Source organism: Lycorma delicatula, chromosome 8 (assembly GCF_047948215.1).
Source record: "Lycorma delicatula isolate Av1 chromosome 8, ASM4794821v1, whole genome shotgun sequence".
Classification (NCBI taxonomy): domain Eukaryota; kingdom Metazoa; phylum Arthropoda; class Insecta; order Hemiptera; family Fulgoridae; genus Lycorma; species Lycorma delicatula.
The window spans coordinates 17,269,047-17,341,135 of NC_134462.1; the positions used below are offsets into that span (position 1 = coordinate 17,269,047).

The 72,089-nt window shown below is 29.0% G+C and overlaps 1 protein-coding gene and 1 pseudogene across 1 annotated transcript; both read right to left on the reverse strand.

The window, feature by feature from the left end:
• Positions 1-680: 680 nt before the first annotated feature.
• Positions 681-31,403, reverse strand: LOC142328662 (ADP,ATP carrier protein 2-like). Its single transcript, XM_075372562.1, has 4 exons — positions 31,114-31,403; positions 10,969-11,230; positions 5,283-5,517; positions 681-1,886 (listed from the first exon to the last, which is right to left on the reverse strand). The coding sequence occupies exons 1-4, from the start codon at positions 31,277-31,279 to the stop codon at positions 1,641-1,643; spliced, it is 909 nt and encodes a 302-aa protein (XP_075228677.1). The 5' UTR covers positions 31,280-31,403; the 3' UTR covers positions 681-1,640.
• Positions 31,404-51,314: 19,911 nt separating this feature from the next.
• LOC142329141 (AP-3 complex subunit delta-1-like) overlaps positions 51,315-72,089 on the reverse strand; it is a 27,020-nt pseudogene continuing 6,245 nt past the window's right edge.

Consider the following 72,089-nt stretch of genomic DNA (forward strand, 5'->3'; position numbering starts at 1 on the left):
TTAAATTGATAGAATTATATTTATATATATATATATATATATTATTTTACATGTTGTATACTAATATACGTGAACACTTTTGTTTAAATCATGTTATAATCCAAAAAAAATTAATTTCTTTCTCAGTTCTGTAAAATTTCTCAATTGTTACTTTCTATCTTTACTTACCTTGTAACTAATCGAAAAAGCAAACATTTTCAATATGATGACTAAAATTTTTATTTTCTCAATTCCTTTATTTATATAACGTAATTCAAATGTTATGAATCAATAAAATTATATAAACGACAAAACACATTTGCTTTTTTAAGTTGATTAAAAGTGGATATGATTTTTTTTTTTTAATTTTATATATCCAGAAAGAAAAAAAGTCATGCACTATACATTTATAAAAATATAATGTTTTCTTAATAATTTCATTTTTTTAATATAAGCATTTCAATTCTAAAGTTAACAAAAAAGTTTATATGTAATTCGTGTCCTTGATAAATAGATAATATAATGTCAAGGAAAGTGAGGGCGCCGGCCAAGTCATGTGAAGATATTTTTACCACTGGCAGGCAATAGTATATGTTGTAACATTGGACACATGTATATAGCTAAATGAACTTTTTGGCAAAAATACATACAGTAAAATTTCTAGGATAGGTTACTGAAAATAAAAAAGAGACTTGAATTTCTTTTTTCATTTTTTTTTTTTTTAATTATTATTAAATAAATAATGTAAGAATCAGATGATCCATTTTCTTTATTTTGATAAATTAAACAAAATCTTTTTTCTTTTCTTAAAAAAAAAAAAATGTAGCATCCGTCTCACATCACATTTATTCACAAAATAAGCTTCTTATGTATATACATATACATACATAACTGAACAATATAATAATTAGTTTATGTACAAACTGAATATATATATTTTTTAAATTTATATCCATGTAATTTTCCTCCTTTCCACAATTTTCTTTTTTTTTCTTATGCAAGTCCATTCTTCAATAGGATTAATTTGTACATAAACTGTCTTATCACTAAAAAATGTATTCATTTTTACATATGTTGTTCCACTTGTTGTATTTCTTCTCTGTTTTTTTAATATCGGAATGGCACATGAGAATCCTATTTATGCATACCTAGTAGCAATCTAATAAAGATATCATTTAATATTAAAGTTTCTTTTCTTTAGTTATATCTATGTATTCTGTACCTAATTAAAGTATAATTTTGATTATTATAATTTAATACTTGAATTTTATTAATTATTAATACAGCTGACCAAAAACTGTTTTTTTTTGTTTTTATAATTACAAAAAGCAAGCTAATGTTCACTGTCATTAAAAAATTAAAGTTAATGAATTTTATTCTGTTTGATTCTCAGTAATGAAACTGATTTAAAACACATGATGAATTTTTTCAAATTTAAATATATTTCTTTGACTAATTTATATCAGTTCCACAATAATTTATATCTGATGACATGATAGCTTTATTCAGTCGCTTTATTTCTAGGAGATGCATTAAGAAACACAACTTTCAAAAATGATTTGCACTAAGTGACTAGCTCAATATTTCAGTGATAACTGTAAATTTATCACTGAACAACAAGAGTACTGGTCAATTTCTTAATTTTATTAATACAGGTCGATCTAAAAAAGGAAATTTTTGATTTCATCATAAAGTACCAGTACTAAAGCACCACCAGTACCTCTCAGGACATTTGAGAAAGCACCCTTAAAGAAAGCTCCACCACCTTCTTGCTTATAGATTGTTGCCCAGCAATGTGCTGTGCTCTTGTATACGATATCAGCTTTTGCGCGACCAGACTGCATCATCATACGTCGTCTTACTGTGTCAAATGGGTATGATACGATACCAGCTACTGTTGTTACTACCTAAACAAGAAAGATAAAAATTATAATTAAAAATAATAAATAGATTAGTAGCTAAATTTAAAAAGTTGTTATTGTTTCCTGGCATTGGTTATTTGTTCTTAAATAATGAAAAAATAATGATACATGAAAAAAATGTAAAATATTTCAAAAAATCAATGTTTTTTTTTACTTTTTTCTGCTCCCCCACCTATAAAATCACCTCCTAATAAAATCTCTTGATTTATCTACATTTACTATGTTAAATAGAAGAAACCAAAAAAAATTCCACAGAAAAATGTACAACTAATAAAAAGTTATCTAAGTTTTTTTTGAGGATGGAGTGATTTATGAATTATGACTAAAAAATAGTTTTAAAAAAAAACAAAAAATCGTTATTTTTAAACTTTGATTGACTCCTCCCCCTCCCAACATTGTCCCTGAAGTATTTTTTTTTGGATCCTCTTACTCTACTATTATACTAAGGAAGATGTTAAAAAAACTGATTACAAATATCAGTAAATGAAAATTTTAGATGGGAGATTTTTGGGGAAATTTTTTTTAATGGTAAGATAAGCATATATGCACTGAGCTTAATATAAAGTGAGGTTATGTTTGCAAAATTTTGAAAAAATATTGATCCTAAAAAAATTATCTACCTCACCCCTAGATATACTGATCCCCAAGCTTTTACCAACAAATTGCTCCTTATGCATGTGTCTGTGCCAGATTTCATAAAAATCTGTATATCCAGTCAAAAGTTATTGAGCTTCAAACACGCTAATACATAAATCGTATGTATGTCCTACTTTTTGTTTTTTTTTGGGATCCCTGGGCCATGAAACATCAAAAAATGAATAAAAAACCCCATACCCCATTTTTTGACTAATTACCATACTTCCTTTATACAGAATAGTTTTAGAGGTATGATGCCAGGAAATGAAAACTTCCTGTTCTTAAACTAAAAATTGTATTTGAAAAATTGTAACTCTTAAAATTAATTTCATTGTTAAAAGAAAAAATATCAATATTTCTAAAATTATGTTAATGTTTGTTACTACTTCTAGTGCAGCTGTTCAATATTTATATAATATATTTTCTTTTTCACCACAGAACTTTTAATGTATATTTATTTATTTGATTCTTTTTTTTACTTTACATGTACTGGATCACTTTACTAAAAACTTCATTCTGTTTATGCATAAAGGCTTAAATGGAAAATTTTTTTTCCAGCCAGTATCATACACAGGTAATGTCATCTGGTACACATGTGAAAAGAATTGTAAGTCTATTTATGTTCACATCTGCTAGCTAAGAAGTACATGTGCATGTGAATGTGTGTGTGTGTGTGTGTGTGTGTGTGTGTGTGTGACCCACACACACTACACAACACACAAACAAACAAATACATACATAAAAAAATATTTTCAAATATTTCTCCTCTTTGTGTTGAGGTCCCTTTTTCTTTATTTAGATTCATGACAAAGTATATTTAAAATGGATTAATTAACATGTTTTGTATATTTCTTCAGACTATATTCTCTAGAAAATGACACATTTAAAGTTCATTTTTTATAAAAACCAATTTAAGAGCAGTTTAAAGTTTTGTTGGTTTAAATTGTGATATCTTATTTTATTCGCTTTCAAATCATGCAGGTGGGTTTTAATAAGTCATTAAATATATGGGAATTTTAATAAAGAAATAATTTAATAATTTTTATTATTCTTTACAAGTTTTGTCTAAAGTATTAGTTGGTTTCAAACAATTTAATAAAGTAAATTTACTACAAATCTAAATAGTATTCTCTTCAACTTCAATATTTTGGGTATTTTAAATTTTCTTTGTAATTACTGGAGGTACAGTTTTAGAACTAATTTTTTTCTTAATTTTTCATATAGAATTGTACATAAAATCACTAATTTTGTTCACTAATCTGTGCCCATAAAGTTTTAATATAATATTATATGAACTTAAAAACAAAAATCTAGGTGAAATCTTTTATTAGCCATAACATGAAAACAAAGCATTTCCTGGCCTATATTTGCATAAACATGAAAATGTTGAATAATTGACATTAGTGTATTCAAGTATTTTTAGAATTCTGTTTTAAAAATATAGTTATCTATTTAAGTGATAGCTGCTGATGTTTTTCAACTTTTTAAATTACATTATTTTTAAAAACTCTGTATTTAAAATATTTAGTTCAGTTTGATTTAAATGATTCTTACTGTTGACCATTATGGACTAAAATATAGCAAATATAAATTCAGTTAGTTCTTTACAATGATGTATTTTAATGTAAATTAATTAAACTACATAATACACTCTTTAACAGCTGATGTTAACTTTTACTACCCGGTTGTTACAATATTAATTATAATTTTTATTGATTTGTAATACTACATTTGATAACACCAAAAAATGAAGAAATTTATTCCAATTTAAATGGATTTTTTTTTTTTTAATTTATTGTTTATAATAACAACTTATAAACAAATCATCTAATCTATTTACCTAACCTAATAATTATTCATTCTATATTTTTGCATCCTACTTTTAGTTGGTTTTCAATAGTTATTTGTTGTTTTGACAAATAATTTTTTAATTATTGAGTACTGTCATCATCCTGGAGAAAGTTATATTGAAAAATTGACATGCAACATGTTAACTTGTACACATTAGTTTCATGATTTTAGTTTAATTCAGATTATACCCATAGGATTCGGTAGAGTAGTATAAGTAACTTCATTTATTATACACAAACCATCCTTAACAATAGAACAAATAAGCAGCATTTTGTTCTATTTTCATTACATGTTCAAATTTTGAATTCATCTTATTTTCAATCTTAACTAATTGCCATTAGTAATTACATAATGTGATCAATTTTTACCTAGATTATTACTATTTTTAATTATTTTTAAATTTCTGAAGTTTCTTTATGACAGACTGTTGAACACAGTTTTCAATGACACTCTTGGATATTGTCCAAACTGCCTTATAATTCCTGAAACACACTTATAACCCTGAGTACAAGATCATTCTAATCAAACTAAAATGTCTACACCTTAAACTGGATTATACCAGAGGTCTTTCAGCTTCAAAGAACAGTATAAATAGAGTTAATCAAGGATGATGCAAATTATTCTTTAAATTAATGTATTATTTATTAATTTAATTATTACATGCACATTATGCTTGAATTTTGTATTTAATCTGTATAATGCAATACTAAAAATTACATAAGAACTCAACCGAATTTATTACTACTTTTAATATTGAATTTTTTTTTTATATAACCTTTAAAAGCCCAGGTATCTAGTATGAATGCATTCCAAAAGTAATATGTAACATTTAATAATAAATTATTTAAATAATTTAAGTGTACTAATTAAAATTTGTATTAATATAAATTTTACCTGAGCAATACCCCATGATAGGAAGAATCCAGCTGTTTTTGGATCAGGAAGCATACCTTTAGCTGTGTCAAAGCAACCAAAATATGAAGCACGATAGATAATAATACCTTGAACAGATACACCGAAACCTCTGTAAAGACCGACCAAACCATCAGTTTTGAAGATTTTCTTGAGACAGTCACCAAGACCATTAAACTCACGAGTACCACCAGCCTTACCAACATCAGCGGCCAATCTAAAAAAGTATGAGAAAAATTATTAATATATATTTTAAGTTTATGATACAAGAATAGTTAAATTTATATCAGTTAATAAGTAATTTTTCATTAGCGTACTGAATTAATTGTTAAAAAGTTTAACTTTTTTAATTTTAAATGACATTGACTGTTGTATCACCAAAAATAAGTTACATTTTAAGCATTATTGAAAAATGTCAACAACATGAATTGAACTTCATAAGAATTCTGGATTCACTTTAGTTCATGGATGCTATGTTTTGTATTCTGTGATAAATTTGTTGTACCTTCATCATTCACCTGGTGGCATTCATCCTTACTTCAAGCTTTAAATTTTTGAGGATGTTACTTTCTAAATTGTCCTAATTTTCAATAAATTGCTTTTATAAAGCAATTTTATTGAAAAAATTGGAGTTTATGATCTTGTTTTTTTCATTTTTGAATTTGCTCTTAATTTTCTGTTCATTTCTTCCTTTTTTTACTTATAATCATTGTAGTATATATTTTCCTAACAGCAAATTTTTTTAGTTAAGAATTTGTAAAAGTCAATGAATTTGATATACATTAACTGTTTAGAATACTTTAACAACTGTGTTAGAATATATAAGCTGTGTCAGCTTGTTTTTGTCCTTGAAAAGTCATGGAAAGTCCCATGAACTTTCCTGTCATGCAGCTTTTTCTGATGCACAGCTTACAGACACAACTTAATTTAAAATATTTATCATTTTATTTAAATATAATATTTTTTGTTTATTTAATTCAATGATTCTAACTAAAGCGTGCGCATACCGTATTTAATTTGCACGGATATGACAGTACTAGTGGCCACTTTAAATACTTTTTTATACTTTAAATATTATTCATTTATTTAATTCTACTGTTCACCTGTGATGTTACACATTGCAGATGACTACAACAGCTGTATGTCAGTGCTACACTAGCACTACTTGGGGTGAGAAGGGGTACTATTGACACAGTATACCCAGTTAGCCACTAGTTTATTTAAAGCACTTTTTGGGGTGCAGGTGTGGTTTTGCAAAAATATTTTTTGCAAATATTATTTTTAATTGTTAACAATGTGCCTAAGAAAATAAGACCTTAACTATATGAAATCTCGAGATGATGACCTTGCTTACAGCGTCACCTCCTTGACCTTTTAAGTTGAAAATTTAATATCATCAATGCCCCATACATGTAGAAGTAATCTGACAAAGTTTGATCAAAGTCGGTCCAGTAGTTTTGGTGATATAAAGAGTCCAACACTGAACACACACACACACACACATACATGTACTCACAAACATCCAGAAAATTTTCATCTGGTTTTTTGGGTTCCTTAGGTGTCAAAATCTCAAGATCCAGTGAAAACTGCATATACCCAAATTGAACTGATTACAATACTTTCCCTTCTAAAGCTGTAACTCTACTGTTGTGCTAGACAGGAAAGTAAAAATCTTACATCAGAATCCAATGTAGGAGTTTTTTTGAACCTGAATAAAATATCATGGATGCACTCATAATCAATTTCTATCATAAAAATTTTAGTTACTTCACTGTCGAAATCTTTTGGTTAATGTTATTTCTCAACTTTCTCAATTAACTTTTATTTTATTCATTTCATACTTTTTCTGTCTTGTCTTTCTTCGAAGCTGTTCTCTGTTCTCTCAGGCTTATTTCATCAACTTTTATTCAGTGTGAACTGATCTACCCAGATCTATCAGTTGCTGAAAGTATTGAGCTAACTCTAAAATTTCTGTTCTTTTAGTTTTAGGATTATATTTTTTTTTCTTTTGAAAGAAGAAAGTAATTTGTGATAAAAAACAGATCTGTCTTTTAGAATTAGTAAAAGTTTAGAACTCAAAAAGTCTTGTTTAAACAATACATTTTTTTTTTTATTTATTAAAAATAATATCTTAAAAGTTGGGAACTTATCTTTTAAAGATTTTTTTATTCCAAATAGAAATAAAAATAATGTTTGTAATATTTTATTTGTTACAGTCAGTTATAAGTTTCATGAGTTATGGTCAGTAAATGAATATCACTGATTTACACCAAGAATTGAAATTGTTAAAAGGAATTTTTATTATTTTTCTTCTTAGATGTCTGTTTGTGTATATTAAATGTAGTTATTTAATAAATCATTTTACTCATAATGTTTTAAAAGGAAGAGTTATTTAAATTTTGTGAATATAAAACATGTTTTTCAGAAAATTATAGTGACTAAAAGTTGGTAATAAAATAAAATTTTGTTCAGTAGTTTAATGGTATTTTTATTTATTTATTATTATTATTATTGTTTTTTTTACTTTTTTCATTAGACTACATTACTCCACCTCTTACTATTCTTTGATCTTTTATGTAAGAATCAGGACACTCTTACTTACATTGTATATCCTCAATTATCTGTTTCTTACACTCCAATCTTTATCTCATGTTTCTGTTTTTACCTCTATTATTCCTTCTAAACTAAATTCTCTAATCTTGGATTTTATTGTATATAGCCCACTAGACTTGTTCTGTTTTTGCTAGATTAACCACAAACTTCTTCTGTTTTTTTATCCTTCTGAAACCTTTTCATTTTATACTCGGTCAACTCAATTAATTTTCAATACTCCATTGCAAAGTCTTAAATTTTTCTACGTTTTTTCTGACTTCCCTATTCTTTCTAAGAATAAAGTTTTGCTGATACAAAATGCTACCTACCCCCACACATGTATTTTTAAGTTTTAAAAATTGATACAAGTATTTTTTTTTTTTATATATATGTAAAAGGTCTCCTGATTTCTACAAATCTCCTTTGGTATCGTTTTTTATTTTGACCATTCTTTTTAATTTTATTGCTTTAATAACAAATTTGTGATTTATGGTATATTGTATTCTCCTACTTTTATATTTGACTCCTCATTTCCCTCCTCTCTCATTTTCTCACACTCTCTCTCAATCTCTCTATCTATCTCTCTCTTCATTACTTTTGTTCTACCCTTGTTTAATATCAGATTGAATTTCTCCTTCAGCAATGAATTCTTTTACTGTTTATTACTTCTTTCAACTCATTCCTAGTTTCACTCAATTTAGCAGTTCTGTCAGTAAAAGTTAACATTTTTATTACTAGGCTATTACTCCACGTTAATAAAAAAAGTTTTATTTATTTTTTTGCACATTGTCATAAATGGGAGACATTTTCTTTGATTATGCCCCAAAGAGAGTTGTCAAAAGTTGTTAAATCTGGACTTTTAGATGGCTGTTGAATTTCAGACCCCCAACCGATCCATCACCTTTTAATATATATTTACTTGGAAAAGGCCCTTATCAACTGATCATAATGAGCAAGAGTTCTATTTTGCTGTAAAATAGCAGCTAACTCCATACCAATCAATCAAAGCATGAAAAGTTGTTGATCCTTTAAAATAATGTAATCATATTAGATATCACTGCCAACATTATTACATGTGGTGGGTAGCCTGTAATTTTCTCATAAAAGGGGGGACTTTTTTAAATCAAAAATGCACATTCTAAGATCTATTACTCTGTTAAATGGCAAACTTATCAGAGAAGTAAACTATTTTTTGTAGTTGAACAATGGAAAAACATTGTAGAAGAGCTTTGGAGCAAATTTTCCTTAAAGCCATGTCCCAGTCAGAATGCTGATTAACAAGCTTGAATGCAAGCTTAAAGAGTTTAAACTCAAGATCTTATTTCCTTATTTTCTGAAGTGTTGAACAAGGAATATTTAGTTTTAAACATGACCTAAGAGGAGATGATTAACAGTATTCCTCAGCAATATCAAAGGCTTTCAATCAATGTTACATCATGGAAAAGGACTTTCGTAACCACTCTAGTATATAAGGTAGTGCATTATAATAATTACACATAAAAACTGATAGTTATCATAATCAATCAAGTTAATTATTGATTTAATTGATCGTTAATGGTTTAATGAAGTCACAGCTTGAAAAACTTATTATATTAGTTTATATATCATTATTAAACCATTTTTGAGTATTCATATACTCGGTTCACTTTAAGAGCTTTCCTGTTGTAAACAACGCACATAGTATTGTAACAGACTGTCTCAAAAGTTACATGTACAAATTATATCTCCCCTTATATAACAGTAAATAATTAAGAATGACTCATATATTATTTGATATTTTCACTTGGCACTGATTGATTCGAGTTGTTTACAAATTAATCATATGGCAGTTATATTTAAAGTTATATCATTGGTGACAAAATCATGATAGATGATAAAGTATTACAAATACTGGTGAGGACTATAATAAATTGAGTCACCCAGTACATTACAACAATATAATCACACACGCTGCAGTGAAATCTCATTACTGCAAACAATAGCTAGAAAAGCTCATACGTTGAACACAGTATAGATAATTTTTGTTAATTATTAAATGCAATTCACTTGACAACTATTAAATAAAATGATATGTGTATATTTGATTATATGTGACTTTATTTGTGTATATATAATACCTTTAGTATTTGTAATATTTATTACATTGATATAAATTATTTCATTACTAGCTGGTCAGGGCTCTGCCCCCTGAACTTCTGCTGTGTTTGTTATCTTCATGGTTGTGAGAATAATACTGATAAAACCTATTTAAGCTAATTACAGTAATGATAATAATAAACTAATAAAAATATTTAATATTTTACAGATTAAGTTGGATGATTAGTACATAGATTTGAACTCCGAGATATTTTTCTTTTATCATGGTAACAAAAGTGTAATGAAGTAAAAGGATCAGTTTTTTTCTTTAATGAATATCTTTAATATCTTAACCCCCATTAGGAATATTGTGATAATTCTAATTGGAGATAATGATCAAGTCTCTAAGGTATAAATCAGCAAGGGTTTATTAAAATCTATCTGGTAGTTTTTCCATGATGCGCACACAGGGATGACCCTAATTATATTATTTTATTGTGTGAAAATAAATATGTTTTTTTTTTCTAATTATGGAATAAATAAATGAGTTTTAGAAAATCAAGATGTAATCTCAATAAATATCTACAAGTCAAAACTAATTTCTAGTTTTATTTGTCTGAAATATATCTTTATAAATCTAACTACGTATAAGATAATAGAAAATAAGGAATGTTGTGATAGATTGTTTTGTGAAATGTTTTAGATTATGTCTGTCAAAAAATGATTATGAACAATTTTAGTCAATTATTTCTTTAGAAGATACTTTTTTCAAATCCTGAAGTTCATCAGTTTCACTCTATTTCAGAGGCTTGTAAGTACAGTAATAATGTCTTGTTAAAAATTTATATAAAAAATTATAAGCAGTACAGTTAGTTAACTAATCTATCATTTTATTACATTTTAATAAATTGTTTTATAAATTACATTAAGTGGTTTGTTTTATATTTCTGATAAATAATCTTCTTTAGTTTTAAGTTTTTTTATAGCCAATCTTAGTTACCTTGTTCTGGCAAAGTCAAGTGGGTAGACAAAACAAAGTGAAGTAGCACCTGCAGCACCACCTGATGCTAAGTTTCCAGCAAAGTATCTCCAGAATTGCTTATTTTTGTCAACACCACCAAGGAAAATTTGCTTGTACTTGTCCTTAAATGCAAAGTTTAAAGCTTGAGTTGGGAAGTAACGGATAACATTAGCCATATTACCACGCCAGTATGCAGTAACACCTTGTTCCTTTGGGATACGGATAAAACAATCCACCATACCTAAACAAAGTTGATAATTAATGAAATTAAATAGAAATCTATATTATGTAACTTACATATATTTATAAGAAGTATAGCTGTTATTGAATTTTATCCATTAATCTTGTTTATTTATCTTACCAAAGAAAAAACTGAATTTCTTAAAATAATGAATGAGTTTATTAATGAAATAGAAAGTTAGCTGTCTTACAGATATTGTAATCTATAAGAAAGTTTTAAATAAATTTATACTTTTAATTAAGATATATAATTCGATTCAATTTTCACTTTTCCTGTCCATATGAGACGTAAATTTACGTTTCTTGCTTTGATGTGGTGAAAAGTTTAAATTAACTTATCATGAAAAAGTTTAGTATTTAGTTTAAATTTATTACAAAATGTGCTACTTGAATAATGCTGTAAATACAAATAAAACTATTTGTTTTTTTTAACATTTAAAAGTGTTAATACATTTTATTAACACATTAAAATATGACAATTTGGCAACCTGTAAATATAACAAAAAATCGTATTAACTGATATATAAATATATAAATGGGGAGTATTTACAACCTGTTTCTTTACCATACTAAACCTGTAGATCTCAAAACACCTTATTTTTCTATAAACAGAATATTAATATATTACAGGAACTCATAAATAACTTTATAGTAGTTAAATATAGAAAAAAAATTTAGGGTATGCTACTCAAAAATATGTTTTCTGGTATGACTTCCACAACACAAGTTCTCAGGAGGTCTCCATATGGAGGAACTCAAAAATTGTAAATTATAAATAGGTTTGTGACAAATAAGTTTAAAGAGGATTGAAAGAAAAATATTAAACTAAAAAACTTCAGTTTTTGACAACACTTACCTTAATGGCAGCAATATACTATTTCACTGTTGGTTTTGAAAGTGGCCTAAAAGTACCTATTAAATAACTCCCAAAGAGTGAAACATTAAAATGAAATTAACAAAGAAAGCCCCTACCGTAAAATATTTTTTTTTTATATGAGCCCACTATTTCACTATTGTCACTGCTAACTAACTAAAATATTGAACTGCCACTATTTTAGTTAGGGTTGTTTTAGCCTGAAGGTTTTCATGTTAAAATGTTCATTTTTTAATACCTCTAAAATTATTGTTACAACCCTAGCCTTTCCATTTCAAATTTTAAAATTGCATCCTATAAACACTGTGTAAAGGTAGTATGCTAATAATGTTAAGACATTACATATTATGTGTAATAAATCTGCAAATCTTTACTAAAATCTATCCAGTTGTTACTGGACTAACATTATTTCACTGCTGGTTTCAAAAGTGTCCTAAAAATAAATATGCAAATGTTTATGTTTGGTCATAAAATTACAAAATACTACATTATTATTATTAATAATAATAATGTAGCATTATTATTTTTTAGTAGCATTCTTGCAGTTTACAGAAGTCTGCTCACTACCACTTTGACTTTAGATTGTTTTATATTTTTATAAGATTAGAAAATTATTTTTAGTTATGATCATACTAACAAATATTCAAAAATTACTACAAATTGTTTTTAAAATCTGCTAATAAAAAAGAAGAAAATCTATTATGTTGGTTTCTGTTAGAGCATTATACTTTGATTCTTAAAAAAAATGTTTTTTTATATTATGTCATAGGAAATCAAAGGTTAAGGTTTCTGTTTATAAGAGAATTGGTTTTAATTTAGAAATTTTGATTTCTGAAAAGAAACCAAAACTATCTTCTATTATAATTTTTTAAAAATCGTTTTTTTTTATTATGTCATAGGGAATTGAAGGTTAAGGTTTATTTATGAGATAATTGGTTATAATTCAGAAATTTTGATTTCATTTTATTAAAGTGGTCTGTCAAATAATTCCATAATTACACACAGTTAAAAGGTGATCTGATATAACATTCAAAATCTGTCTGAAAACATATTGCCATTATCACTTTAATTATATCTAGAAGCAGTAAAAGCTGATTTACAATCACTGTACTTTCCACAAAAGTAATACTGTTGATTTTATCTCTATAATAATTAATTTATTAGAAAAGTGTGCGTGGGAGTCTTCTTCATAATAAATTAAATAAAAATATATATTTTATTCTAATTGATACCTAATAATAGAAAATACAGATCGTGTCACGAATGAATAGATATACTATTTCATGGATGAAAAAGGAAATGGCATGTCATTTTCAAGGGAAACTGATAAAACCTTCATCAAACTACATCACAAAATACAAAATTAATTATAAAATTTAAAAAAAATGTATAATTAAAGCTCACAGTATTTTAAATACAAACATATGAAATATATGAAGATAAAAATAAAATGTTAAATAGTTCACTATTCAGAAGGCATTAATGAAAATTATTTGAGCACATATAATTCATGTACATATTGTTAGAATGTTGAAGATTCTGGAACTTCAAAAATGTTTTAATTATTTTTATTTAAAAATTCCTGTAGAGAATAATATTCTCTTTTAATATTTTTTTTTTAATTATATTTTTTATAAATTTATGGGAAATCTTTTAAATGATTTGATAATTTATTAAAAATGGCAATAGAAGCATGATAAAAATCCCATTTCTTGTAAATCCTTCCTGTGGAAGCTCTTTCTAGTAATACAAAATATTATGTACTGATAATTTAATTTCCATTATTAGATACTTGCTTTCCAATATTTTAAGTTTGATTACATAAATAGATATTAAAATCTATTTTAGCATATTTATTTTTTATTTTTTGCTATTATTTCTTGTGTTGTGTTTATGTTTATAGTTTATTACACATAGGTAATGTTTTTATAGTTTGCTAATAGAGTTTTCTAATTTTCTAGACGATTATAAGGTCGATCGGTTTTGACTCAGTTCAGTGTGAGTGTTAGATAATAATTATTTAAAAAATTTATTGTCCAAAAAAGTTTAAAATTGAATAATAATAATTTTAATTAATACTACTAATTCCATTAGCAATATGCATGTATGTATGTTTAGTGACATACTCATAATAGTTTTAGACAAACTGCGATGAGACACAAGTCTCTCTCCAAGATAACATAACCATTCTCAAGAATATCCATTCTGCAAGGAGGTTTATGAAGGATAATAAAAAAATAATTATTGAGTATCTTTTTTTTTTTTAATTTTAACTTATTGCATCAGTATAAATAGAAAACTCAATAAGTATTTTTTTTAAATTGCTCAATCTAATATACATTTCTATTTGTTATTACAGAAAAAAGAACCATTAGATATTTGATCATTCATATTTATAAGCCAGAATCCTTTTTTTATGTTTGTAAATTTGGCCTCCATCCCATTGTAGTTCTCTCTACTGTAAGTGTGTTTCGTTGACATATAATAGATGATTGTAAAAATATTAACACAGTAGTGCCAGCTGTTTAGAGGTCACCTTTAATTTACTACTGCAGTTTTAATTTAGTTCTTTAGTAGATCTATGGTATTTGAAAAATAAAATTAAAATAATCGTACCTCGATTAAAACATTTAATATTAATTGAATATTAATTGATATAATTAATAATAATATTAATTTCCAATATTTTTAAAGTTTCTCTTTAAAAAAAGTATTTTTATTACTTATCTTGTTTCCAAGTGATTAATATTTGAAATGGAATCCAGTGAAGATGGTAATAAAAATAAATTTCACTGATAAAATTGTCTGGGTAACCATAATACAACATCTTGGTTACCAGCCTGCTTACAACAAAGTTATAGGGTGTTACCGGTGTATATTTGAGAAAATTTTACTGGTAATTACTGAATCATAACTTATTACTTTACAGTGTCTGAATTCCCCTAACAATTTTTGGCAACTATACAATTTAGTAAAGTTATTGATGCAACGTTGTATTTTAAAAACAGCAACCATTATAAATTTATCTAAAATGCAACAGTACACAGCTAAGCTTAATAACACGATGGAACTTCGTCCATGCTTTATATTACATTATCTTTATAATTCCTATACAGTAAACAATACAAAACTTTTAATCTGTATCTAAATAATCTTATAAAAACAATTTTGTGAAAAAATAAACAGAAACATAAAAATATCTCCTTTATAAGTAGTAAGCCCAAAAATGTTTGCGTTAGTGAAAAACCTAATCAATCGTATTTGTACATCGTAACACGTTATGGGAATATGATAACGCATTTTCTGAAAATGCCTCATTATTTCTTTGTACACATTCTACATCAATTGAAGTTAGAACTTTAAAGTATTGTTTAAATAAAAACTGTCTCATTAAAGTAACTTTTGTGCTATATTTGTACACTTGTTAGCTTAATAAGCATAATTAAACTTTCATTAATACTTTTTTGTAGTTACCAGTTTTTGAAAAATATAAATGAATCTTTTATTTTTAAAATAAAATTGAAATGAAGTGAAATTCATCTTTTGAACCAAGTGTTTTTACAATTTTATAAATTCATAATTATATTTTATTATTTCTCATCACAATATTTAAATATTCAGACGAAACCTTTAGAAGATATGTATTTCAATTTTAAGAGGTGTGGGTTGGTTTTTGGAAAATCATCCTTTTGGATTATTCATGTATATGAATTATAGGTAACAAATTTGTTTCTACAAATTTTAATCTAAAATGCCTTTGAAGAAAATTGAATCGAAATTGTTTTTTTCATGATAAAGCAATTTTAAAAAGAATAACTAATTTTGAAAAAAAATTTATGATCAAAGCTGCTATTAAAAAAATATTTGAGGCAGATTTGAAAAAAATTGTTTCGGTTACTACTTAGGTACAAGGCCAAAAGCAGTGTGACTCGCATACATATATGTTTTTTTGATTTAGAGGAACTAGTTGGACCTTAAAATGTAAAGTTTTGCAAAAACTTGAATATCATACGTTGTATGTTTGCCGTTCTAGCTATATTTACTGGGTAAGTAATATGTACAGTAAGTATCGTTTATAGTGATATCGGATGTAATGACATATCGAATATAGTGACCAAAAACTTGTCTCTTGGTTAGTTTGGTATGCTGTTAATGTATAAATACAGCATGTGCATATTTATAATGACACCGGTTCTAGTGACATGTCGGTTATTATGATTTATTTTTCCTACTGCTATGCAACATTGTATTGTTTATGACTGACAGAAGTGACTCATCAGTAACGTAGTTCAGTATATTTACATTGTAGCTACAGAAATATTTTAACGGTTCCTTTTTTCTTACATATGTACTTTTCTTTCTTTTTCCTATTTAGCCTCCAGTAACTACTGTTTAGATAATATTTCAGAGGATAAATGAGGATGATATGTATGAGTGTAAATGAAGTGTAAGTCTTGTACATTCTCAGTTTGACCATTTCTGAGATGTGTGGTTAATTGAAACACAACCACCAAAGAACACCGGTATCCACGATCTAGCATTCAAATCCATGTAAAAATAACTGGCTTTACTAGGACTTGAACGCTGGAACTCTTGGCTTCCAAATCAGTTGATTTGGGAAGACGCGTTCACCACTAGACCAACCTGGTGGGTTCTTACATATGTACTGTAGTTCTTTTTTTTAACTTCGTGTACCAGATTATTGTTAGCTGAAGCAGTCACATTCAGTTGTTATTAATCTTTTACTGCAAGCATGTCATATCGTGCGGGTACAGTATCTTACTGGAAATCGCCCAAGAATTAGGCGTAGATCGTTCGACAATATCGGTGATATGGAAGAACCGTGAAAAAACTAGGTAAAAATTTGAAACAAATTATGTGAAATCAAAAAAATTACGCCCTAATCAACATAATGATGTAAAGCAAAATAACCGAAATTTTAACCGAAGCTACCTAAACATCGGTTATAATGATCTAAAATCTTCGGTCCCTTGGACGTCACTATAAACGATATTTACTGTGTTGCCATTTAATCTTTGCTTGCCAGTTTTTACCGACTATATATCCCTTATTAATAAAGTAAATTTAATTATTTGTTTGTTTAACCTCTGGAACCACCATTAGGTATTGCTTTAGAGGATGAGATGAATAATTTGTAGCGTATGTAAAAATGCCATGCCTGACCGGGATTCGAACCCGAGAACCCGGGTTCGAATCCACGGAGGCCGGCAAGTAAATTTAGTTGGCTTTAATATATATCTATGAACCTAAATCATTTATTTCAAAATATTCTACCACAAATTCTTCTTCTTTTTTAATTTTAACATTAGGCTTAATGTATGTTTTTTATTTATATTTGATTTTGTAAACTTTGTCATTTTATGAATTACTCACGTTATTATGACTTAAGTGGAATTACAATAAATATTTATAAATGTTTTTGTTTTGTATTCGGCAGGCAGACTGGTATTCGGTACGCGATTTCATTGACACGATTTGCGTGTTCAATTCATAATACGTACGTGAAGAGGACGCTTACTTCGAGACAAGGACTTTCGTTTACTAATTTTTTTAATAATTATATTTGCTTGTTTACATTTCTTTTTATTTATGTTTTTTTTTTATGTCAATGAGAAATAATCTAAATATATTTTGTTAGTTTTTTTTTTAAATAGAATATTTAAGTATTACATTAAAGAATTTTTGTTTTACATCACTATTTTTATTTAAAGTGAATTGCGAGACAAAAATTTATGGTTTATCAATTTTATTTCCGAATGAAGGAAAAATTGAACAATTAATGTAACTAACCTTAAAATAATGCCGGCCTCCGTGGCGCGAGTGGTAGCATCTCGGCCTTTCATCCGGAGGTCCCGGGTTCGAATCCCGGTCAGGCATGGTATTCTCACGCGCTACAAAAATTGTCATTCAAATCATCCTCTGAAGTAATACCTAACGTCGGTCCCGGAGGTTAAAAAATAAAATAAAGTAAACCTTAAAATAAAGTAAAATTTCGTTAGAACAAAAAATTGTATGTATCTGTTTATTTCCTTGTTATTAAATAACTTATGCTAATCAATTTGTGTAGCCGTTAAATAATATATTGATTTTTTTCGTTCTTGAGAATAGTTTTTTTTTCTAACGTGTAGGTTGCAATCTGTTCAATTAGTGAACAAAGCAACCCCCTCCACGACCAATGAGTCTTGTACAGACTCAGGCCGACCATTCCTGAGTCGTATTGTTAATTGAACTCCAACCACCAAAGTATTAGTATTTGAATATTAGCATCCACTGTCTAGTATTCAAATCCGTTTAAAAGCGAATAATTTTTACTAAGATTTGAACCTCAGAACTTCGACTTCGAAAATCAGCTGCAGAACAACTGATTTACGAATACGAGACAACCACTAGACCAACCCGGTGAAATTATTTGAACATTTTGTTTTAAAAACATTAGTAAACATTCAGGAGGATGTGTTAGATTTATTTATATATACTCGTATACTAAAGCGTGGGAACTCCTAAATAACTATTCAACAGTAAATAAAAGAAAAATGAAATTTAGCAGATACTTTAAAAAAGGTCTTTTTTGATATGAAACCACTACTTCGGGGTGTACTGTAGGCCTTTTTTGAAAATATTTATGAAAAATTCATTTGACCAACAGTTTGGTTGGTCAAACATCAGTCGTAGCCTGAAGTTTTCCTTTTCAATGCTCTTTGAATTTACGAGTCGCGTCCCTACTCTCAACCAGTCTACCAGGTTGGCAAACTCGTCATCTTAAATCAGTTGATTTCGAAGTATAGATTTCTCAGGTTCGAATCCTTATAAAGGTTTTATTCGGATTTGAATACTAGATCGTGAATATCGGTGTTCTTTGGTGGCTGAGGTTCAATTATCCACAAGTCTCAGGTATGGTTGGCCTGAATCAGTACAAGATTACACGTCATGAACAAGGGATGCGGCTGCCTACGGGCCCCGAATACTGAAAGCTGCATGAGAAATCTGGAGATTTCCAGAATACCCATAACAAAATAAAAATAATGCCTACCTCTTTCCATTAAACATTTTTAAGTTGTCACCTATCAGGGCAAGCTGGTGTCTTGAGATGGCATGGTCTCATACCAAAAAATACTTTTTTCTCGTAGAAAAATTTGCTAAATTTCATTTTTCTATGTTTACGTCGGTTGTTTAACAGTTTGCATAACTTATTAATATTCATTCCCCCCTCACTCTCACAAAATCTCTTTCTCACTCTCTCTCTCTCTCTGTGTGTATGTATGTGGGGTGTGTGCGTGTGTGAATATATATATATACTTCTTTACCTGGTAAAAAAAAACAAGTTAGTTAGTTTTTAATCAGGTCATATTTAATTTGTTTAACAATAAATTAACGTTTGAAAAAGTTTTAATTTGAAAGATACATCAAAAGTTTTGAATGAATAATTAATGATAAATTCGTGATAACAGTATAATAAATATTAAATTGTTTTTAAGATAATAATAAACCATAAATGATTTATTTTTATTCATTATTTTATAAAAAACAGGATGTATGTATATATATTAATAAATAGGTCATAAAACATATTTAAACGATGCCCTAGATTAAATAGCAGAAATCAGTGAATTGTTTTTCTATAAATAATTTTTTTAAATAATACAAAAAATAGAATTTACAGTAGAGTTAAAACTGAATACGATGACCTATTTTAAGTTAAATTTAGTTAAAAAAAAAAAAAATGGTCCAGGAATTCAGTGTTGGAGTGATTTAAGGCATGCGCAGACTGAAATAACTACCAGCTGTAAAAATTAAGATACTAAATTTATAATAAAAAACATTTTGGCAGTGTTTTTCTTGGTTTAATCGTATTTTTTTAATAAATTTTTGAAATATTTTTATAATCTAAAATTAAAATGTCACGCAAACTATAATAATATTTGTTATGCGCCTTAACCCCAAAAGCCGTAATTAACCTGAATAATACAGTCTTTTTTTCCAAAAATGGTATAGCCAGTCTTAATAGTAATAATAATAATACTAATATGTAAAAAACTCCCAGTGAGTATATGGAAAAAGAAGAGTGAGGTGGTTTCTTATTGTCTTCTTTACTTAGCCGAATGTACTGCCCTATAAAAGGCAGGTGATAATAATTCGTATTCATTGCTCCTTTTTTCTCTTTAGCCTCCGGAAGCACCGCAAGGAATTACTTCAGAGGATGAGTGAGGATGATATGTATGAATGTAAATTAAGTGTAGTCTTGTACAGACTCAGGCCGACAGTTCCTGAGGTGTAGATTGAATCCCAACCACCAAAAAACACCGGTAGCCACGATCTAGTATTCAAATCTGTATAAAGATAATTCCCTTTACTAGGATTTGAACCTTAGAACTCTCGACTTCGAAGGACTGATTATACAGAAAACATCATTATTCTCAGAGAAAGTAATTCAAAATACTTGTACTTCAAATGAATTATAATAGAATAATAATTAAAAGTAAAAGAAGAAAGAGAGTTAAACAAAAAATTAACGTAACCCTTTCTGTTTTGAAACAATATATTGTATATGTACTTAATTTAAGTTGAGAAAATATTATATATATATATTTCTTGTGTGCGTGTGTATGAAAGTTAACTCCTCCTAAACGGCTGGACTGATTTTGATGAAATTTTGTGTGTGTGTTCAAGGGTTTTCGAGAATGATTTAGATTCACAATTTGGTCCACTGGAAAATGTTTTTTTAATTAATTTTTTATTTATAAGTAGTTGTTGATTTTGGAATGTTTTACATTGGATCCGGCAGACTGCACTACCATCGCAGTATTGAATATTCAATAATATTCTATTTTAATTTTAGTTTGTCCCGACAGTTGGTGCTGCGATCAAATTGAGAAAAATATTTCGTAATTTTGTGTTATTATTGTGTTAAAAAAAATCGCGAGAAAACAGTTTTTTAATAAATAAGAGGCTAATAAATCAGATGGTAATGTAAACAAAGGAAAACCAATCAGATCAATGCAAGATGGCTGCTGTCAAACACAATGACCAATCACAAAGAGCCCGTATGGCCGTTGCCAATGTAAACAAAATCAAAACTGATTAAGTAACAAGTAGGCAGCAGTGCGATCGCGTTTAGAATTGTGCGCGTATTGAGAAATATTATATTATTATTTATTGAAATAACGTTTTAAAGTGTAATTAAAAAATATACATTGTGCAAATTTGTAAGGTACACTATTGAAGTGAAAATGTTGTTTTAATTTATTTATGTTGTTGATCTTGGCACGGTTAAGGTTCACAATTGGGTCTAGTAGGCAGCGTGTGGGTTCGGTAGGCAGAGCTGCGATCGCGTTTTAGAAGTTTTTTTTTTTAATTTTTGGTTTATCAGTCAAACCCGGTAGTTGGTGCTGCGATCGGATTCTAGGAATTTTTTTTATTTTGTTGCTTTTTTTGTTGCTGCATATCAGTTACTTGCGTCGTAGCTTAGTGTTGTTCTTACATTAAATTCGTATTTAGAGAATAGTTTGAATTAAATCCGATAGGTAGTACTGTTCTGACAATTGGATTTATTTACATTCTGACTTTTATAAAGTGAAAGGTTAAATTTTGTTAAATTGCTAATGTTCAGTTTTTTAAGGTTTTCTGAAACTTTCAATTGCTGTCATTTAATCTGTATGTATGCACAGATCTAGCAATAGCGAAACATTGCCGAGTCTGCTAGAATTGCGCGCTTATTGAGAATATTATATTATATTATTATTTATTGAAATAACGTTTTAGAGTTAAATTAAAAAATGTACATTGTGCAAATTTGTAAGGTGCAGTATTGAAGTGAGTATTTTACACGATTTTTCATGAATTTTAATGATGTATACACGTGAATGCACGTGTATACATCATTAATCAACTTAACCTACAAATTTAAATTGTCAGTTCTCATTTGATTCTATGCAACTTATGAAGTATTGAACGGCTCTGAAAATAAAAATTTAAGTTTGTAAAATAAATTATACCATTTATAAAATTAAAATATAAGTTACTTATAATATAGATTAAAGTATATTTAAAAAATTGAATTTATAATGTTTTAGCTGATTAATTTTATAAAAAGTGTTCTAAAATTATTTTTAATTTACAATTATCTAAAATTTGGTAAAATAGATGTTAAAATAAAGAATGAGAAAAATTTCTACTAAAATTTTAACTACGTTGCTTTTTTACAGTGCTTTAATTTTTTTATTAATTGATGATTAATTAAGCCGTTACATGGTTATGAAACATCAAAATTATTAAATAAATAAAAAAATATGTAGGAGGTACTTTTTTAGAATGATTTTAAGTGAAAATTAGTAGTAATGTGGATGAAAATTTATTAATTACACTAATTATTAATTTTACGACGTTTCGATTTTCGTCAGATATCTCAATATTTAGTGAAATAAATATTAACCATACTACACATAATTAATCAATAAACCCATTACAATAATACAACAATCACAAACTGATAATATCATACTAATAGTCATTTTAATGAAATTTAGAACACATTCCTGCTAATTTTAACTTAAGTTACTTATATTTATGTGTGTGCATTTATTACAGAATAATACCGCGTCAGGACAACGTCTGTTGGGTCCGCTAGTATATATATGTATATATATATATATATAATATAATTTTTTATGTTTTATTTTGATCGATACATAATAAATAATTCATTAAATAGACAATCCGTGTCAGGAATGATTAGATATAGTTTTCAATCGGTAAAAAGTTCATTTTAATTATTTAAAATATAAACACATGAAATAATATTAAGGTAGATTTATGAAAATATTAAATATAAAAAAATAATTACAATTCAGAAGGCGTGAATGAAAGTTATTTGATCAGATATCTATTTCCGTGATGAATGAAGAAGCGAAAAATTCAGGTTTTAAAAAAATATCATTAACATTAATTAAAAATTCATCGACATTTTTCTCTAAAAGAAAATACTTTAATTTTATTTAACGTAAATTTAAATGGTTCAGTAATTATTAGAAATGGTAATGAATATTCTTTAAAGTATTGTATTGAGTTATACGAAAAAAGTTTTGTTTCTTGATTTGATAGAAGTGAATATTGTATAAAATTATTGACTCATCTTTCGAATAGATTACACATCCATTAATACAAATACAAGAAAAGGTTAACCTTTATGATTTTCTAAACATTAGTTTATATGATTGATAATTTTGGGTCCTAAAATAATGATCTGATAGACGATTTTTCTATCATTAAAATATCTTTTCTCATTTGTAGGGAATTAAACTTTAATGAACTATTTATTTTTTGATCGCTGAAAAAATTTGATTTGTAATTTTTGTTCCAAATTATTTCATTTTCACACAAATTTTTTTTACCAGACGACTTAATTTTAATTTTAAAAATAAGTATCACTATTTGATATCTGGATAAAAATTCAACTGTAACTTAGTTAATAGGTCAGTATTATTTATTTATAATCGTATATTTATTTATTATGTTGATATTTATGATTAGATACTTAGAATGTAGATTTAAATTATCTTAATGCGTTTCAATAATTTTAACACTCGACGTCACTGGAAACGTTGAGTTCAACCGCATTATCGATGTAAAATATCTCTTATGTTTTACCATGAGAATAGTTTTCTTTCTTTCCGGTAGAGTACCACATGTCCCTGAATTTTTAAAATTGTTTTAAATATGGGAAATAAAGGATATATAAATTTATTAATTAATTTAAACTTTAATAATTATCCAAAAGTAAAAATTATTTTGCAGTATTGAAATAGATATTACTGGGGAGTTAATTTGTTACTGAGCAATTCATAAATAGCATAAATTTAATCTTTTTCTTATTAATAAAGTATAAATTAATATTATTGTTAGGATTTACTTATTTTCACATATTTATTGAAATAAAAATAAAAAAGAACAAAAACTCAAGTTTATCTACGGGGATTTAATTAAAAATATATCAAACATCTGTTATGTTGTTTCTTTCTTTCTTTTTATGTTTAGCCTCCGAAACCACTGTAATGTATTACTTCAGAAAATTAATGAGGATGATATGTATGAATTGTAGTCTTGTACAGTCTCAGGCTGACCATGAATGAATGGTTGAATAAATCCTGAGATGAATGGTTAATTGAAATTCAACCACCAAAGAACACCGGTATCTACGATCTAGTATTCAAATCCGTATGAAAGTAATTGACTTTACTAGGGTTTGAACTCGCTGTTTATACCAGATTGAATTTATTTATCCTAAAATATTGATGAGATTTGAAAATTATTCCCAACCTGATAAAGGTCAATTTTATGAAAAAAAAAATTTCTTTTTAAATCTAGTTAATGCAGTAAAAAATTACAAAATTATAATTTGTTTTTATAGTTTTGAGAAGTGAAATTTATAATACATTCTTTTATGATATTATTTTTTGATAAAGTAAAAAAAATAGGTAAATTAAATTTGTATAAATTTAAACACCCTTCAACAGATGATACTTCCTTAATATCTCTTAACCTCTTCGTCCGATTTTTTATTTTTTTATTTATAAAATCAGTTTCCCTAATACAGAAGTTAATATGGTAAAAATAACTTCTTAATTAAAGGTTTAAACCATTTCTGAGATATAAAGCGATACAGATAAAAACATATATTGATTTAAAATGCCAAGAAATTTAGAAATACGGAAAAGTTAATTTTTCAAACGATAGAAATTTTTTTATAGTATATATTAAAATTATTGAAATTTATGAATAAAAGCTAACAACAAAGTAAGTTATACTTCCCCGACAATTGTTATTTATTATTTTATAGTAGAAATATACAGTAAAAAAATATAATTATTTAAATCTTTAAAGAATTACGTTTACTACGTTGAATAGAAGAAATTTAACACTGAAAAATATACAATCGATAAAGATTTACCTAAGATTCCTTTTTTGGAGGTGAGGGTTAATTATAATGAAATTTGATTGTAATAGTATTATTAAAAGTTTAAATAAACTAAAAAGAGTTTTAAAAAATTCATAAGATCGATATTTTTAAATTTTGATAGGCTCCCCTCCACCAAAATTGGGCCTAATGTATTTTACTTCTGAGCCTGCATTACTACTACGCCTAGAAAAACATAAAAAAAAAAATTGGTTAAAAATGTGCAATAAATAAAAAAATAGCTTTTTCGATTTTTGGGGAAGGGGAGAATTAGGAAACAAATTCTTTTTAAATGGTGATAAGTTTGTACGCATGTACTGAGTAAAATATAAATTGAGGTTATGTTTACAAAATCTTGAGAAAATTGATCCCAAAGAAACTATTTATTCCATTCCCTAAAGATATTGATCCTAACCTTTCTATCAACAAACTGCCCCATATACACGAGTCTGTGTCAGATTTTATCAAAATCTGTATATCCAATTAAAAGGTTAAAAGACGCCAACTCAAGTACATACGTATCTACGAACATTACCTCCCACGTTATTTTTTTAGGATCTCTGGGCCATGAAACTTCTAGAAATGTAAAAAAAAACCATCCCCCGTTTTTTGACTGGTTATTTTACTTTTCTTCTTGCATGTAGCAGCTATGCTGCCACGAAAGTAAAACTAATACGAATACAAAACGTTTTTTTCTTATTTTTTTTAACCACTTGAGAGCAATCGGTAACCCCCTAGAAGACGTTACTTCAGTCGGTCCCAAGTGACGTGACTGAAGACTAGCCCTCCCTTAGTGCAGCTTGAAGCTATCATGGTGACTCTCCCCAAGAGGGCTACCCTACTCTTCCCTATTACCTAGTTTGGGTTTCGGGACCGAAAATGCACCCCACGCATACCCCCCCTGAATCGCAAACCTCGAGGGTCCTCAATGAGTCATCAGAACGTCCTGATTCAGCCATCTGCTGGACCCGAACGCTCTCAGTAAAGACGCTCCTTCCCGGGCCCTGCACGTGTCCATGATTCAACTCCCTGGCGACAGATTCTTTTTCGCCAGTTCCCCCGAATTTTTTTTTTTTTTTTTTACTTATAAAAAACTAAATTTTAGTAAAGTTCTTAAACAGTTTTATTTATTTTTGCGTGACAGATGCTACAGAATCCTGTTTATACATAAAAACAGTGAAATTATACAGGATAGAAAAAGTATGGGAGATATAAAAAGAAGATTAGCATAAACGAAAAGTGTTTTAATGAAAAAATGATATCTGCTAATATTAAATATAGATCTAAAATTAAAAATAAATTTTTCAAATATTTGTGTAGGCTGTTGCACTTTGTGGTAGTGGAATATCAAAAGTATAGTAGGAAAAAAAGAAAGGAAATCGACAAATATGTCTGAAATATGGTATTACAGGAGGATGTTGAAATTAAGTAGACCGGTAAAAATCGAAATTAAGTAATCTTAAAACGAATAGAAAGAGAGAAGTCTGTTGTGAAACTTTGTAAAGAGTAGAACTAGATTGGTGGGCCGTAAATTAAAACGTCCACGTCTATACAGTATATATACGTTTAGATAACTAATGATATAAGGTGTTGTAAATGTGTTGGAATTAAAAGCTTAGCACAGAATGGAATAGAAAATAGCATAAAACCAGTCAAATTATTGTAATTTTAAAAAAAATTATTCCTAAAATCTTGTTTCAACAAAACTATATGAATGAAGTCTGAAAACAATTTAATCTTTAAAAATTATATTATCATTTCAAAGCTTAGACACCACTAATTTGACGTAATAAATAAAAAATTATGAGTTAAATATTAAGTAAATTTCCTCCTCAAAAGTATACACGACTGGATAATTACTTATATATCAGCTAAATTATAGTAGTATCTGTGGTAAACGTAACACAAAGTTGTTTTCAAGGTTTCTAATACACACTAATTAGTGTGTATTAAAAAACGTTTCTAATTACGTCCGTAATCAATCAACTATGAAAGTTATCGTATAAATTTTTTAAAGCAATGTTATCTGTAGGTTAAATAACATCAAAATATTTAATTTGGGTTTTATCTTGTATTGCTATTAATTCGTTTTTTTTTTTAGAGAAAGAAAAGAAAAACAAATTTACCCCATATTATAAAAAAGAGTAATGTACAAAGACGTTTTTGTATAAGTTTTCAGTCATGTGTCTGCATCGGTATTGATTTCTGTGGGTTTCTTTTTATTTAATAGTTTTGCTCTAAAAAGAACAAAATGAAACTAAAATACGGAAGTGTCTGAGAACGATGCAGTAGTTGTATTTTTGTATAATATATACATATAATATTTATGTGTGTGTGTGTGTGTTCGCCCCCCCCCCATACACACACACACACACACACATATATATATATATATATATATATATATATATTAGCATCCCCGTCGCGGCTTCGCTCGCTAAATATATTTGCTTGCCTTTCCCATCATAAATTTGTTTTATACAAACAAATTTATGCAGTTGATATTTCTTTTTATGTAAGAAAATATTTCAAACTTTATTAATTTATTCAAATAAATTGAACAAATTTACAAAAAAGAAAATGAAAACAAAATATTTTTTTTATTGTCAAAAAATTTATTTAAAAAATTATAGTTGTTTCAGTTCACAATACCTTCCTCAGATGTTAGAACAGAATCTGAGGAAGGTACTGTGAACCGAAAGAGCTGTCATTTTTAAATAAGTTTTGTGAAAATAAAAAAAAAACATATTTTGTTTTGATTGATTTTCATCGAGTAAACGCTTTATCCATCGATTATTGAATATATTTGTGATTTTTAGAGAAAAAAAAGCTAAAAAACAGACTGTCTATAATGGAAAATTACAATTTAATTTTTTTATCGATTACACTTTTTAATTCAATATATTTTTCCTCATTTATTTTATGATAAAAAATTTTCTATCAATAATGTATTATTAAATTCTTTGAAAAACTGAGTTCCTATAATATTACTTTTCCAGCGAATATAGGTAATCTATATTAAAGGAGAAAGTATGATTAGTCAAAAACTGGGTATTTTTTTTGCAAATCTTTATTTTAGGACCCAACTAGTTCATCTGACAAAAGAAACAAAGATAACATTGCTTATAAAAACTTATACAGTAACTTTCATAGTTGATTGATTACGAACAATTAGTGTCTAAAAATATAAAAAGAAACAAAGATAGCATTGCTTATAAAAACTTATACAGTAACTTTCATTGTTGATTGATTACGAACAATTAGTGTGTCTAAAAATATTCATATGGAGGTTAAGCTTAACAAATTTTCTCAAATAAGGTTTTCTATAAATCTTAACACCCCCATAAATAAAGGCTAAAAAAATGAAATTTTCAAAAAACATTTTTGTATTTTATCTTCGAATCTATCATTTAAAAAAAAATTAGACTTTACTTGATAGCTCTATATGAAGTATAAACATTCAAAAAATTTTTGAAACATATTTAAACCGAGGGAGATAAAGGAAAAGAACAAAAAACATATACTTCCATTTTAAAAGATGGGGGGGGGGGGTTAATTTTATTTAAAAAATTAAATTTTTTAAATATGCATTGTAGATAACAAATTTTCTTTAATAAAATTTTCTCTAAAATACTTTTGAAGAAAATCGAAATTGATTTATTCGTAATATTCTCCCATCGCCTCGATGAATTTTGAAAAAAAATTAATATATTCAATGCCCTGTATATAGAAATATTGAGCCAAATCTGAAGAAAATCGGTTCTGTCAATTCTGAGATAAAAGGCCAAAAGTAGAGCAACACAAATACATACATTTTTTTTTTCATTTAGATGCAGTAGTTGGACGTTAAAACGTAAAGATCACCAAAAAAACACGATAGCCCGTTTTTGACAGGATAACCAATACTTTTCCCATAATTTCAGCGAAACTAAAATTATATGGATCATTAAAATAGATATGGGACCCACAGTGAGCGTATCTCTCTATCTACTTGACCAATTATAAAATTAAATGACATCAATTACCCGTATTTGGAAAGTCATCGCACAAAAATTTATAAAAGTCAGGAAATCCAATCTGAAGATATCAATAAAAACGGAAAGCAAAAAAATTAGTCGTATTATCCCACTCCCTTAAATGGAATTGCTCGAATGAATAATCTAAGTGGCATACTATTGTAACAGAATCATCCAATTAGTACAAGAGTATGACTTTGAATCAAAATGACAAAAAAAGAGTGTTTGTCCCCATTCCTTTATGGGGGTTTGAATTAGACCGAATACCATCAGAAATTATTTTAACTACATAAAGTTATATAAAAAAATTAATCTTTGAGTAAAATGTTGAAATACAGGACTCATAAGGTCCCGTACCTCCGTCTCCTTGACTGTTTTCCACATACAGGAATCATCGTGCTAAATTCATCCAAATCGGTAATCTGCGTGGAATATCAAGCAAAAACCGAGTAAAATTCATAAAAACATACTTTTAACATAGAAAAAATCCATCCGGATTTTTTCTATGTTAAAATTCTGTTTTTAGGTTACAGAGCGATCATGAAATATCAATAGCTGCAAAAAACCCCTGACATACATAATTTGACCCGATTATCAAGCCTTCCCTTTTATAATATACTATATAACTACACAATATAATTTACATAGTCGGGAAAATAAAAATAAATTATTTAGAATAATTTGAAATTTATAAAAATTATGTATGAAAAAAAGTCATATAAAATTATATTTTTTTACATCCAAAATTATCAATACGTTTAATGAGGGAGATTTTTTTGTAATTTCCCATGCTGTTGTAGTATAAAACAGAGAAAGACTTTCTAACGATTAAAGAATGACCAGAGTCACTGAATTTTTTGATTTTTATATTTCTCGATTTGAGGTTACTAGGATTCTGAAATAGTTCAGGTTACAGAATTCTGTAAATCTGCGCCACTCTTTACAAAGTAGTGTGTGTGTGTACACGCGCGCGTGTTTTGTCCTCTATTTGACTAATATTCTTAATAAAGATATATTTAAATTTGTCACGGAACCTTGTACATTAGGAAAATATTTCCCTTATTTAGTTTATCAAAGAAAAAAATTAATCGGAAAAAAACCATTTGTAATAGTAATATTAAAAAGTTTCTTATAATCTTTTTTTTAAAGCTAGCCCTATTTCGTAAAATGTTATTTTTTGAAATTTAAAAAAAAATTTAACTTATTTAACGTATCGCCTTAAAACAACTGTGTTTTTATTTAAATAAAGAATGATTTTTTTTAAACTGTGATTTTCGTATCAGTGTGAATAAACTCTTAAAAATTATTTTGCATGAATTTTTTACGATTTTAATTAAACGAAATGGAAACAATTTTTATTAATAGTATGTTATCAAGGCGAAATAATCTTTAACATTTTTCACAGAGGTATAAAAAATAACTTTAAATATTTCTTTAAAATTATTCAAAATATTATCAGTTGACCTTGTTTTTAATTACGTTTCATTTCACCTTGTGTAGTCTGCTAATTAGCAAAGACTGAATCTGTAATAATTTTTTATCGGTTTAATAATTTATTCAAAAATGTTATTTTATAAAAAAAAAAATAATAAGTAAATAAATGAGAAAAAAGAAATTGTGTAAGAGCGGTAATAATTTTTATCTTATTAATAAAAAACAGTCACTTTTTAAGCTCTATATAATGAATGGAGAATTTTAGCAACATCGTTACGTGCTTTTTTATTATTAATACTATATCGTTTAAAATTGATTATTTAATTTATTAAGTCTATGAAACTACACAAAATAGAAAAAACTAATACTTTTTTATAAGAAAAACCTTAAACAAGAAAATATAAATTAAATAATATAATTTTTTTTCACTACAGATTAGAAGACTAATATTTATTTTTTATTATTAAAATAATTTTCATCTAAATTTTATGAACTTATGACGACTTGACCTTGAAAGGGCAAAGTCATTAACCCTTTCTTTTTTCGCACTTAAATAATTTTCATATGTATTTTAATAATAAATTTCTTACCCTTATAACGTTGTTCTTCTGAGATCTGTTTCGAGATGTGTTGTACCTGAAGCAATAATTTTACACGTTCAATCGGTGCTACAGTTGTTTTTGAAATCGCGGCGGCGACACCACCGGCGACAAAATCTTTGGCGAATGCCACTGGATCAGCTAATGCCGGCTGCATTTTGTTTTAATTTATTTAATTAAATAAGTTATCGTTAAAATAAATTTTGTTGTACCGTCGTGCACGGTCGCTTGTCGTTACAGGAAAGGAGGTATCCAGCCGACTGGCTAAACGATTAAACCTACTGAAATCGTCGTTTCTATTACGTCTGTAGTACTCCCTCTTTTTTTCCCCACCTACTATACCAGCCCCTGCATCACTGTACGTCCCGGGTACCCGAAATAGAAATATTTTTCTCCTCTCTTTGTACGTATCTTTACATTCTCAACCTACCTCACAACGTCACGACTCGACCACATGATCTTTGATTGTCGGGAATTTTGTTTTAAAGTTACAACTGAGTGAATGTATAATAAATATTTTCCGTTTTTTTATTAGATTACTAACATTTTCTCAGGTTCATTGTATTTATAAAGATTACTAGCTTCCCGTCGCAGCTTCGCCCGCTACAGGAAACTTTCGTTTCCCGTATCGGTCAACACATTCTCCCGTAGCTCGATCACATGATCTTTGATTGTCGTAATTCGGGAATTTTGTTTTAAAGTTACCATGAATAAATGTACAGAAATTTTCCTTTTCTTTTAATGTTTATAAAACAAAAAATTTAAATATTTTAATTTTTCACCTCATTAAGTGTTTATAGATAAAATAATATTAAATAAATGCTTTTTTTTCAGTACTCATATATTTTCTTTTAAATATGAGCTGCTCTGTGATGTTGCAAGACCTAAGTAAGTTAATAAAACAAATATATATTTTTAATTTTATTTTGATTTGAATGTCTGTGGATTTATTAATTTTTATTATTGGGGTTTAATTAAATGCACTGTTCAATAGCAGTTTCTAAATCAATTAGGATAAAATTAATCGATTTACTATAATTATGAAGTAATGTATAAAAAAATAAAATAAACTGTATAACAAATAAATCTACTTCACAAAACGTTTCAAAAAAGTAATATTTTTTTTTATATTTCGATTTTTAGTTGTCGATACCAGATTAAAAGCTAGTAATTACGTTAATTATTTAATAACTTATTGGTTTGTTAATAATTAATTTGCGCCGACTTCAAAAAATTTTAATATACAGACAAATAAAAAATTTATTTTTGTTTTGGTTTTTAATGAATTTCGTTTTCTTTCGTGCTCTTCCAACACTTCTTCATTCTTTCGCTTCGTTTTTATCTTCTCTCTTTAGCTCAGACGTTTTGTTGATTTTTATCCTTCCCTTGAAATATTGTGTCAGTTCGGTATTTCTGTAGATATTTTCATTTCTTTTAAGTCATTTTGACCCTCTAAGGTTCTTGATGTTCGTTTTTTTTACTTCCTTGTACGAAGTAAAGGAAGTATTGTGATCGCGAAAAATTTCGGTTTTCAGATTTCAACGGAAGTATCTATTTTGATCATTCCTGAATCCATTTTGACTAGTTTCGGCGTGACGTCTGTACGTATGTATCTCGCATAACTCAAAAAAGATTAGCCGTAGGATATTGAAATTTTGGATTTACGACTGTTGTAACATCTAGTTGTCCACCTCCCCTTTTAACTGCAATCGACTTGACCAAAAGTGTCCAAAAAAACGCAAAATCCATTTGAATTTTTGACTTTTTCTTAACTGCAGTAATAAGCCCTCATTAATTTATAAGTAAATTATAAGTAATAAATCATAAGTAGTACTTATAAATCATAAGTGGTACTTATTTTCATTTGTTCCAGAGTTGTAGCCAAACAAAGTTTTAATTAATGAAATATTTGGGTATTATAAGCGGAAGGCACATCGGCTCGAATCTGACTTCATATCCTGTTTTTTTTAACTTTTATTATTATTTTTTTAATTTAAATATATTGATTTATTAATGATTATTAACCTCTGATTGTATTAAAATTTTAGAATAAATAATAATTCAATAATAACAATTTAAAAAATTATCAGAAGTTATTAATGAAATAAAATTTTATGCACCTTTCATTTTAAAAAATGTGTATAAGTAATTTAATAGGCGGTTATGTGGTGTCCACATCAGATTTTTGTTTAATTGTGGTCGAAGATTTATTTTATGAGCCTGTTATCATTTATTCGCTTAAGTTGGCCAAAGAATTTGGCTCTTCTATTTTGATAGAATCTAACATTTTCTCAGATTCATAGTATTTATAAATATTACTAGCTTCCCGTCGCAGCTTCGCCCGCCCTACATGGTAACTTTCGTTTCCCGTAGCGATCAATCTTTTTATTTTACGTTTTTTAGTCAAGTAACCAGAGGCAGTTGCAGCTAGTCACACATATAGTAACGGTAGCAGTGGTGGTGTTGTTTGATCCACAGCGCCGTGTATTTTCGCACCCACTAAAAAAATCGGAATTAAAAAATAAAAATGTTTTCTAAATATTTATCTGAAGAGTATTTACAAGCCCAACTCTACTGAATATCTTGTTTAAGGTATGTCAAAAATCTTGAAATTGGTTTATTGACATGAAGATTACACTACATATAGATATCATTCAGTTAAAACCCAGCTCACACAATGATAGACACTCACAGTTCACAATTCATTAATTAATACAGTTCATTAAGGCTTATGTTTCAACCGGAAAATCTCCACCACTACATATATATATTTTTTTCGAAATTTTTTGAGATGAAACATATCTAAAAACCTTCTCAGTTATGCCAAAAAACATGGGTAAAAATTTGGTTGCGATTGATCGGGTAATTTGTTGTTTACCCCGAACAAACAAAAACCCTCTTCCTCTTTATATAATAGTACTAGCAGACTCGGCAATGTTTCGCTATTGCTAGATTTGAGTATATATAGATTAAATGAGCACAATTGAAAGTTTGATAAAACATTAAAAAATAGACATTACGGAACTTCACAAAATTTAACCTTTCCCTTTTTCCCTTTTACTCTTTTTCTCATTCACACTTTCTCCTTTCCCTTTTCTTTATTCTCTTTTTCCCTTTCCATTTCTATTTCCTTTTCCCCTTTTTTCTTTTTTCCATTTTCCCCTTCTTCCCTTTTTACCTTTTTCTCTTTTACCTTTTCGATTTTTTCTTTTCTCTCTTTTTCCCCGCGCGTAAATCGGTCCAATAGTTTTATAGTCTATAGCGGACACACATATCGGAAACACTGAAATGGAATCACAAAATACTTAGTATAGCATGTGTTGCTTTTACGTCCGACAGATAACGCTGTTTTTCAAAAAAAGCATGTTTTTACCTGTCACAGATGTGACATGTTAGGTAAATAAATCCCTGGATAGGGAGGAAGTCCGGAAACCTGTCGTGCGAACTCAGTTTCTGAGTGGCCACGGTTGCTTTGGCGCTTACCTGCAGAGGATTGGGAAAAGAGCTTCCCCCTTATGTAGGTATTGTACAGTCATCGACTCCTCGGAACACGTGGTGTTCTGGTGTGGGCGCTGGTATGATGTACGGCGCCCAGTAGTCGAGGAGTTCAGGGAGTTGGTGGCTGAAAGCGTGGTTATCAAGATGCTCGAATCGAAGGCTGCGTGGAAAGCCGTAGCTGCTATGGTGGAGGCCATTGTTCGTGGTAGGGAGGCGGAGTAGAGAACCTCTACGGTGAGTAGAGGTTTTCTGATCCCTGTTCGTTCTCCTGCATGTTTGCATGTGTTTGTTGCAGAGGCGGTGACCTTTTGCAGGGTGCGGAATGAGTTAAAATTAAAAAGAGGGTCCGGTCTCCACCTGGTACAATTGCAAAAAAAAGGTATATAAAAACACGCGCGTATTCGAATGCAACGTTGTTTCAAAATTACAAAGCAATCGTGAAGAACTTTCGAAGATTTAAGATTTTGAATCAACGAAAATTAATATTTTTATTTATATAGATAGATTATTACGTCTGAATTTGTATTCATTTCCACCTAATTTTCTTTGGTCCTAGGATTTTTCTCATAATTTTCATATAGCGAGTGTACTTTTTCTTTCTTTTTGACCATTCCTGAGATGTGCAGTTTATTGAAACCCAACCAACAAAGAACAACGGTATTCACGATCTAGTATTCAAATCCGTAAAAAGGTTTGAAGCTTAGAACTCTCGAATTCGAAATCAGCTTTGCGATGACGAATTCACCACTAGATCAACCCAGTGGGTCTATTGCGAGTGTACTAGTTTGGAACAGACGGCCGAGATTCTTATCTGTTTTAATGTAAATTTTTATTTTATTTTACAAACATTATTTTCATCCTTTTGTTAATTGAAATTATGAAATACTCGTATGTACGATACAATTCTCGTATTGTTATAAGAGATTGTTCAGTAAAAAATTCCTTTCTTTACTTAGACATTTTTAATTTTTAAATGATAGCCGAAAAAATGATTAACAATACTTGCTACAAATAAAACTCAGTTCTTTAAATATTAGATACTGATTTTTTTTAAATGTTTTTATTAGAATCCCTTTACTAAGTCAAGGAATACGGTAATATTACTAAATAGAGTAAAGGCGAAAAATGGAAAAAACTTTTATGTTAATTTTATGTATAATTTATTCTAATTCCTACACATTTTTTTCAGATAATGTGAAACTCTAGACAATTGCATAATAAAGAATTAAGTTTAATATGATATAAAATTAATTTTTTTCTTTCAAACACTTCATGAAATATAAATAAAAAAATAAGTTTTTTCATTGGGGATGCATACTGTACATTTTATATAGAAAATCTTTATAAGTTGAACGATTCAATCGTGCTTAGTCTGTCGTGATCAAAGAAAGGTGTGTGATAAGATTGAGAACATTGTAATCAATCTTTTCAGATTACTGAAATGGTTCAAGATAGATTTAAAACAAATTTAAATCCTATCTGATGGATCGATGAATTAAATTTAAAAATGTTTTAGAAAATTGCACGTAAGTGTGTTTTCACCCGCTACTTAGTTTGTAAGATAAATTACAGTATTCTGTCATAGGAGTTTTTACGAGTGTCCACAAATTAATCAAGAAGCTACTAAGCTAGATTGAGGTTTCTGTTAAACATATTAATATTTATTAAACATATTAAATTTGTTATTCTTATTTTCTCCTTCACACAAAAAAAAAAACATTTTTTTATTGGTTATTAATGTAGATTAACTATAAGCCTACTTTTTATAAACAACACTTTATTTGTCAAGTACAAAAAAAAATCATTATAATTTTACTGAATTTCAACCCAGGACCATGTCCAATTCCAATTTTCCAATTTTCCAATTGGAAAATTAGAATTCTACAATTTTGTTAAATAAATTTAATTAATTATTTTTTTCAGTAATGATATTTCAATCACTAAAAGAAATCGCTTAGTAATAAAACAACGCAATGCCAATATAGAAATGTATATGTATATATATATATATATATATCGTTATCTCGAATATGACGTTAAACGTCCTTTAAACAAACCGGTAAAGTTGGCAATAACAAAACTAAAGACCAAGGAATATAGGTTAGATAATATCATTCAAAATTCAAAAATATCGACGAAAGTAATAATCTAATTTCTTTAATTAATAAACTTAAATTATAATAATGAAATAAACTTAAGCAGAAAATGTAGGCTTACAAATTCCTTTTGAAAAAATAAAATAATAAAATGCCCCACATTTTAAAAACATTAAAAAATAAAACGGTTTATATACTTCGAAGAAACTAGAGAATGTAAATATATATATATATATTCTAATGGTAGTGAGCCTTTTGCGCACGAGATAGCGTTGGCGTCCCAAATCTCAAGGTATATGAGTCGCAGTGGCTCAGGCCGAACGACATACCGACATTTTGTCGTGCGCGTAGGGGAAACGATTTCCTCCACCAGAGAAATAGCCGCTGGGGTTCCCCAAGGAGCAGTACTTTCCCCGTTCTTGTACACTTTGTACGTGAACGATATGCCGCTGTCGGAAGGGGTCAAAACGGCCCTTTACGCAGACGACACGGCATATTTCTACGAATCCGCAAATGTGGATTACGCGGTCCGGAGGCTCCAAAGGCAGCTGGACTTAGTGGAACCGTGGCTCGACATTTGGAGAATCAGGGTCAACGGTGAAAAATCGGTGGCCGTGATGTTCACATGCAAGACACGAAAACCGACCAGAGAGCTGGAAATCTCAGGGGAGAAAATATATATAAATTATAAATTGCTGTACTGACAGAGCAATATGGGATGGCGCATTATCGTGATGCAGAATCCAATTATCAGCAACGTTGGCACGGACACGAAGAACTCGTTTACGAAATCTTTCTAAAATTTCTTTGTAGAAATATTGGTTAACTGTTTGTCCAGGAGGCACCCACTCTTTATGAACAATTCCCTTGGAATCGAAGAAGCACACAAGCATGCGACCCGGAGGGCTAAGGCCGCCAGAGCCTCGCTATACCCAGTGCTGAACAGTGCCAGCCCGTACCCACTGGCAACTAAGCTCCTCATTTTTCGGCTGTACGTACTGCCGATTCTAACATATGCTTACCCGGCATGGGGGGCAGTGTTGAGCTCCTCGCTTCAAAAGAAGATCGAGGCCGTCCAAAACATCGCGTTGCGGACGATCTTTGGAGCTCCGTGGTTCGTCAGGAACGCCACTCTCCGATCTGATGCGAGATTTCAATCCGTGTCCGAGGTGGGGGTGGCGCAGGCGCGCAGACTGTTCGGGAGAGCGGCTGTGTCCGAACACAGTCATCTTCGGGACATCTGCCGAGAGGACCCAACTCCGACAGTTGTAAGGAAGCGGCCTCACGCCGTACTGGACGAGCCACCGTGATGGTGCGGTGCGGTAGCCGAAAATTGACAAACCAGGCTTAGGGGCCTCCATATCGCATGAGCCACAAACGGAATAGTGCGTCAGACGCGTTTCCGGGGTCGCGAGTGAATAGTTTTTCGCGAGTTATATAGTTTGAAGTCTTCAAATACGGTAAGTCGCGCATACAACAAAAACGCGTTTTTTTTTTGTTTTTTTACGCGTGTGTTTTGTTCTGTTTCTCTTGTTTCAGAAACGGGAGAAGTGTGGATGTGGAACGACTCGACGTGCCGTCTCATCCTGCCAGTCGAAAGAAAGTAATAATTAAATTTTTTTTTTTTTTTTTTTTTTTTTCGTGTGTGTGTTCTGCTTCTTTTGTTGCAAATACCAACAGCCACCACAAAAACAAATGGTTTCTTCACTGCGGCCACGCGGTCCCCCCAACCCCTTCTCAGGCACACGTGTGTCTGAAGGTTAATAATTACGTGGAGTGAATAATTACTGTTTACTTCTTTCCAGAAAATCGCCGCCCCAAAACCGCGATCGCGAATAGGTACCACCATTTGTAAGTTCCCTATTACCTTCCTTTCCTTTCAAGAAAGAAGAAAGAGGGAACGAGCCCAGCAGCCATCAGCCCAGCAGTCGCAAGCCCAGCAGCCACCTGCCCAGCAGACACCTGCCCAGCAGCCACTGACAGCACAGAAGAACGAAGAAACCTGCACTTTCCCCCGTTCAGCCCTTCGGGGCTTCGGGAATTACAAGGTTAATGGTATGTAACTTCGGTTACTACCAATTCTTGGAAAGTGCAGGCCAAAGAAGAACGAAGAGGTCTTCGGGAGAAGAAGAGGGAGAAGATGAAGAAGAAGGAAGACCAACCACTCGCCTCAACATCACGGACTGGAGTCCGGAACAGAGCCCAGCAGAGATGCGTCCTGAAGGGCAGCCATACCAGAAGCGGATGAAGAGCTTCTACAACCTCTCCTATTTCAAAACTTACAATAAGACAAAATAACCCAGCAATTGCGACTCCTCCGGAAAAGGGGACGCATTGCTCCCTCCTTATAGCTAGTGCCCCGTTGTGGCGTATTCCTGCTAGCCTATTAAAGAGTTAGCACCGAAAGGACTTCAGTGGACGGTCTGAAGGGGAATTACGTCGGGAGGACAGGCTTTATAAGCCTAGCCTTCCGCGGTCGGCCCATGAAATGGGTTCGATAACGCTGGTTCAACAACGGATTGGAATGCAATTAAATCCGTCTTAAATTCACTAAAATAATAATAGACAAAAATTGAAAAATTAGATCCGAGATTAAAAATAACCTTTTAAAAAAACAAGCCCGATTAGAATGATCCGGCAGCAAGGGGGACTCTGTCCAGGTTCTGCGATAAAGTAGGGAGTAATAGACTCCTGCCAACTTTGCATTCCATTCCATTCCATTCCGAACGTCATTTCACAGCTGGCCGTTGAAGCTAGTAGGTGTGCAAAAAGTGTTTTTTTTTTTGTTTTTTTTTTTTTAAGGCGAAAAACGATTGATCGTTATCATCGCCCGGAAAATAAATAAATAAAAGTAAAAGTAAAATTAATTAAAACTTAAAACTACTATCACAGGATGCAAAATCCGGAATGGGTGTAAAAGGCCCATTCTCGGATAACAAAAACACTAACATGTAACTTAAAACTACGTTAAAAACTATCATATTAAAAATAAATAAAACTTAAAACTAACAAGAAATAAAACTTAAAACTATTATGTTTAAAGTCTTACAACTAATATCACAAAAATCTTACAACTAATATCACAGACGAATTTAAAAAACAAACAAAAAAACAAAAAAATATGAATATATATATATAAAAAAAAAAATTCCGATAGGGAGTGTAAAAGGCTCGCTACTCGGATAACAAAAACAATACATAGGACAATACATACAATTACAAAACAATACATACTATTTAAATTTTTTGTATTAACCCTATACTACGTAAAAACAGAAACATCCGGTTTAAAACCTCTTTATCATTACACAAGATACCACGGATGTTACTGGGTAGTGTAAATTTACGACGTAATGCCGCATAACATACGCAGTCCACGAGTATGTGGTGCACAGTCACGCGGCAGTTGCATCGTGCGCATAGAGGTGGTTGTCCTCTTGTAAACAGGTACTCGTGTGTGACCCTCGTGTGTCCTATCCGCAATCGACAGAGAACTACTTCCTCACGCCGGGGTTTTCTGTATGAGGAGTCCCATGGTAACACAGAATCTTTAATCTGACGGAGTTTATTATCAATGGTAGCCGTCCAATCACCTTGCCAGCTTGCTCTTAATAATTGTTTTACATAGTTAATGAAATCAGAAGTAGCTACTCGGGTGGTGAAAGGAGGCTGGTTACATGCTTCTTTGGCAGCGGAATCTGCATGTTCATTACCTGGAATCCCTACGTGGCTAGGGACCCAGCAAAAACTTAATTCTGTGTTGCGATTATTCAACTCAGCGATTGCCTTATAAATTTCAATGACGATAGGATGTTTAGAATAAAAGTTTTTTAAGGCATGGAGAGCACTACACGAGTCACTGCAAATAAGAATTTTTCTATATTTAGGGTTAATGATGTTCAGAGCCTTATTTATAGCGTATAGTTCAGCGGTAAACACACTCGTAATACCGGGTAGACCAAACATATAAGTTCTCTCATTGACAACAAATGCACACCCAACTGTATCGTTTTGTTTCGATCCATCAGTGTATACAACCGCGTCTGGTTTCATCTTGGAGAGAACACACTGAAACATTTGTTGAAAGACAATAGATGGTGTTGATTGTTTATTGTATGTAGTCAGGTCAAAATTAAAATTTATGAGGTTTATTCTCCACGGAGGATATGAGCAAGGGTACATAGGAAAGAATGACGGTGTGTCAACATTTATATGCTGCAGCAGACGCCAGGTACGGACACCTACAGGTGCAGTACGACGTGGATGGTCCTCATACTTTCCTAGATTAGGATTTCTAAAGACCGAGTCAATAACCGGGTGATTTGGCTGTCCTCTGAGACGAGCAAAATAAGATAATAAGAGCTGGTCTCGTCTATCCCAAAGTGATGGTTGACCACAGTCTACAAGTAAGCTTGCGACAGGACTTGATCTAAACGCGCTTGTGGCAAGCCGAAGGAAAGCATGATGTACACTATCCAGCATTTTAAGCACGGTTTGACGAGCTGAAGAGTAGGCGACACAACCATAATCTAAACGGGAGCGAACAAAGGAATAGTAAAAACGTATCATACATGATCTATCGGCTCCCCAATTGGTGTTAGTAAGGACTCGCATCATATCTAGAAGTTTGGAACATTTTGTTTTCAATTCTTTTAAATGTTTGACCCAAGTAAGACGGCTATCAAAAAATAAACCTAAAAACTTGACGTAAGTAGAGATAGTAATAGTCTCTCCGTTCAGAAATATTTGCGGAATAGAATGGTTTCGTAGCCGAGAAAAAACTACACATTTTGTTTTTTCGGATGAAAATGTGAAACCAGTAATCCTGGACCAAGCTTCAAGGTGAGATATAGTGTTCTGCAGTAGTCTCTCTGCTGTAGGTGCTGAACGGCTTGCAATGTAGATAGCAAAGTCGTCAGCAAATAGAGAGCATGAGACAGGAGCCTGCACACATTTGGTAATATCGTTTATGGCTACAGAAAATAAGGTGGCACTTAATACACTACCTTGGGGCACTCCATTCTCCAAGATGACACTATCTGAGAGCGAATTATCCACACGAACACGAGCCGTTCGGTGATTTAAGAATCCCCGGATAAAAGCAAGCATATTGCCCTTGATTCCCCATTCTTTGAGAGTGTTAAGAATACCACGTCGCCAGGCTGTGTCATACGCCTTTTTTATATCGAAGAAGATAGCGACGAGGTGCTGCCGATTTAGGAAAGCGTTTTGTATGGCTGTTTCTAGTGACACTAAATGGTCAATATAAAATCGTTCTTGTCGAAAACCACACTGTTCTGGAGATAGAAAGCCATGAAAAATCGTTATTATATGATGAGGTAAGAGACACCAAGCGGAAAGATTTTGCTAGACTATTTGCCACTTCTGAGGATGATGAAAGGAGTTCTCCTTCATCAATAAGACCGAGAATAGATTGTTTCGGTGAACCGAAAATTGCACGAATTTTCTTCCATACAGTAGACGTGGGAGTAGTGCGTGAGATAATGCTCACGTATTTCGTCCATGAATTCCTCTTAGCGTCCAAGAATACTCGACGGCACACCGCTCTAGCCCTGCGGTATAAATTTAGATGTTCTGTTGTAGGCCTACGATTAAATTTGCGTAGTGCCTGCCGTCGATTCCTAATAGCATATTTGCAATCATCGTTCCACCATGGAACGAAAGGACGTCTAGGATTACCCGATGTTTGTGGGATATATCTGTTGGCATTCTCAAGTATCATGGACGTAAAAGAAGAATATTGGTCGAGGATGTTCGCTCCATCGTCATACTGAGATTGGAATGCTTTATGGTATCCGTTCCAATCTGCCTTTTCAACAATCCATCTCCGTGGCCTTCTTTTAATCTCGCAGTCTACACCGAAACCAATAATAATTGGTCTATGATCACTGCCGTGAAAGTCATCACAAACAGACCAATTAAAATGAGGGAGCACATTCGGTGAGCATATGGAGAGATCAAGGTTAGATACATTACCACTTGATAAGGACATAAATGTGTGTGATCCATTATTCAGTAGGCAAAGGTCAAAGTCTTGTCTCAATCTGTTTATCATATTTCCTCGAGTGGAGCAGAAGGTTGAGCCCCAGGAGATATCATGGGCATTGAAGTCTCCTACTATTAACGATGGAGATGGTATTTGCGTGAGGAGATTTGAGACATCTAAAGCACTGAACTCAGTGTTCGGTGAGAGATACAGATTGCAGATATGCAATTTGAAGGGAATAGAGACCTTTACTGCAATAGCAGGAATGAGAGTGGTTAGTTGAATTCTTGTAGCTGACACCCCATTCTTCATGAAAATCGCTACTCCACCACTCTCCCTACTGTCTACTAGGCAGTCGCATCTCTCACAGAAGTATCCTCTGAGTGTAATTGGGTCATGTTGTAGAAGGTGAGTCTCTTGGAAACACATGATTAGTGGATCATGTGTGTGCGCTAGTACTCTAATATCTTCAATGCGGGACCGAATACCTCGTAACATTCCACTGAATAATGTTCATAAGTGTAAAAAAAAAAAATTAAAAAATTAAATAATTAAATTTTAAATTTAAAAGAAGCATTTGGAAAAATATAGTTAAAAGAAGAGACAGACTTACAGGCCACATATTGCGGCATTCTGGAATAGTTGCTTTAATATTAAAGGGACAGGTAGAAGGAAAAAATAGTGCAGGCAGGCAATGTTTGGAATATGTAAAACAAATTGTTAGGGATGTAGGATGTAGGGGGTATACCGAAATGAAATGACTAGCACTAGATAGGGAATCTTAGTAGAGAGCTGCATCAAACCAGTCAAATTACTGAAGACAAAAAAATGAGGTGTCTAACAAATAAACTCAGGTTTCTAAAATATAAAAGCTGTGCTTTATGTTTCTTGTCGGGAATTAGTCATTAAATATCATTAACGTCAATACCATTCATTAAAAACAGTTAGGACTCAAGTAAATATGATTACTGAGGTTTGGAAAATATTGTTGGATTACAATAAATGTCAGAACTGATACTTTCAATAAACAGATATATGTTTGTAATTATTTATGAAAAAAAAGAAAATATTCGAACCTTATTTTCAGGTGTTGAACTCATTCTTTAAATTTATTAAATTAATAGGGATTGAATTTCTTTATTGTAAAGGGCATTGTAATGAAATCCTAAATTTTATCGTAAATTTTCAACCTGAGATAATTTCAATTTTCAGTTTAATCACGAAATGCCCATGTTTGCATGAACTGAGCATAGAAAAAGTGAACAATAATAATAATAAAATTGTTGATTACTTAACATTTAATTTTATATTATTTAAATGACATATAATTATTTATTTATATATGCCCAATATATATTTTGGCACAGTTAAAGTTATATTCGTTTAAGGTGACTTCATTTGACCTAGATGCTTAAAACAATTTGGGATAGTAGTAGAATGTAAAAGGATGTTTTTTTTTCTAGTTTGAATGACAACATTTTTCAAATGGTTAAACAGACTTTTTTTACACATAATTTTTCCCTTAATAAAAAAAATTAAAACTAAATAAAAATCTGTTAAAAAAAATAATCTATTTTAAAAATAATTATTCTGAAATAAAATCTAATTAAATATACAAGTACTAAGTAATTTAGATTAAAGTTTTTCTGTATTTGATCTTAAATTATTTACATTAATAAAGATGTCTCGTTATTTTTCTTATTTACTTCTACTTATTATTACTTAATATAATATAATGTTTCCAATAAATTTATCACACTTTTTATATATGTATGATTAAAACGTATTTGACTTGAGACCATCGAAACAAAAACACTTATAGTTCTATGAATGACTTGTCCTCTTCAAAGTGAAATTTTTCTGATGTAACACACTTATCCCAGCGATATTTCCATTGTTGGAAGCATTTTTCAGTCATTTTTTTATGAAAATCATTTTCACCCGAAGTCCTCTTTCGCATTTCTTTTGATCTCTTCTCTGTCTTCAACTAGCTTTCCTTTAAGCAGAATTTTAAACTTAGGAGAGAGCCAAATCGCAGGTAGCCATGTAGAGAGTAAGGAGCCTGCTGACGTTGTACAATCCCGTGTTTTGCCGTAATTTTTGCACACATTTTAATGCGTGGAATGGATCGTTATGATGATTTTCCTAAAGCTACAGTCTGTTGACTAAGAGCTACAACCGCTCTTAGTCGACAAAAACAGTTAAGAATTGCTATAAAACAGAAAAAGTCGAGGTTAGTGAGCATAGGTAAAGTTTTGTTAAATTATATACATTCATTTACTCATTTTTTGGCTTATTTCATTTTACTCAAAAGCTTTTTGATAAAAAACTTTTTTTTCAAAAATTAAAAAAAATTTTTACCTTCTTGCCTAAATTTTTTTTTCAACTAATAATTATTATGTTGATCATTTCTGAGTGATTTTAAGTTGATTTGAGCAAGAATTTTTGGGTGGTATAAAACGAAAACGTTCCAAAAATTTGGTTCTGTTAAATGTACGGTCAAAAATTTCAATTTATCATTGCAGATAATTTATAAAGAAATATAAAAAAAAAGACTTATAAAAATTTGTGTAAATTAAGATTATTGCATTTTTTAACTGAAGGATACCTTGATTTAAAAGTTATAGATAAAATGATAAAAATAATATTTTTTTGAATGAATAGTTGGCTACACTACAGATGTTATAATTTTAGAGTAAGGTCATACTTGATCACAAATGCGTAGGCATGTATGTATATGTTAGTTCATTTTAAGTTTGTTCCCTGTCAGTAGGTTACCAGAGTAGAATTGTCAGTCATACTTCATGTTGCATAATTATGATGCTACCTTCATTTTTTTTAAAACAATACTTTTTTTTTTTTCTTTTCTTTAGATTTGGCTTATTTTTGATTTTGCCCAATATTCCTTCATCATCATTTCATTAGCTCTTTCTTTCTTCGCACCACTGAATCATAATTCACTTTGATTAGTCCATTTTCTTGGCACATAGCTTGCTATAAACCTTTTTCCCAAACAAGGAAAACAGATTTTAATCTTTCACGTTTTTAGCCCGAGAGATTATTATATTCTCTTTTGCTGATTATTAAATTTTTGCAACTAAATTTCATGTTTTTCTACAACAGCTGGTAAATTGTGATCACATTCCTACAAAAATAAAATTAACTATATATCAAAAGTATAAAAAAATCAGAAGGAATATCAATTCATTCTTTAGAGAATAGATTTTTTTTTTAAAGATACATTTTATCATTATTTAGATAATGATAAAATTAATTTTGCGATTGAATGGATAATAATCAGGGTAAAACAAATGTAATAATGTAAATGTTGTTCTCTAAGATTTATCGTAGCATTCTCTAGTCAAACTTATTGCTGTAATAATAAAGTTATTAATAATTTGTTAAAATCATAAGGAAAAAAGGAATAAAAAACATTAGAGATGTGGAAATAATTAAATTTACAATTTAATTATAATGCAATATTTAAATATTACAATAATGATAATGTAATAATAATATCATTCTATAATAGATTAACACAATATTATTATTAATTATTACATCCTAAAATCTATATAATATATACAAATATTTTCTTACATTGTTTTTTTTATCACTTATATTATTATATTTACTTAAACTTTATTTTAACATATTTAACAATTACATAAATTCTTTTTCCATTTTTTTTTTAATTTGTATTAGAACTGGTTCTAAAAAGAAAAGAATTCATACTTCTACACACATCTATAATTTCTGTTTTAAAACATAACTAAAAATTCTTCATGTTTGTAGATGAAACTTAATTATATTTTTTACGTGGAAAACTTAAATTTTTGTTCATAACTTTAAGTAGGATTAATAAATTAATTTTTAATTTCAGTTATAGACAAGTGTACTAAATAATAATACATCATCATGATATAAAACTTTACTATACTGTATATGTATTGTAAAATGTTTTCTTTCATTAATATGAAATATTGTGCAATTAACATACATCTGTAAATAAAAGCAGATAATTAAACATTTTATTTTTAAGAGACCATAAGAGTTTTCATTTGAAATAACGATTACTAAAAAGAAATCAAAAAATAAATAAATTCTTGATGTCCGAAAATAAATAATGACAAAATACAAAAAAAAGGGTTTTTTTTATGATGCTTAGAAGCATTTAATGCAATGTAAAGCAAAGAAAGCAAATTTTATTTATTCTTTTTGCTAATTTAATATGTGCATCTTAAAAAATCTTTAGTTAAGTAATATAATGAAACTTCTTTTTAATGCAATTTATATAGTTCTTGTTAAGATAAAGATATTTTATTCAGGAATGTGTAGTTTTATTTTAAATTTATTTCCTATCATAAGACATAACAATTGATACATCAAACAAGAGCAGGACAGATTAAAAACTATCATTTCAGCAGCAGCAATTATGTAAAAAATTATATATTTTATATTTTACAAAATATTAACTTAAGCTTCAATAAAAAAACTACAATTAAAAAAAATAATTTAAACTGACGTAATAAAGAATCATTTTTAATTTCGGTAACAGCCTAAAAATAAACCATGAATAATTAATATTCTTGCTTTAATTAATGGTTATTTTTATTTCTACTTCTCCTAGTAGTACCCCTTGTCATAGATCACAAAATAATTTTTATACACAACAGAAATAATATATTTTGGAACATTTGTAAAACTTCATAGTTTTATTTTCATACAAAAATTTCATGCTGAATACAAGAGCATGAAGCCCTGAATGATCAAGAAATACTGGGACATAGCATCCATAATACGACTTTGTTTTTAGTTTTGAATTAAAGTAGGTTTTGTGGTGCTTACCGACATGTCTAAAAATAGAATGAGGAAGTTTTAACTTCATGCAAAAATGGGGTTTTTACATTATCCCATGAATGTAGTCGTCAGTTTTCTATAGAAAAAATATAGCATAATAGAATGCCCATATTATCAGTACACCAGGGAGATCATATGGATGTCCGTCTTCTAACATAAAAAATAACTGCTAGGTTATGAAGGCTTCATTTAAGATAGCAGAGTTGCATTTATTCTGTGTGTAATAAAGGGCATTCAATTTCTGTCTATGTAGATTCTTATAATCTGAACTTTTATTTTTGATGATAGTACAGATTTTAATCTTTTTAATCTGGAATCTGGAATTTTTGATAGCGTTTGCTGTAACCATATGACGACAAATAATAACGTAGAATATGTAATTTTATCTCATCAGAAGAAATTTGTACAACACAATCTATACTTGACATTTAAATTTAGATGAAAAACACATCATCATCAATGTCAGTGTTTGGTCTATGCAAAACTACATAAATCATAATTATTTAGAATTCCCTTTATAAGTAGCCAAATAATTTTATGTTGTACATACCCACTGTGGGTTTTTCATTGGTTTGTCTGTCTGTATGTCTCTTTTTGTCTTTTTACATTCTGGTCAAATATCAACATCTTATTCTCATGGTCTACTAATCTTAATCTAAACAATATATCACGCTTATCACTTATTAACTAATTATTATCTTTATTAACTGTACACTGTGTATACATTTCTACTTACTATAATGTTACTCTTTTATTTAAAAATCATACAAATAACATTCATTCATGAGTTGCTTCTAATTTTCTGCCTTTCATTAATTTCAAGTTCCATCTTCTGTTTTTTGTAGAATACATGATATATCTGGGAATTATAGGCCAGTCACCTTACAAAGTTATGATTTACATGGTTTACATAATCAGAATATAATATAGAACTTTTGTAATTTTCAACGTACAATCATGAACTTTGAAAAAAGCTCATAATAAAGTGAAGGCAAAATTATCGTACTTATATTAATTTGTAATTACAATTAGTTTTGAATACATTGATTATTTAAACTATTAACAAAATGAATGATAATTCTTAATAACAAGCGTTTTTCACTATAGAAAATAAAAATCTGAAATTATACTTTTTTTTCTAAAATGATTATCTTTAAAAAATAAATTTATTATATAAAATATATACACAATATGATTAATGTATAAAATAATATAAAAAAATTCTACCAGAAAATTAAAAGTACTAAAACAATTGTAATAATAATTTACTCAGAATAAGTTCAAAGAGATAAACATTATCAATTTCTACATTCATTTAAAATTATAATGGATAAAAAATCATAACAAGATCTTCAAATTCAAATAACTAGATATAAAAAAAATGGCAGTAACACATAATTTCTAAATGCTATTAAATAAGTATAATTCAACATCTAATAAATCATAATTTACTTCAGATCACTGTCTGATTGGAACTAATTGCCGGTACAAACAATGAATACATTTTATAATAAATAAAAAAATTTAAAGACTTACTTCCAACTCAACTATATTTAACCAACCTATATTTTTACGATGTAATAATCCTTATAACAAAGGTTGATCAATTAGTTTTTAAAACAGATAAAGTAAAACCATGATATACATGGTCCTGAACAAATGTTTCTAAAATCTGCACAACTAATGAAATAAAGGATAGTAAAAATTTGTGGAACCACAATTTGACCAGTGTTCTCCATTTTTACGTACGTTTGTACTGCTATTTTTGTATAATTTTTAAAATAGAGTAATAATAATAATAAACATTGGAATTGGAAAATAAAATTTATGAATTAAGTTCTTTCTGATATTTCTCTTATAAAGGTATTAAAAATGATTCCGAACCTATAATTTCTTCAGAAGTTATAAAAACCTCATGGATAGATTAAATAATATGAGAGTTTAATAAAACAGTCCAGTAATACACAAGAGTAATTGCTTATTGCCTCTATGAGAAAACTGAGGTAATAAGCAATATTAAAAACTTACTTTTTCTGCATGAAAAAAATTAGGTTTAGTAATAAATATATTAAACTTAAGTTTCAATTTATTTAAAGAAAATATATAGGAATTAAAGAAAAAAATCCATACAGACTCTTGTCTTTTGCTTGTTTTCCCAGCAGTACAATTTCAACTTTGTTCATAAAATAAAAAATTAATGTTTATTAAAATTTAAGAACAAAATTTTATCTGTTATTTATACATAAAAAATGCTGCTAATGGTTGATTTTAACACTGCAATTACTTCACAATCAATTTTCTTCCTAACAGTTATTAAAAAAAAAACTGTTAATCAGCATAATCATGCCACCCTATTAAAATACATAATTCATTGCAAATAACAATCCTATCATTACAAAAGATAGCTTAATTTTTTAAACTGATGACTGAAAAAATGTGTAAAATTATTTAAATGACACATAAAAATTCTTGCTTTTAAAATACATAAAGATCATTTTTAAAATGCTATCTTAAAGTAATGTTATACTGAAACTGCACTAAAAGGAAAACAGGTACGAATAGAAGCACTTTTTATACATAACTTTTTGTAATGCTACATATATTTATCATATAAACTGCAACACAAAAAATTAACAATGTTTATTATGGTACTAAAATCAATGATTTTCTGGAAAATATTCATAATAAATCTTTAAAGACAAGCTTTTTTTTCACAACTCATTCGAGTAAATTTTATTATTAGTGAATGCCTTAAAAAATGTTAAATTAATACTGTGCCTAATTACAGGAAACCCACATATACACTACTCCTTTCAACATGGTCTCCCTTCAACACAAATTCTCCCTTATCTCTAAATGAGAGAGCCAAATGATAGTTCTTTTTTGGAATAATAATCGAATCCCACAAAAACTGTAGGAGGGAATAATCAAGCATCAAAATGTATGTTTGCCAACCAAATATAATCAGACATTGATTACAATATCTTCATGTTTTCTGTAATCACCTGTAGGTTTTTTTATGAATTACTAGTTTTTGATTGGCTTTTTAAAAATCTGGAAAACTTATCCTACAACCTCATGTATGCTTCTAGAAAAGTATACTGAAAATATTAAATTTACATTTTCTGATATTAATCTAATTATGCATGTTGTACTTACAGAATAGTAGATATAAAAAAAGTTACTACAATCAGTTACAAAATACTTTTTTAAATTATTAACAATACTATGAAACAAGATTTTTTTTAATTAACTGACACAAAATTTATAACCATTAATTATTTAATTATGTTAATGGCCTGATGCAACATTTTCATAACCACTTGATATTCATTAGCAAATAATAGTAGAAAATAATGTAACTACTTGATAAAAGAAATAGAAATTACAATAATTTAAAAAATAAAAGTAACAGTATTTTAAAAATATACATCATAGTCTAAGTTCATAATTCTAAGGAAGTTTTTAATAAAAAAAAAAAAACAAAATAAAAGATAGTAAAAGTTTCATATTTTTATACCAAATCATTAAAAAAAAATTACACAAAATTAAATATATACACAACTGAAAAAAATTTTGTCCGTAATCGAATAACACTATAAATAATAATTATAACAATAATAATAAAAATAATAATACAATACAATATGGATAAATGCTATAATAATAATAAATGTTAATCGTGGACAAAATTTAAGCTTTAATAATAATAATGACAATAATAATAATAACTGTGACTTATTGTTTAAGATAACTGAATTATGACAAAGAGGTCAAGTTGCAAGAAAAGCTTGAATTTCAGCAAGTAATGCTTTAAGTAATGGAGCACAATCACTTTTTCCTTCGATTGAAAGATATGTTGGTTCAGCTTTCAGAAGAAGACATATATGATGGTTTTGTTCAGACCAACAATATAATGAAGCGGTACTTTCTACTTGTTCAACAATACCTAATCTACATCTACCGCAAAGAGCTGTTAATACCTGTAACATAAAATATTATTTCAACTGTAATCAGTCTATTTTTAAAAGTTAATAATTGAACTACATTAATTCATTTCCTGGCATAAAAATCTAATTATTCACATGGGGTGAACTGATTCTAAGTTAATCTGGATTTACTAAATTTTAAACAGAAAATCATAGTTATGACACAATTTTAAAGTAAGGTCAGTTTTGAATTTGCCAACACGTGCGAGGTCTGTTCAAAAAATACGTAGACAAACGTCATAAAACAAAATGTACTTTATTTAGAAGTTACTTGTTCAAAGTACTCTCCTCCCTGACGCACACACTTATCCCAACAGAGTTTCCACTTTTGGAAGCAATCTTGGAACGCTACTTTTGTGATGTTCTTCAGTTACTTTGTCACATTTGCTTCAATCTCAGGAATCGTCTCAAATCTTCTTCCTTTCAAAGGTCTTTTAAGTTTGGGGAATAAGAAGATGTCATAAGGAGCGAGGTCAGGTGAGTAGGGTGGGTGGGGAAGAACAGTGATCGAGTGTTTGGCCAAAAACTCATGAGTTCTGGGGGATGAATGGGCTGGAACGTTGTCACCATGAAAAAACCAGTCACCACTCTTCCACATTTCTGGCCTTTTTTGCCGCATCCCAAACCTCAAACCTCTAGGTTTGAGAACTTCAGTGAACTTCTCTGATCGTCAGACGTCAATTTGCCCGAACCAGGGTGTTGATTCTGTGTACATGCGAGTCGTCAGTTGACGTGGAAGGACATCCAGGACGCTGATCGTCTTCAACAATCTTTAAAACATCAATGCCACTTAAAATATGTTGCACGCTTCATAGCAATGTTGCCGTAAGCCGTCTTGAGCATATCAAAAGTTTCACTCACACATTTTTGAGTTTCACACAAAATTTCACGGCAACTCTTTGCTTGTTCAAGTCACTCATTCTAAAATCCGCAAAAATAAAAAAAATACACTTCACAAACAACCATGTAGTTAAGCGACCAATAACGACGATATTTGCAATCAAAAAACTGTGTTGTAATCAGCTGATCTGTACAAACATAGCTACGCCGAGCGGATTGACTGGAACCAACTGGACCCACGCAATTCAAACAGTCTACATATTTTTTGAACAGACCTTGTATATATGCAATGTAAACAAATGGTGCATGCATAGCTGTTATTTCAATCAATAGTTTGGTTATTAATGGTTTATATTCATCAATTTATAATCACTGCTACAATTCATGATCCTCTCGTGTAAAGTATGACGAGTAATCCAATTAATGGCAAAAAACAATTCTGCAGTTAAAACTCACAGGCAAATTTGTGACATTATTATAGTGAAGCTATAATAATTATAGTAAGACAGTGGTGATACTCATTTCAAATTTGCCATGTCAAATTGTCTTTGACGTTTTACAAACTTTGGTTTAAGAAATTTTTACTTAAAAACTGAGTTATAAAAAATGGTGTGCAGGATGAATGCCAAAGAGACATTAACTGACACACACAAGCAAAAACGTCTTTGCAGCAGCACATGAATTTTTATGAAATTATGAAAATGAAGGTGATGGATTGTTGAATCATGCTGTTACTGAATATGAAAGGTGAATTTTTTATTGTCACTGGCAGCAGAATTTCTTGATGAGAGAACAAAGAAAGCTAATGAAACTATATGAAAAATATGTTAAAAAAGGCAGGTATAAAGAAAAGCAGTAAATAATTATAGCTTTCATCCTTAAATAATAATTTTTCATATTTTTAAGATTTGTTTTTATTTCAAAACATACCTCAAATAAAGAAAAAATATTAAACTGCTTTACATAAGAAAGCTTTCAGAAGGTTTATTTTTTTACTTTATTTTTGGTTATTGCAAGAAATTCTTTAATTTTTGCATCTATTTTTTGATGCAAAAAATACATATCTATTTTTAGATATTTTTTGCATATTTGGGGAAAATTCTGTCTTTCTCAAATTTCAAATTTATTTGTGAGAAATTATTTAATTTTTCGCAAATTTGCAATAAATTCATTACATCTCAAATTAGCGAGAACGTTTTTTTTTTACTTTTATCGCAAATTTGCAATAAGTTCTTAATTTTTCACAATTTTGCAAATTATTTTTTGCAAATAATAATATTTTTTTTCAAATTTGCGAGAAATTATGTAATTTATCACAAATTTCAGAGGAATTCACAAATTTAAAAAAAAATTGAGAGAAATTCTTTACTTTTCTCAAACTTCAGAGAAATTCATTATTTTTTCGTTAATTTGTGAGAAATTCTTTACTGTATCTGAAATTTATGTGAAATTCTTTACTTTTTTTCACATATTTGGGAAATATTCTTTAGATTTTCTCAAATTTGCAAAAAATTCTATACTTTTTCACAAATTTATGAGAAATTCCTTAATTTTTCTCAAATTTGCAGGAAACCTCTAATTTTACAGTAATTCAATGATTTTTTTTTAATCTGAGAGAAATCCTTTAATTTTTTGCAATTTGCAACATATCCTATAATATTTTAATATTTGGGTGAAATTCTTTAATTTTTCTCAAGTTTATGAGAAATTCTCTATTTTTCACAAATTTGCAAGAAATTTCTTAATTTTTCTAAAATCTGTAAGAAATTCTTTAATACTTCTCAAATTTGCTATAAATTCTTTTCTTTTTCCCAAAATATGCGAGAAATTCTTTATTTTTTCTCATATTTGGAAGAAATTCTTATTTTTCTCAAATTTACAAGAAATTCTTTACTTTTTACAAAAATCTATGAGAAATTTTATTGTTTTTTTGCAAATTTATAAAAAATCTTTACTTTTTCTTAAATCTGAAAAAGTAACAACAATTACTCACAACTAAAAACTGTCCTTTTTGCTACTTGTTTCTAGCCTTAAAATAACACAACACCTCATGCAAGAGATATTATAATAAATTAAAATTTCACTTTATTTTTTGTATATCCTGTACTTTAAGCACGTATAGTTACTATATTAAATTTTACATGTTCTCAAAAACAAACAACATAAATTTTATTTTTTTACATTTGTAAAAAAAAATTAAAAAAACAAATAAAAGCTTTTGTTTTTGAATAATTTTTTGACATAAACTTAAGAAATGTAATTTGTTTTTAACAAAGATTAAAAACATACAAATAAAAGCTTTTGTTTTGTAATAACTTTTTAATACAAGATGCACATATATTTTTTATATAACTGAGATCTGATAAGAATGAGTTATTATCATTAAAACTCATCAGAACCTTTCAGCTCTACAAATATTGTTATATAAAATGTAGGTAGCATTGTCAGGAGGTTATAAGATAAATATATATATATATATATATATATATATATATATAAACATAAATTATTTACCTGAGGAAAGTCTCTAGCTACTACTGGTCGTAACATTAAGGAAGACCTATGAATAAGTTGTCCACTGGATAGAAGATCTGTATATGTTTCTGAACCACTCATCACAGCTGATAAAAATGCTGAGACATTTACATGTAACCAGAAATCTATTTTATCTTGCGATGTACCATCATCACCCTTAAAAAAAAATTTAAATAACACAATCTCATTATCTTTATTCAAATGTTACACCAACAGAGATCAATGCTACATTTAAACAAATGCAGCATTAACATTTTTTTTTGAAAAATTTGTTTAATTGCAGTAAACTAAGTATTAATAGAGTAAAACATGTATATAAATAGTATAACAAATCAAAAACAGTAAAGAATACTGATAATAAAAGTGTCTATAAATGAAAGGTTGTAGAATAAATGATACAAGACAGCAATTATAGTGATACTGTAATTCTCAAGCACAACAAACAAACTTTTGAAACACCAGGAAACTTGAGAAATGAAGAGTACTCTTCTGCTGTCTTCTTCACTAAGCTATGATATACTGTTGCATATCAAAATCCAAAACCAAAAAATTCATTAGCAGAGAGTAAGCAAATTTTGACTAGTATATTTGTCACAATCATATAAAATTTAGTGTAAAGCAACAATATATTCCTTTAAATTATGAATATATATATATATATATATATATTGACTCAAACAAAATAAAGAAAGCTATGATTTTGAAATATAAACCACATCAAATTGGCATGCAAGTTTAAGCTGAATGGTAAAACTAAAATTCACATTACCATCACTGGTTTTGTAAAATGTAAAACTGACATTTTTAAAAATTACTGAAAAATAGTACATTGCATCCCCTCAGTAATAAAATCATTAAAAAAATATATAGAAATCGAGTTTGAATTAAAAAAAAGAATAATAATCAGCTTCTTCTAATCTGTTACAGTTTTTTCTCCACTGTCATGGATGTTTGATTTTGAAGAAACAATCTCAACACAGATTTCACGAAAACTCTGAAATTGAGGGTTTTTATTTTAATACAATATGCTTTCTATGCATACATGGAAATATTATATAATAATTTCTATGTTCAACCATAAATTACCAGTCTCTTGTTTGAATCCAAAAGGGCATTACACAGGATTAAATAGGCTCTGTGACCAGCCTATTCTCGTAATTTATTAACATCTGTTTTTAAACATAGGTCTTGCTTAACATGGTAGTCTATCAGAACAAACTATAGAAATTTAAATGGAAGACAAGAAACTAACACACAATAACAAAGTGCCCAACATCAGCACTAATTACTGAATTAAGAACTAGACTGAGTGGCAAACATGCTTAAGTGAGGGGATACCAAATGCATTATGCCAAACAAATGCATAATTTAATAAGATGTAATAAAATTTAATAAATTTAAAAAACAAAAATGTAATAAATTTTCATTTTTATGTTCTACTGGAGGCAAATACAGTTTAAACCGATTGAGATCAAACAGATAAGGGAAAATATTCATGTAAATAGATGTAAAAGTATGCTTAAATATAAGTTTAGCAGATATATTTTTTTCAGTAGGCTCAACTTTACTAATCCCTGTCTGATTAGTACACTTTCTTTGAAATGTGCAGCATTGGCTACCCCTGCTACAAAACATCAAAACATATATTAATATACCTTAAGAAAAATTGTTAAAAATCACATCTGGTTTTATCTGATGCAAAAGCTGTTTATTCTAATATTTTTGTTTTTAAAGCTGAACTGATGACTGTAAACTTCTACGTGTGTCTGATAAAAAATCTAATTTTCGGGCATATGTTTTCCAAGACCATTAATAAAATAAAACACACAGCAGTTTGCTTTTGTTTATAGTAAATTTATTTATTTTAATTTCCTGTCCTTATACTTATGTTGTAATAATTAATTTTATTTCCTCAGCTAGATTACATCATTGTGCTAAAATACAAACCGACTATTTACTTTAATGAAAATATTATTGGTTGAATAACAAAGTCAGTTTGTACTACAGCAAACCAGTACTATTGATAAGAGAACATTAAAATACTAGAGTATAAAAGATAACTTAAAAACTTACAGCTGTAATAATTTTATCACTGGCAAGTCTATTCATAGCTGGCTGTGATAGGCAAAGCATTTCTTTTGATGGAGTTGATATTCCCATAGCTTCTTCATAGCCATCTTTCAATTTCACTAATTCTCCTTCACTCTTTTTAGATCTTTTATCTTTTTTTGCTTTTAAAAAAAGGAAAGTAACATTATAAATTTATCCTTTTAAAGTAGATAAATAAATACTCTTAATTTTTATAATTTTATAATAATATTTACTATGACAAAAAAAAGAAATTATTACAAATAGATGCAGTATAAGTTGAATTTTCTCAACATCAGATATAATTAATCATTAATAAAATCAGCTGTTTATAGCAGAATAGAAGTAATAACTAGCCAAAATATAAAAGCATAAATGAAATGGAAAATCTTTCCAAGAACTGTTATAAAATTTCTATTATAAACTAAAACTTCAACGAATTTTTTAATTACACAAATTCCAAATTATTTTGTGACAGCATAGGAATTTGATAGCAAGAAACATAAATAAAAATATATGAAATCACTGAAGTAAATATTTTTTTGCTGTATTTTTGTAAACAACATAAAGATCACAAGGAAATAAAACATTACCTTAGTGATCATTTTCAACCAAAACTTTAATCATACATAAAATTGCTTAGATAACTGTTGCTATAAAAAAATTGAATGCTACCTATACAATTTTATTTAATTATCTCAAAAAGCAAGATTAACCCTTTGATATATTAAATTTTTACTATAATTTAACTTTCTACAAAAATAAGCATACAATTCAATAAAAGATTAGTTAAAAAAAAGAAAATTCTGCTCTAAGCCAAATTAAAAGCAGTATATTGTTTTTAGTTCTGTTCATTTTAGTTTAACGACCACAGAAGGGAGTATATGATGAAATATCAAAACGCTTACTGATACACCAAAACACATACTTGTATTCTTTGATGTAAGCACAATCACAGCAAAGTGAATGCATTAAGTTATTTATTCATTTTATTTATGCATTAGTTATTTATTCTTTTTTTTCCAGTTTTCATCAACTGATAGTTATCTACATCACTGAAGATTAAATGTAGAGGAAGATTGCAATATAAATTATATATAATTTACTGTGATAAAATATATTCTATTCTAAATGTATAATTTAGGGCAAAGAAAATAATAATTTTTAATAACTTGATGCTAACAGATAAAATGCTAGTAACATTTTGTTAACTCACAATATTATTTCTATATACATCTTAAACCAGGGCCAAAAAATTCTCCTTTTTCAGAGTTAAAAGGAATATTTCTTCACAATAGGACTTATCAAACTTCATTCAATAGTTAAAATAAATTTTAATGTACTATACTGTGCAAATTAATTGGAACAAGCAACTTTTTTCTCTAAATTGTTATGTAATTGCCAATTATGTCTAAAGCTGCCTTAAACCAGTTATATCTGCCTTGTGGTGGTGTAACTGTTTGGCCTTGACAATAAGAAAGCAGTTTGACTGGTTTTAAAGTGGAAGTAGTAACCTTTAGCTTCAGTTGTGAGCCTTTGAGTGTGGCAAGTAAATGTTAGTTTTTGTGCTCAGTGTAACATATGTTGCTTTTGTTTGTTTAAAAATGGATATTTCTCTGAGGAAGCATGCAAAAATTATTGCTCTTAAAAATCACACTTCTATGACAGTGAAAGACATCGCTTCTGCAATTGATGTAGACAAACCAAGCGTATCAAGAATTCTGACCACATTCAAATAATCTGGATTATTGTTCCCAAAACGAGAGGAAATGTGGGCACTGAAGGAAAGTTACTCCAAGAACTGATAAAATTTTAATAAGAAATAGTAAAATTAATCCAAAGAAAACAAACTCCTTAAAAGAGATTTATTGGCAACTGGTTTTGATGTTTGTTCAACTGTACACCGTAGGCTTCTGGAATCTGACCATAAGGCAAGAAGACCAACGAAACAACAATTTTTTAACTCTTAAAATGAAGAAAAACTCTTTAGCATGGGCCCAAAATGTAAATCATGGACTGCTGATGACTGGAAGGAGGTCATTTTTAGTGATGAAACTCATTTATTTGTGCAGGGTTACGAAGTAAATGTCGTGGGACAAGGTGACAGTGAACCTTTGAGATCTGAGCATGTCTAACAAACTGTAAAACACTCTCTGAAACAATGTTTTGGAGTTTTTATGCAACAAGTGGCACTGGAAGCTTAGTTCCTGTTTAAGGTATAATAAATTCAACCATGTACATAGAATTATTACGATTTAGGATTGTTCAATTTGTGCAAACGTTTTTTAACGGGACTTTCAACATGACTAGGCCCCTTGTCATAATTCAAAATTTGTCAAGACTTCCACGCTGGAAAATAAAATTAAAGGGCTTGATTGGCCTGGAAATTCACCAGACTTAAATCCCACTGAGAACTTATGGAATATTTTGAAGAGATGTTTAGATAAGATGGACTCTACGACAAAAGAACGCATGATAACTAATGCTACAAAAATGTGGTCCATGACGATGAAATGAAGAATATGTGCACTAATCTAGTGCAGTCAGTGCGCTAAAATGTCTTCAAGAAGTCATTTCTGTTAAAGGAGAACAAACTTCATACTATTAAAGGTATAGGTATTGTATATAAAGGCATAGAATGAATAAAAGCATAGTTTTTTGAAAAAGAGTGTTTTACTTTGTCCCAATTAATTTGCACAGTATAGTAATATCTTGCAGTTAGCAAGCAGAACACAAATGTGAATTTGGCATTGTAAATTGACACAATTAGAAATGGATTAATTTCTAGAACTAGCAGCATAAATAAATAAATGCAAAGTATTCTAACGTAGATGAAACATCATAGGTATTTTGAGAACAGTAAGCAGATGCCCAGCTTACTTACAACTTTACAGCAGCTCCTACATTTATCAGCAGAAGTAATTTTCAGTATCTATCACTAACCCTGAGCCAGTTTAATATTTAACAAGGAAATCTGTAATATCATTCCTCACAATCTCACAGAATCCAAAACTTCACATAAATGAAGTAACCTTTTCACAGATTTTATGTAAATATAAATATGGTGTTTAAAAAAATGCCTACTTCAAAATACTATAATCTTATATATATATATATATAAGATTATATATATATATGTATCTTTGTCAAATATTTCTATCATGGTGGAAGGAATATAATTTTAAGAATCAAAATCATAAAGGCATTACATTAATAATCAGTATACGTATACAGAAAAGAGTAAGAGGCAGATCTTTTGAATTTTAAAGTTTTTAACAGTTGATTCACACACTAGATGTTATGTAGATTAGTTAACACATTAAATACCTCATCAACAAAAGAAAAAAAAATTTTTAATGAGGAGATAAATCAATAGAATAAAAAGGTGATTATAATAAAATTATACTCACATTTACTTGAATGTTTATGTTTCTTTGGTTTTTCCTCTTTCTCAATGGATTTTTTATTTTTCTTAAATTTTGTTTTAGTGGTAGACTCTTTATTAGACGGCACTTCTTGATAATCATTGGCTGACCATAGATCAGTTGTAGTTTCTTCCTGCTAAACAATGAAAAAATTGTATGTTTTTTGTTTTATTTATACAATATTTCAATTTTTTTTTCTTTTAAATGACATTAAATTTAATAAAAGTTAGTTTATTTCTGTAAAAATACAGTACAACTATACTGTACATCTGTTTTAATGCAATGTTTAATATAAATTAAACCAAAGAAGGTAGTAGTTATAAACTTTTTTTTATATTAAAAAAAAGCTATTATAATTAAAATTTCTGCAACAAAATTTGAATAATTTACTGTACTAGATTTACAACAATATTTTTATTTACATGCAACGGATAGAAAATAATTTTGAACACAAATTATTTTTTTTAAAATAAACTGTAACTTAACACTTTCAGATCCATTCTACTAATGGTGCCTAAATGTTATTTATTCTATTCTAAAATTACTTTTTCACATTAATAAATCTCTAAGTATATTGGGTAAAAAGGGAGCTTTTTTCATGCATTCTGCCAACAATTTTTTACAATACTAATGACGGCTTGCACACTGAACAAAGTATAGGGATACATAAAAAATTTGAAAGTGGCTGTGATGCAATGGAGAATGAGTCACAATGTCCATAGATCAGCATTAATGATGATAAAATTCAGGCCGTTCATGACCTTGTGGAAGATGACTGCCACATAACCATAACTGAAATTGCATCAAAGATGGCCAAAATAGTTGGGAGTGTGCATATAATGTTTTCAGATACTCTTGGATACAGCAAAGTATCAGCAAGGTGGGTTGGTTCCACATCTGAGAAATGTCCGAATAGAGATCTGTCAGTGTCTTCAGATTCATTTTAAGGAAGTAGGAGAGGCATTTTTGGACCATACTGTGACTTTTGATGAAACATGGGTCCACCACTACACCCCGGAAAGCAAGAGAACAAGTATGGTGTGGAGGAAAAGTGGGTAGGGAGCACTGATCCAAGGCCAAGAAACACATTAGCTGAAAAATTTCTGGCAACAATGTTTAGGAAGTGAAAAGGTGTGTTGCTGATTGATCTTCTGCACAAACAAAGGATGGTGAATGGAGCATACTACTACTGCCAGTAGTTGGATGATGTCAGGGCTGCTTATAACAGCAAATGACACTGGCAACCAATTTCCAACGTCCTCCTTCTCCACGACAATGCACAGCCGCATATAGAAGCTCACGACTCAAGATAAACTCCCACCCACCCACCATACAGAGTAGACTTATCACAATGTAACATTTTTCCAAATGTTTGGTTTGCTGAAAGAAGCTTTAGGAGGGGAAACATTCGAAGACGATGCCGAACTTAAGCTATTATGTGTGCAACTGGGTGCTGGAGCATCCATATATGCTTTTATGAGTGGGATAAGGAAACTACCTGTACGATGGAGAAAATGTATTTCTGTTCAAGGAAACTATGTAGAAAAATAAGGCAATTTATCTGGAATTTTATCTAATATCAATAAAGCTGCATAAACTCCAGTTTATATTTGAATAACCCTCATATATGTAATTAATTATTTAAAATTCAAAAATATGAAATAATATTACGGGGAATATATGAAGATACTAAAAATAAAAAATAACTCAAAAACCATCAAGAGAAAATTCAGATTTTTTGATTTTTAATTAGTATTATTTAAAAATTCATCAATATAATATTGTTTCTTATTAAAAAAATTTTTTTAAATTAAATTATAACTATAAGAAGATTCTCTTTAAATGGTACAGTAATCTATTAAAAATGTCATTGAAACCATACGACCTTTTCTTCTTTTTTACTGTGTGGATTATATGAAAACAGTTCCTTTTTTACAGAAAAGGTAGATAATGTTATTTTTTAAGAGTAAAAGACCATTCTTTTTAGCAAAGATTGTAATACATAAATACACAAACTCAAGGATAAGTTAACGTATTTAATCTTCTAAATATCAATCTACAAAATTCATACTTATGGACACCAGATAATGAACTGATAACCCATTTTTGTGTCTTGAAAACTTGTTCTGACTTTCTGAGATAGCCCAAAAAGATAATATTCAGATGAGAATACACATAAGCAAAATAAATATTTAATAATGATGACTAGCTTAGCATTAATAAAACACTAAAGGCACTTCAAAGCAAAATCACAACACTGAAATAGATTATGTAAGCTATAGAGAAATATTTTTAAAAAGGAACTGCTTATAGGTAAATAAAATGACTACTTTTTTTTATAATTTGCTGAATAAAATTTATTAATTTACTTATCTAATTGACAACAAATTTAATAGATTCATCAATCATATTGATTAAGTCAGTATATTTGAAAACAAATGTTTATAGAAAACGTTTTATTACTATACTTGGATATTAACAAAACATGTTCACTGCAACTTAACATTCTTTACTTTGATGGTCACCTCTACATATTCCCCTAACAGAATCATCAGAAGTGCAAGTTTCAAAATAACTACAAATAATGGACACTTTCTTCCAACATCAAGACATATCACAAAAAGAAATGTGAATCATTTATATGTAAAATATTTTATTTAACATCTCTGCACCATGGTAAACTAAATTAAATTAGAGCTGTATATGCAAAAATAGCTGTTCTATAGCATAGATAGATTTACCTTCTTTTTCTTTTTTTTGGAATGTCTTGCCTTTTCACTAGTTTCACTGACAGGAGGGTACCTATGTTCTAATACAGGTAATTTTTCTTCTTCTCTCAACGGTCTACAAGAAAATAACAAAATCATTAAATGACATTTCATGTTAAATTACCATTTAAAAAAAAAATTCTTTAAATTTAAAAATATACACAGGAGTCGAACAGCTATAACAACATCAGGCAAACAATAATATTTCTGGCAACTGTAAAATTTAGTTTTTATAAGTTCAGCGTGAACTGATCTCTTAAGAAGACTAGATACAATACAGAAATTTATCTCTCCAAGTAATGGTAGGAAATAATGTTAATATCAATTAGCACTAACCAATATATAGCTAAGGACATTTTTTCTTTTTTATTAATCTACTAATTAGAAACAATAAGATGGAAATTTAACATCAAAAGTAGACACATTCAAAAATAATGTTGTGAGTTCAGTACTTCAAAGTAAACGATCTCAACCTAATTTCATGTAAAATATATACAAATATATATAGATTTACATTATAATGGCAAATCTAATTATTCAATATGATATTAGTGTATATTTACAAAAAAAAAGTTAAAAAACAACACATAGACTTGAGTCAGAGAGCTCTCGAATATGTAACAGGAATGTTCACCACTTATCTATTATCATTGCTGTTATTGAAGATATATAAAGAATACAAATAAGCTACCTGAACCACTCAAAAAATCTTTACATGAAGTTAACTCTAAAATGGAACCAAGTTGGACGCTATCATTTTGGATTTAAAGGAGAGGTCCTCTCTTCAATCACTCTGAAAAGGGGATCAATAAACTCCATTGTAAGCTAACTGCTTATCCTTGTTACCTTATAAAATTTTATTAAAATAAAGAAATATATACCGGGTAAAAAGAATATTATTGCCAACATCATTTCCAGAACTGATGAAAAAATTTAAAATCTAAAAAAAATAAAAAGAATTCAAAATTTAAAAAAATGACCAAAAGCAAGATAAATGGATGAAAAACGCTAAAATGAAAGCAGAAGGCAACTTAAATGTCTCTAGATATTATACAGTTTACGAGCTATATTATTTTGTAAAAAGAATTGGTGAAATGGATTTGGAAAATAGCTCATCCTGAAATATTTTTTAAGAATCTAACTGAAGAAATGTACCAAAAATTAAGATATGCTGGTATTACTAAAATTCTAGTATCATACTCAAATTGGAACCTAAGGTAAATAGTGACAAATTTTTGTTTTCGAGACAGACTACAGAAATTCGGCCTGGCTAACTCCGATATGTGTCTGAAATGTGGATTATTGGACGATGCTTATGAAGGTGCTAGTTATGACTTTATGCAACCCATTGGGTTGGTCTAGTGGTGAACATGTCTTCGCAAATCAGCTGATTTTAAAGTCGAGAGTTCCAACGTTCAAGTCCTAGTAAAGGCAGTTACTTTTATATGGATTTGAATACTAGATCATCTTTGGTAGTTGGGTTTCAATTAACCACATCTCAGAAATGGTTCACCTGAGACTGTACAAGAATACACTTCACTTACACTAATACATATCATTCTCATTATTCCTCTGAAGTAATAAAGTAATACCTGATGGTGATTCCTGATGGTGATTATCGGGTTGACACTTGATCTCTTATGTTAATTGGAAAAGCCAGGCCGAATGGGTTATCATAGAAAGTTTTATTTCATATTTGGTAAAGAAATGAATCACTGAAGGAGTGTGATGTTCCTTCACGCTTGGACTTTCCTTCTTTGTGTTTATGTTTGGTTTTATTGTTATTTTTTTTAATATTTAGCTAAACTGTTACTGTTTTTTGTTTCTGTTTGGTTATAGATTTGTTTGTCTTTCATTAATATGTTTTATATTACTGTTATGTTAATTTGTTATTGTTATGTTTTGTTAGTGTTTTTGTGTTGCATATGATTCGTTGTGTTGAACTCATTTTTACATTTCAGGTAGGTAGAGTTCAGTTCCTTCGTTCCTAGAAAGTCACTAAGTCTTGTTTGAGACTTGGCTAGATATGTTTCGTTTGGAGTTTACATTAGTTAGTAGTACACCATGGAAATGTCATTTGTGGCATTCACATTGGTGGCATCCTGGCTGAGGCTTGACTGAAAGATGTCATTTCTAAGGTACTGAAGATGACCTCTGGTAAAGCCCATAAGAGCTAGGTGTGACACACATAGAGGGTGTCTTCCTCTATAGGGTAAGAATTACTAAAATTCTAGAATCAAACTCAAACTGGAACATAAGGTAAATAGAGTAACAACATTTTGTAAATACTGTCAACTTATTAAAAGTAGAAAAAATTATGAAATGTACACAATTACAACCTAATACAAAAGATGTAAAATTTCTATAGATTTATTTGAATTAATAAGCAAAAGAATTTTATCAGTGGTTATTTATTATTTTAGATTGTCATACAACACTTTTTAAATTTATCCCATCAGAAAAGCTACTTCTGTTACTTTACTGAAAAATATGTACAAAGAAATCGGAAAATAAAAATTCATAATTACCAATCAATGGAAGTTAATTTACAAGCAAAGTTTGAAAGCAAGAAATGGACAGGCTAGGAATAGCATACAGACTTATTTCTATTATTTTAAATTTCTTTAACCCCTACTTTTCTAAGGATGCCTTGCTGCAAAGCAAACTTTTTCCACCCATGAAGAATTACAATTAATATGAACAATTCTTTGCAAGCTCTTAATTTTTCTGATTACAAAACAGCCAAATAATTTTAATACATAAAAAACAATTAGAATGAATTTAAAATTTAAATACAACCACCAAATTCCAAAATACAATTAAAAACTTGTTAAAATACTGTTATATGAAATTTACACCAAAAGTTTCTATCAGCTTATAATCTTTCACAGAACGAATGCATACTACTCAAGAAAGGATTCCTTTCATTCAGGTAATATATACTTTGAAAGCAGTAAAGTTTAGTTTGAAAGCCTTAAAATTAGGTGAATTTTAAGCAGGTTAATTATACTTGGGATTTTTATTGTATACATTGGAAAAACATGACACTTTATAATCCACTTTTTTAATTCAAAATCAAACAAATCTAAATCTATAATCTTTACCCTCAACTCAAGAAATAAACTGTTAAAAAACAATGTACTCATTGGAACTCTTCAGTTCTCATGAAGGAAACTACCCAAGTGTTTTGTAGAACATGAAATTACAGATAATTGTGATGAAGTCTCCATATTCAAATGATATGTTGTACCACTAACTTCCATTAAAACAATGTTAAAATGAAAACTCATACAATACAAGAGAAAAACACTACTTTGAAACTTAGCATCAAGATATTTTACATGCAAGTAGTAGACATGAGGGATACGATGCAAAATTATCCTGTCGAATGAAACGGTGAGACAAAGTGATGCATAATTGATTTAGCAAATCAATTAATCTTGAATGGAAACATACAGAAGATACAGCATCTCTGAATAGGCCATCTACCATAGACTAGCACTAATGAAAGAACTCTTTCAGAAACAGGGCTAAGGAACAAAACAGATGGTCATACATCAACTTCTCAGAAAAAAGCACAACAGAAAAAATTCCTGCAATAGGAAAAAAGAAAGGATCCAAGAAGTCAGTAAGTGAGAGGAAAAAGATGGCATTCAGATATACTAAATGATTTAATGAATCTAAGTGGGAGAGAAGCAATAATAAGATAATGATGTAAATAAATGGATAAGAATGACAGACTATTAGAAGATGAGATTATGAATCTTTAAGATTAACAGATTAGAAAATCATAAGAGTAAATTTCTATCAATCCTATAAGTTTGGCAGATTATAATTATAAAGAAAATACTTAATAATTATTATTATTATACTTGACAATCTATATCACTTCTTTTTTTTCTGACATATTAATCTGATGTTTTTTTTTTTAATTTCAGTTGATTTAAAAATTGAATTAATTTAAGCTTTAACAAAATCTAATTAATGGTTTGTTTTATTTTTTCACAAATTTTAAACAGACATTTTGCAATGGAAAATCAAGACTTAATCTGTACTTGCAAGAGTTTCTATATCTAAAAACTTCTACAAATAAAATAACCTTTTAATTACATATATTTTTATATATTTACTATACTTCCTTCAAGTTTACAATAAAAGTATAATTATTTTTTGTATTCTAAAAAGTGATAATTTTGAGCATCAGTTAGTATAAATGTTACAATGTGATCTGTTCAAACAAATATTGCTCATGAAAAAATTAATTTCAATATTTTTAAAATAAGGAAAATATATTAGTTTAAATAACAGTCAAAACCTATTAATAGAAATTTTTAATTAATCTTAATACAAAGCTGATAAAATTATCACCTCATAAAGAAATCTACAATGACACTCGATATGATGCCTAAAAACTCAGTGATGTTTTCTAAGTTATCATATTTTACTAACATTACTAAAATTATGGCCAATAATAATTACTAAAAAGGAAAACAATTTATGAGAAAAATGTCTGACTTTGTACAACTATAAAAAGTTTTTATTTTTAATAATTATAAAAATTTAAGAAAAACATGATTAAAATTTAACAATCTACATTTATAGCTCGTAATCCAGCATAGTACTCACTCATCTAAATTGATATCAAGTGCTCGATGGGGATCATTTTCATCATGTCCTTCAGAGCTCTCACCACCTGAATCCATAGCTCCTTCGGGCATTTCTCCTTTACCTCTATTTACTTCAACAGGTAATTCGTTTTCAAATTCTTTAACGCCGCTGTCATCCGAACTAGTTTCTTTATCAACTTCTATTCCTCCCTTTTTCTTCTTCTTCTTCCGTTTATTCTTTTTAGTTGATTTTCTTAAATATTTGTCAGAATTTAAACCTGAATTAGTAGTAAAATAAAAATCTAATATAGTATGATGAATAGAACAAAAAAATTATATTACCTCCTGTTATGTAAATAAAATTTTAAGAGTTTTTCTCCCTATCTTCAGTTATTTTATAAATACTTGCCATGCATCACACATAAATATAAAGCAAAATTAGTATTAAAAATCCATGTTCTGATGATAAATTCATATAATTCTGATTTTTCTACATGTTTTACACTTAAATATTAATAAATTAGATACAGTTAAATACAGATTACATTATTTAAGGATATCATAGTTTTTCTAATCTCTTAATATAACTACCAATTTTTAACAGTTATTTGACCCTTCAAATAGGCAGATGTTTGTCAATAACATCATAATTTTTATCTAAATATATTTCTAGCAAACCACTTCTTAACATTTGGAAACAAATAATAGTCTGAAGGAGTTAAGTCTGATGGGTAAAGCAGGGAGAGACAACACTCACCTATCTGCAGCGCTCTCAGAGTTTTTACTCCCTAATCAGCAAACAAATTTTATAAATTAAAATAGTTATTTTTTACTTTTTATAGTTAAAGTTTAATTAGATTTTTAATTATATTATATTCATTTATAACTGTACATAATTTATAAAATTTGTTTTCTGACGATGAAGTACAAACTCAGAGAGTTCTACAGATAGGTGAGTGTTCTTACCTTTTATTTGAACAATAACTGGTAGATTTAAATATTGAAAAAAAAAATAACTTGATGCAGTAGTACACACGCACGCACGTGCGCACACACACACAATATGACCTACGTATTATACAGTTTCTTTTGGTAGTTTCAGTAGCATACCAAATGGTTTTTTAATTCAGTATAACTTCTCACTTTTATAACTGTCCTAACTATAAAAAATTAACAAAAATGTATCAATTTTCTGCCTCACATTCTCTTCTCTCTTACAATTTTATTCTTTCTTATTATAATAAGAAGAAAGTGTTTTTCTTATTCAATTACTAATAAATAAATAATAGTTATATAATCATTTACAATTAATAAGCAAGTTTCTTTTTGAACAATCAAAAAAAATATTGAAATAAAACGTAGATATGGAATACCTTGTATTTTAAGTGGAACAGATAATTCAATCTCTGCTACCGGAATGTCGGAAGTGATATCATTATTTGTTTTCAGATAATGTGGGTTCATAGCCTGTTCCAATTTACGAGCCTCTCTTAGCTAAAGAAAAATAATAATCAAAATTAATCGGTTCCTTATCATTAAATATACTATATTAATTAAGCTGAAGATAAACTTAAGTTATCAAACTTTATTCAACATATGATAAAAATGTTAAGCACATTGTGACAAATACAGTACAACCCATTCATGCTGACATTCTCTCTACTCATCCAGACATTCATCTGACTGGACATGATCCAGATCAATTAATGTTCAGATAATTCAGAGATCTCATACCACAATAAGAATTAAATGTTAAATACATCAAATTATTTCAAAACATTTTTAATGAATATATTAGATTTATATTTTTACTTACAATCTGATCAATTTTGAAAAAAAAAAGCTTATAAGACAGCTAGTCAGCCAATAAAATAGTGTCACCCTGTCACTCATATTTCTTCAAACAAGGGATAGTTCCACAGAGTTCAACGAACTACTGTGGCTACAAAAGCGTATACTTACAAATTATGTATCTAATTGATGGGTCTAAAATTTAATTAAATGATGGTTGAGTAAACCCTGAAGTCTCAATATACTGATTTTAATGTTTGAACTTTACAATACTAAATCAATTTGAGAGAAAAAAATCAGACCAAAATTACAACAAAAAAAAAAACAGGAAACTGAAGTTTTGTAAATAATATATATTTAAAATATCATAATGCTGAATTGACCCAGATACTCCGGATGTCTGGATGAACAGGATCTGGATAACAATTTGATATTATTATGAATACAAAAAAATAAATATCAAAGAGAATAAAAATATTATTAATTTTTTAATAAAACAATAGTAAAATAGAAAAAATATTCGGTTAGAAAAGTATCATCTATATTATTTATATTAGTATCATTTATATTTTTATATAACCAAGATTAAAACTGGAACCATAAGAAAGGAAGTCGAACAGTGATGTTCTTTATAATTAAGGAGATATAACATTTCTTACAGTACTGCTACCAATTTTTAAAACACAATTCATATTATAGCAAACACAAATACATTTGGCAAAGGATGTTCTGAACTGATGTGAGAGCACTTCAAACAGTTTGATGTAGGAGTTGTTTTTACTGAATGGTATTTTATCAATAAATTACTTAACCATATTTTACAAATTTTACTGAAGAATTAATACCTTATGTAACTGTTCTTCAGTAGGTTCAGGAGACGGTTTCGGTTCAAAACTACTATTCTTAACAAATAAATCAACAACAGGGTTCTTTTGGAAATTTTCTTCATCTTCTTCCTCTTCACTTTCAGATTCTGGTGGTTCATTAATCCATTCATCCAGATTTAACCTGCAAATAATACAAAATATAAGTTAAATGATTTACTTAATCTGTTCCAAAAAGAATAAATTTAATTCCACTCTTTTGCAAAGATAAACATGAACGAGAAATATTTCAAGGCCTAAAATATTAATGATTTGAATGTTAAATACCTGTGAATAGATGTAAAAGATCATCTGCACCTAAACTTACATATGATTACAAGGATGAACAGAAATCAAGGGAGAAGGAGAATGAAATGACACATTATTATTCTTAGAATGTGAGAAGAAAATATAACAGCCAGCAATGAATTGATAACTGATACAGTAGTTTTCGGTTTCAAAATCTTTTGAAAGTTTACCATGACTTTTGAATTTCATTTTTGCCTTTAGTGATTACAATAGCTCACAGTTTTCACTATTCAAATTTCACTTTTAAGAGTGAAATGAATAAAAACTGAATTTTCACACCCCAAAACATATCATCGACCTTCCTACAGACATGAGTTTTAAATTTTCTGTCACAGGAGTCAAAGGATGTTTCCAGACTAAACTTTGTTGCTTACTCTCAGATTCAAACCCATCTGTCAACAGTTATTATCCAATTCTTTTGAATTGGATAATACCTCATCATTTTCATTACATATCAAAACCTTCTGGAAAATTGTCAAACGATTATCTTTGTGACTTAAGCAATTGGCTTATATTGAACTTGGTTACAACTTCATCGACTTTAATTTGTGAATTATTGTAATCTGTTTAACTGTTTCAACATTGTCATAATTCTTTGAAAATGGTTGTCTGTCAGGTGATGTATAACCAGGTGAGCACAGACTTTTAAAAGTTTAAAAAGTCATGGATGACTATAAATAACAAACCATTGGCTTGTATTGAACTAACTTGCAATTTCATCAAGTTTATTTTGAGAATGAGTAATTTGTTTAACTGCTTCAATATTGTCATAATTCTTTAAAATGGAATGCCCATATTTTTGTTGTTCATCACAGAGAGAAATCCTACCTTTTCTAAAGTGAACAATCCTTTTAAAGCAATCTGACAAAGGAACACTCATTTTAAATTGTCTTTTAAAAATAATCGTAACAATTAACAATGGAACAATATTTCCAATGAATAAATGTATAAGATTACAATTTATACCAGAACAGTCAGTCATGTTGTATAACCATGACAGTCAGTCTCATGTCAGTATCCCTCATACATTACCTTCATTAATATATATTAATTTTTTTTAAAACAAAAGCCCATTTTTAACATAAGATGTTATTAGTCTAAAATACTAACATTATTTATAAAAATGGTTAAGCATACCCTTCTGGAACTTGCACTTTTCGTTGAGCTTTAGGTGCAACAGGATTAAGTTCACCAGAAAATAGGGCAGCCATTTCACAAGCGATAATCTCTATTGGTTCACCACCTTTAAGTTGATCATGAATATACTGAACCAGATGCAAAGCTGAACTTG

What these genes read in the sequence shown, in the direction of transcription:
- LOC142328662 (XM_075372562.1), bottom strand. Translation starts at nt 31,279, where the DNA reads ATGCAGCCGGCATTAGCTGATCCAGTGGCATTCGCCAAAGATTTTGTC. An exon ending in AGAAGAACAACGTTATAAGG is followed by an intron (nt 11,231 to 31,113) that starts GTAAGAAATTTA and finishes AACTTTGTTTAG; the next exon opens with GTATGGTGGATTGTTTTATC. An exon ending in TATCATGGGGTATTGCTCAG is followed by an intron (nt 1,887 to 5,282) that starts GTAAAATTTATA and finishes TTTCTTGTTTAG; the next exon opens with GTAGTAACAACAGTAGCTGG.